At 45.2% G+C, this 72,089-nt stretch overlaps 1 protein-coding gene across 1 annotated transcript; it reads right to left on the reverse strand.

The window, feature by feature from the left end:
* Positions 1-12,171: 12,171 nt before the first annotated feature.
* Positions 12,172-50,458, reverse strand: LOC120992324 (chondroitin sulfate proteoglycan 4-like). Its single transcript, XM_040421240.1, has 10 exons — positions 50,294-50,458; positions 40,882-41,045; positions 34,451-37,999; positions 32,581-33,051; positions 30,583-30,759; positions 26,850-27,048; positions 25,295-25,426; positions 22,735-22,907; positions 14,765-14,948; positions 12,172-14,375 (listed from the first exon to the last, which is right to left on the reverse strand). Exons 1-10 carry the CDS (start codon positions 50,367-50,369, stop codon positions 12,340-12,342), a joined length of 7,161 nt encoding a protein of 2,386 aa, XP_040277174.1. The 5' UTR covers positions 50,370-50,458; the 3' UTR covers positions 12,172-12,339.
* Between the last annotated feature and the right edge of the window lie 21,631 nt (positions 50,459-72,089).

The following is a 72,089-nucleotide window of genomic DNA, read 5'->3' on the forward strand; positions in this document are numbered from 1 at the left end:
TGAAATTCCCTGAGTTATCCAAATCTCAATTGGAACAGCTAAAGACCCATTTACACTAGATGAGGTAAAACAGGTTATTAATTCCTTAAAAAACGGGAAAAGTCCTGGACCAGATGGCTTCTCAGCCAGCTACTACAAGAAATTTAAAGAGGTATTAGCCCCATATCTGGAACAATATCTGAATGGTGTCTCCTTGGCCTCTCCTCTTAGAACAGAATCGACGCTGGCTCATATCTCAGTCATCCCGAAAGAGGGAAAAGATAATTCACTCTGTATGAATTACAGACCAATTTCCTTACTAAATGTAGACATCAAGATATACGCCAAATTAATAGCAGATAGGTTGAAAAAACTGATGAACCTCTTGGTAGATCCTGACCAGGTGGGTTTCATAATGGGTAGAGAGGCCAAGGACAACACTATCAAAGTGTTCCACCTGATCCAGCAAGCCAAAACCAAAAAAGTGCCACTAGTCCTAGTATCGACTGACGCCGAAAAGGCATTTGACCGCCTCAATTGGAGCCATCTCCAGGCGGTGCTTCATAAAGTAAATTTACCACAAACTTTGATTGATAAAATTATGTCCCTATATGTTTCCCCCTCAGCCTGTGTCAAGGCAAATGGAGTACTTTCCTCTCCTTTTACAATAGCGAACGGGACTAGACAGGGTTGTCCTCTATCCCCGTTATTATTTGTTTTATGCTTAGAGCCTTTCTTAACCAAAATTAGAGCTAACCTACATATTAGAGGTTTTCCCGTTCAGTCCAGAGAACATAAAATAGCGGCCTTCGCCGATGATACGCTCTTCACCATTTCATACCCATTAACCACGATTGCGGAATTACTCAAAGAGTTCAGTTCGTTTAATAAAGTCTCAGACTTTAAAATAAATCTGAATAAATCCGAGCTGTTCAATATCAATATAGATAACAAAACATGAATCAAAATTATTACACTGAGCCCCCTAAGGCATACGTCAACTTGTATCACATACTTGGGTATCAAAGTATATAGAGAACTTTCAGACACATTTCGGAATTTTTTTTACCCCCTTTTAAAAATAGCAGAGACCTTGTTGAAGGATTGGAGCTCACATTGGATTTCCTGGTTTGGCAGAGTTAATCTAATTAAGATGGAAATTTTACCAAGATTTCTATATTTTTTTCAAACACTTCCGGTGGAAATCCCACCTGCTTATTTTAAGAAGCTCAAACTAGTATTGACCAAATTTATTTGGCAAAATAAACAAAACAGGATTAAATATGCAATGCTTGTTAGACATAAATCTAGTGGAGGTATTGGCCTACTGGATTTTGAACTCTATTATAAAGCGTCAATTTTATCCAGAGTATTGGATTGGATCTCAGATCCGACTACAAAAAGATGGGTAGAACTTGAACAAGATTCAGTAAGGACCTCACTATCTGCTTTACTTTGGAAAACACCCCAATATTCTAAGAACCTTGCATTGGTTGATAACCAAATCACCAAAGCTACACTTAAAAAATGGTTTACTATAGTCAGATCCTTTAAAATCTCATCACGGAAAGATACGAGAGCTTCTCTATCTAGTTTTATACCCAACGATTGGTATGCTTTAACCAAAATCCTCAAAGACAATAAGAAATTAGGGAAATTGCAAGTAAGTGAATAACACACTTGGGAGAATTAAATCGGTAGACGTTCCTATAATATTTGAAAGATAACAGCCTAGGCTGTTATCTTTCAAATTGCAAGTAAGAAAATTTTTCAGAGGCGGACGATTGGCTCCCATAGAGGAATTTTTCACCAATTTTGGAAAAGAGGTGATTACTACTAATCAACATACTTTATTATCCAACCAGTTGAAGACCTGGTTTAAGGATCATATTGACCCAATAGAAACTGTCCCCTTGTTTCGGCTATTACTAAACGACAAGCCTGGAGAACATTTAATCTCCAAGTGTTATAAAATATTGAACAGCTCGGATGAGATCCCGACCCATTTTGAGAAATGGAATAAGGAACGTAATAAGACTTTTAATGAGACGCAAACTGATTTTATACTGAAGAAAATTCTTACTTTTTCACAATCCTATACATACCAAGAAATGCAATATAAGTTAGTGACGCAATGGTATAAGATCCCCACATTGATGCATAGGATTAACCCAGAAATATCAAATTTATGCTGGAGATGTAAAGAAGGAATAGGAGATTATATTCATATATGGTATATATGCCCCAAAATTATGTATTTTGGGAAAATCTTAATTGTATTATCAATGAGGTTTTTCAAACCAGGATTAAGATAACTGAAGAATTAGTGATGTTTTACTTGTTTGATGTAAACCAGATAGCTGTTAAGTCAGAACTCTGTTTGCAACTCCTCAATGCTGCCAAGATATTGGTCCCTAAACATTGGCTCCAACAAGATCCGCCATCAATTAAGGACTGGATAACAGAAGTCCAAAAGATACGTGATTTCGAAAAACTTAGATGGACATTGGCGCAGAACTTGTCAAAGTATAAAGATATTTGGGACTCATGGGATAAATATTTGACTCCAGAGAAACATTTGCAGTTGCTTTCTGATTCAAGTATATGATTCTAGTAGAATAATAAATGATAAAGTATTTCCATTGTAAGATACTTATTCATGCTATTCAATTATATGACTGGTATTGTTTTCTTGTTTTCATGTTTTTCCTTGTTTTTGTTTGTTTCCTCCCCTCCCTACCTCCTCTTCCCTTTCCTCATGTATCATTACCCTTGCCCTCTTTCATATGTTTTGTCAACGCTTTTATTTTCAATATATCAATCATTCTATATTTTATTAACTAGGATTAATGCTTTGAAGTGAATGTAACTTTGAACATATACTCTGTACTAATATTTTGTATTGATACATTCTTGCTTTTATTAAGAGAATTAGAAGAAAATAAAATCATCCCATTGATTCAGATTACCATAGCAGACTTTAATATGCTATTTAAAATAAAAATATTTACAAGAAAATAAAGGAAGTCACATTGGAGGGACACTATGATGTGCCAGCGTTACAGCTGCCCCCCACTGAAGAAATAGAAGACCTGACGGACCGTAGAAGGGCATTCCGAACAAAAATGATTAGCAATTGTAATCAACTTGTAAGAAATATCGTTGATAAATTTTTTTTTGATAAAAGATATAAGCAGTTTACGTATTGTAGAGGGGGACCTTGAAGAGATGGCTTCAAAAGTAAAAGCTCTCATACCCGAGGAATAAGGTTTACCCTTAAAACAGGCACCCAATAGAAAAGCAGACACATCTAACATATTTGAGCCACTACCAAAACGTTTGTATGGCAGACCAAAGCATCCAGCCTCACAGAGTTGGCACTAAAGCAGATTTTCTTAGGGAAGATGTATGGGTGATCGAAGAGGAGGACTCATTCCGAAGCGCATTGGACTATCCCCACAGGGAGGAAAATTACACATGGGTGTCATTTCATGGATTTAGGATTACTAATCGAGATAAGTCACTGTTAGAAAATAACAAATGATTAGATGAGAACATAATTAATGTATGTCAGTTTCTTATTTCCCAAAAATTTCCTCATGTAGTTGGTCTGTGTGACACTTTGCTTGTTTCCAACGGAGAAATTGCCAAATTCATCAATACAGATAACATTTTTCAAATTCACCATACTGGCGCCCATTGGCTTTTATCACATGGCTCTACAGCTGGTGTCAGAATCTAGGACTCTCTCAGAACATCGATGACTGATACCTTATACAGGTGACTATTCAGTGCTCGATGTAGAATGTCTGTGCAAGCAGGTGCAAACGACTGCGGAGCTTTTGCCATTGCTAACGCAGTTTCTCTGGCCCAAGGATTAGATTCGAGTTCTCTTGTTTATGAGCAAAGCCAGACGAGGGCTCATTTAATTGAATGTATCGAACAACAGGAGATTTCGGTGTTTCCACAATCAGTGTTAACAAAATTGCCGGCAAAAATATATTCCAAAAAAATACCACTCACAACTTATTGTCTTTGCAAGGTGCTTCAACCAAAAGAAAAAACGGTGGAGTGCTCGGAGTGCAAAATGTGGTACCATTTGAAGTGTGTGGGCAAGGAATCACAATGTGTTACGGCAAAAAAAAAATATATATATATATCATTGCCCCAAGTGTACATAAAAAGTTCAAGTTTGCAACAGTTTTTTGTTTTATTGCATTAAATTGTATTATTGTGTAGGTCCAATGGGAATGTGTTTTAGGCAGTAATTACATTTACCTTTTAGAGCACTTTACAAAGGCAGTCAAGTAGGATTACAGATAGTAAAGTATTAAGTACACAGGCTTGTAGGGCTCTGCGCTCTGATACAAAGGGTACAATGTTTATGCTGATCCCATGTTCCAATGAAGAAAAATTATGCAAAGTATCATTATGCAAAAGAGTGTGAAAATGCTACTTGGTGGTTCCTTTTACCTCTTGCATCTGAGGGAAAGCACATATTAATAAGGGCTCATTCAAATGACCGGCCATTTGTGCATTGCATTACGGATGCTGAATGGGTCCCCAGTCCGCAAGTTGCACTACGGAGCGCTTCCGTGGATTTTCTGTCTGTGCCGCTGCACTGCAAAAACTTGTTCAATTTATAAATGTAATTTTTTTTGCACTGCGGACAGATCCGCTCAAGCCACAAAGAGGTTGCCTGTGCATTGGGGACAGTAATTGCGGTACACAGTGCACAATACGGGCAGCACTTCTGTGCATGAGCCCTAAAAGTTAGAATTTCTCAATATGGGAGCATCTGACCAGATAATAAAGGGTACTGTTTGAAAGAGTGTGAAGTGCCCTACAATACTTTTTTAGTTTACTCTTTTTAATCCTGCTGACAGACTCCCTAGAAAACAGTTTTTTTTTTTTTTTTTTATAGGGATAACTATTATTTGTGGTTAAATAAATGTTATGTTTTAGATGATTAAATTTGTAAACATTTCAAATAATTGTCTTCTATTTTTTCACCCAGCCTCAATATTGTCCTATATAGAAAAGAATAGAGAGAACGAAGATCTCCCTCTGTTGTTATTATGATTATTATTATGTCATTTATTATTCTTATTTTATGTCATTTTTATATTATTATTGTGTATTATCCTCCATAGATAGCAACTTGACTTTTATATACATATTTTAAACAAAAACTAGGAGCATATATGCCTTGTAATTTATACCTCCTGCACTTATTTTTAAAGACATCATCTATTAGTGAAAGAAAGCATTTAAAGAACCTTATATATAAGATTTTATCAAAATCGCACCAAAAACGCATCGAAACCGCACCTTGACGTTTGATGCGTATTTTGTACATTACATTCTTTATTATACAACTGTATGTCTTCTTGATCAACTCAGAGATTGCTATATTAGTTTTTTTGATTGACATTATATCATGAACCAAATCCATGCCATAGTTTGAAGATTACTGAACCCCCTATAAATAAAGGGGCATCATGGGAGGAAAGCAACCACTGAAGAAGGGACCGTAGTCCCGAAACGCGTTTGGTGTAGTCCCCCATGAAAGACTAGGAAGACCCTTTACCACCAAGTATTGCTGGTCTATTAATACAGCACAAAGGAATTTTTTGCGATTGAAAACATCGAGAGCCATCCTTACCTCTCTGCATAGACTTACCTGCGCGTAAGACGGCATCGGTCATATTGTGAACCGGCACCGGAACACAGACAGAGGTCAGAGTGCAGTGCTAGCCAGCGTGGGAGAGAGAAGCGGTGAGGACGCCAAATCGTGAGTTTTAACAATCGCACCAAGGTGCAATACTTCTCACGAAATAGTAGAGATCGCATGATATTCTGATAGAGACTGTACCCGAAACTATATGAGGATAAGACCAGCAAGTAGAACCTCATCTACCAAGTTTCTGTGAAGCGGGACGCCGCTTCGTATATTCAGAGTAGCGGGACGCCGCTCACTCATACGAATAAACTCCACGACACCAATAACTATACGAAGTATACTTCTATATATGGCCATATACGAACATTGGTTCATTCTCGAACATTGAAGACTGTTCTTATGCACCTTCAGAGGAATATAGCACATACCATTTTATGCAAATACTGGACTGCTATTACCTCTCTGAATTGCACATATCTTCGAATTGCCTTTTAAGAATTTTTATATAGGACATTCGATTTTACGTATTCAACATAGGACATTCGATTTTTTTGAACTTTGTTTTCAGCTACACATTGCATGGTTTTCAAGATCTTTTTTCCTGACCTTTGGAGGTTCATTACATAGGATTGCTGCTATTTCTAGTTCCGATTATTTATCATTTTAACTGTACTATTACCATTTTATTCCACGTGTATTAATAAATTGCTTTTAATTGACCCCACTGTCAGTGAGTGCCCAGTTGTTATTTTTATATGCAATTTTCTATATAGAATGGGTGATACTATTCGACTGTGAGCCCCACAATTTGGCTATCTGACACATTGGTGCAGCTTCATACAATATAATTTTACATATTAATAAGGGCTCATTCACATGACCGGCCATTTGTGCATTGCATGATGGATGCTGAATGGGTCCCCAGTCCGCAAGTTGCGGAATGGAGGCATGGAAGCACTACGGAGCGCTTCCGTGTATTTTTTGTCTGTGCCTCTGCACTGCAGAAACTTGTTCAATTTATTAATTTTATTTTTTTTGCACTGCGGACAGATCTGAGGTTGCCTGTGCACTGAGCCAAAAACACATGGAAACAGCAGACACAAATCAAGTCAATACCAGGAGAGACACACGAGACATTTACACTGTCGCTCCTGCAGTTTCTGCACAGTGTGCCAGGCAGGCTCACAGCATCCATTTACACAGGCTGTGTGTGTCACTGACTGGACCGCATCACAGTCTCAAATTCTCACACAATCTATCTGTGCAAAAGAAAACGGACACTGTAGTGACCGTGCGCTCTTCATTTACTGCAGAACCGGCCAAATTCAGCTTTTTTTTCTTCTTTAATTTGAGCAAAAACTGCATTTTATACAGCAGATAATCATCACACGCCATTTTGGTGTGTATTTGTGAAAAACGTACATTTCAATATTGCATTTTTATATGTATATTTGAAATAAAAACGGACACTGGAATATTTCTTGTTGAGTTTCTTGCATCAAAGACTGAAATTTGGGGTTTAGTAGAAAACAGAGGTACATTTGATTAGGATGTTTAGCAGCAAAAAATGACAAAAGACAGGATAAAAGGAGGAAAAACCACATCATCCGCCAGTAATGTCAGCGGCCGTATCGGCGGCAGAACTGTCAGACTCGGCACCAGCCTGTATTAGACTACTTTCACACTGGCGTTTTGGTTTCCATTTGTGAGATCCGTTCAGGGCTCTCACAAGCGGTCAAAAACGGATCAGTTTTGCTCTAATGCATTCTGAATGGATAAGGATCCGCTCAGAATGCATCAGTTTGGCTCCGTTCCGCTTTGGAGGTGGACACCAAAACGCTGCTTGCAGCGTTTTGTTGTCCGTCTGACGAAACTGAGCCAAATGGATCTGTCCTGACACACAATGTAAGTCAATGGGGACGGATTCGTTTTCACTGACACAATATGGCACAAAAGAAAACGGATCCGTCCCCATTGACTTTCAATAGTGTTCAAGACGGATCCGTTTTGGCTATGTTAAAAATAATTCAAACAAATCCGTTGTGAACGGATGCGTTTGTGCAGATCCATGACGGATCCGCACCAAACGCAATTGTGAAAGTAGCCTTAGGCCTCATGCACACGACCGTTGTTGTGTTCTGTGTCCGTTGTTCCGTGATTTTCTGCGGACCCATTGACTTTCAATGGGTTTGTTGAAAACTCGGATAATGCACCGTTAGTCATCCGCGTCCGTGATCCGTGTTTCCAGTCCGTCAAAAAAATATGACCTGTCCTATTTTTTTTTCACGGACAACGGTTCGCGGACCCATTCAAGTCAATAGGTCCGTGAAAAAACACGGAGGCACACAAGATTGTCATCCGCGTCCGTTTTTTTCCTATCATTTGCATGGCAAACTTGACTTAGATTTTTTTTCACTTTCCTTCATGTCTGGTGATCCTCCAAAAATCAAGGAAGACACACGGAAACAAAAACGGAAATGGATCACGGAACAACGGAACCCCGTTTTGCGGACCGTGAAAAAATACTGTCGTGTGCATGAGGCCTTAACCAGTGACTCTTGGCCGGCTGTCATTATAGAGGAAGGAGATGAAAATGTCTAAAGGATGACTGAGCCATCAACATTATCTCACAGCCGCATGATGTTACCTCTGACAGAGACGTCGCCCTCAGTTTTTGCCCCTTCCTATAAAGTTGGCTATTCTATTCTGCCTTCACTGACATCTCATTTCACTGCCGCCGTCCACCTGTCATGTGTCCGCTCCCATCCAGGATCTGCCACTACTAAAAGGAACACAATTTGGAAGGCCATATAAAAGAAAAGTCGCTTCTTCATTTCTGAACCACAATCATGATCACCGCCATAATATTTTTTTAATTTGTGCAACAACTTACTAGTACATAATAGATGGAAAACATCCTTTTGGGGTACAAGAAATAGTCCCTTCAGTGTGAGTCGGCTAAATCCTATCCCTGAAAAGGACCTCAGCAGTATGAATCCTTCCTAGTACATAATAGATGGAAAACGTCCTTTTGGGGTACAAGAAATAGTCCCTTCAGTGTGAGTCGGCTAAATCCTATCCCTCAGCAGTATGAATCCTTCCTAGTACATAATGGATGGAAAAGGTCCTTTTGAGAATATAGGAAATTTCTAATTTGTTTTTTAAACAAATAATGTTAAAGGGGTTATCCGATATCAAAAATATCCCCGGGCCCCTTGTATGGATTATACTTACGTGCTCAGAGCACCCCCGTACCTCCGGATCCCTGCATGGCTGCTGCTGCATGTCCCCGTCACTCAGATCAAAATATCCGGCGACGCGGAGAGCAGGCAATGGCAGGCCGCGACTGGGACGAGCCCCCTTGGGTCTGGTCATTGTTTCGGCCTGCTATTGGCTGCCCCCCCAATGACCAGATGCCCCCGTCACTGGATGTTTTGATCTGAACAACAGGGAGAGCAACGGCCATGCAGGGATCCGGAGAGACGCGGGTGCCACTGAGCAGGTAAGTATAATCCATACAAGGGGCACGGGCATTGGCGGGGGGGATATTTTCGATATTGGATAACCCCTTTAACTTCTAGGAAAGCACAGAGATCACACGACCTGATGTTTCTGCAAAGCGCTTTAGCATGAATATCACAAACCGGACATTTCTGCAGAGACAAGTGCTCAGAAGTCATATGATTTTTCAGAAATAAAAATAAACATAAAAGGCTTAGCATAAGGCTTATTCTACAATAGTCACCTATATAACTATATTGTATACTATAACACTGCATCCATGTAGAGGATGTGTTACTGGACATAGTTAATGAGCAGGTCCTAATAGACAAGGGGATTTACCCAAGTCATTGAGAAGCAACTAAATCCTAACACAGTTCAGTAACCGGACCCCATTCAGGCAATCAGAATATCTCCCTGGATCAACGACCCCTCTCTAGTAGCTATAGCCTGTAATATTATTACTCTCCAGAAATACATCCAGGCCCCTCTTGAATTCCTTTATTGTACTCACCATCACCACCTCCTCAGGCAGAGAGTTCCATAGTCTCACTGCTCTTACCGTAAAGAATCCTCTTCTATGTTGTATCTTTTATATTATGTATGTGTAACCCCCTCTTGATCTACAGCACCATGGATTTAATCTCGCTTTGAAATAAATAATATTAAAATAACAATGGAGTATGATTTTTTTTTTATCATTAGGTACAACATTCACATGGGGCTAGTTAAAAAAATGCCCTTAAAGGGAATGTACAATCAATTTTTTTTCTGCCAGTTAAAACCAGATAGCAACACATCTCTTTTTTTTCTAATCTCAGATTTCTGTATTCTATTTCCTGAACATGATTATGTGGGCGACCATCTTGCCCAAGTTGTTCTTAACAGCATTTAGAAAGCACTTAAAGAATTGCTTTACGGCAGCCCCATGGTCCACAGACACAGTGGTCAGGAGGGGACCTCGGTGACTTCTATGGGAGAGTTTTCGAGACATGCTCTGTGCCCTGTACAGAGGTCAGGAGGGAGTAGATAAGCTGTGATATCACCGACTGTGGATGGTGAATCCCTGCGGATGCAATATCAGGGCCATGCTGAGACATCTCTACCCAGAGGTCTTTTAATAAGTGTGACGTCAGGCAGCAGATGAAGCAGTGGGCCATTCTTACAGAACTCTAAGAACATTGACAGGAAAGTGGATTTGGAGGAAAAACCTGCAAACACAGGGAGGACATAGTTGGATTTTAACCCACTAGGATACATTGCTAACCATGGTGCCACTTTTACATAAAATGAAACCGCACAGAATATTGGACCTAAACATGACATGGAGATGTACGTTAAAGAAGGGGGGGAGCATTTTGGCAACATTGAAGCCATACCATTCTCTACAACCAGCATGTGCTATGAACCAGATGTTTTAAAAAAAAAAAAAAGAAAAAAGAATAAATGTCGGAGAGTCTCTTTAAAGGGAAAAGTATCAGTAGTCTGCGCCAAAAGCATAAGTGAGGCACACAATAATGGCTTAAAGGCTATGGACATCTTTGCACTGATGTTTTTGTCTATTCGTCATGTGCTTCCTAAATGCAAAATTAAAGGCGTTTTCAAAGTTGTATTTATTTTGGGGCAATGGCAGTGACGTGGTTAAAATCATGAACAAAACTTTAACCGACCTTTTCAGCACCCTCCGACCCACCGCTGTGACTGCAGCAAGTTTATGTTATCATTTTAACCACATCCCTGCCGATGCACTGAAATAAATTTAACTTGATAAACCCCTTTACGTCTTTATTATTACTATTTTGGTACTACAGCAGATGCAGTTTGATAAATAGCTGGCGGTTCTGCAGCTTTTGATACAGGTCCCAAGGGCAATGCTCCTGCCTCTGACCTAAACCCTCTATTCCAGGGATGGCCAACCTGCGGCTCTCCAGCTGTTGCAAAACTACAACTCCCAGCATGCCCAGACTGCCTACAGCTATCAGCCTACAGCAGGGCATGGTGGGAGTTTTACAACAGCTGGAGAGCCGCAGGTTGGCCATCTCTGCTCTATTCTCTTAGTGTTAGTTAGGCCTCTTGCACACAAACAAATTGCGGTCCGCAATGCATGGGCACGACCGTGGGCTAGCCGCATGCAGATTGCGACCCCATTCACTTGAATGGGGTCCGAGATTTTTCCGTTCCGCAAAAAGATAGGACAAGTTCTATCTTTTTGAGGAACAGAAGAACGGAACGGAACCCAACGAAAGCACTCCGTAGTGCTTCCGTTCTGTGGTTCCGTTCCGCACCGCATCTCCAGATTTGTGGACCTATTCAAGTGAATGGGTCCGCATCCATGATGCGGAATGTACACAGCCGGTGTCCCGTGTATTGCGGGCCCATGTAGGCGGGCCGCAATACGGCCACCAGGGACACACGGTCGTGTGCAAGAGGCTGTATACTATCAGGAAAAAGTGGCAGGGGGCTTACAAAGGCAGATCAGAGTGCAGAGAGGGAGGAAAGCACCCGAGTCCTCCAGGGAACACGGCTGTGAATAGGAATTTAAACTGCCTCTACAGTGTGTACATATGGAGGTAGAGCTCCCTCCCTGCAACAGTTTGCAGGCGGTGTCTATGCATAGAGAGAGCACTCACGGCAGACTCTGCAGTGGGAAAGATGAGGAAATCACACTCCTCAGGATCAGTGTCCCTGAGAACAAGGGAGGAGAGATCCTTTATAGGCTGTAGGAGTAAAAATCTGTTCTGATACATGAGAGCTAGTAAAGGCAGAAGCATCCTAAATGAAACTGCGCTGATACCTGAGAGCTAGTGAAGACAGAAGCATCCTAAACACACAGAACAGACCTCACATCCAACATGTATTAGTGAAAGGGACACATGCACATCAGAAGAGTCTCAAACTAGGAAGAGGTTAGAAACTGCATGTCAGGTGGTCTTAAAATAATAAAAATAAAGATTGAAGCCTGAAACTTTAACTTGAGTTTAAAAAAACTGCACTAACATAGGTAAAAATTTCCATGCCAAAGTTGTCCATAGCGTTTAAGAAATCTCCAACTATTCCAGCATATATTTTTTCATATGATTAAATAAATATGACAGATTACTTCAGATAAATACAAAAATATACATATTTATGAAATATGTTTCCTATGTAATGAGAGTGGAGATGGGCATAGTGGTCTATACCCAGTACTGATTGTTTTTAAGGGTTGGATTAGTCTTCCGACAATGCTCTATCATTTCAGGATCCATCTGCAGCCAAGAGTTCTGTTGAGTACTGACTTCCAAGGAGGGAGCAGAGTTTGTACGTAAGTGATCATGTCTTGATGACAGTAACGGGCTTACAGAGTCATTGGTTTTTTGCAGGGGGGTAACTGTCACAGCTGGCACAGTGGCACTACGTTCTGTATATGGGGAGGGTACCTGGGGCACCATGCTATAGGAATGACTTCTAACATGTGGCGGAGCCTTTTTTGCCCTCCGTTTCCTAAGAATGAACCAGACAAAGAAGATGACAGCAAGCAGAAAGATGACAAGAACGACTAGTGGAATAATTATAGAAAGAGGACTGGTTTGACTAGGCTCAGCTTTTGGAGTAATTACTAACAGTTTAATGGTAGTGTCTTTAATGGAAGGGGTAGTGAGTCCTACATCTGCAGATGGGATGGGTTCCTCAATTTTTTGGTTGCCCCAACGATTGCGGTTACCAAATCTCTTTGTAGGAGGTTCGGTAAGGTTTTTATTTAGCCAATAATTTGTTGTTCTTCTCTCAAAAGCCAGAGTAGTGTAAAAGGGAGCATGGGAACTGACTGAAGGTGCTCCTGAAGAGGTGGTAGATTCTACGATGAATGGTTCATAAGGAACAACAGAATACATGAAATAGCCCAAGGCAGGTGGCACTCCATGTGCTTTGAGCATAAAAACAAAGGAATCATTCAACACTTCTTGTTCTGTGATGTTGGCATCAACATACATCGATATACTTCCTGAATCTATATCACTTTGTTTGAACATCTCAATATCTGCATACAAATCTTTTTTGAACATTTTCCTCTGTATTCTTCCATTTATTGGTGGATTTACTATATGGTATTCCGGGTCACTGTTGGTTAGATTTCCAAGTTCAGTTGCATCCAAATCCATGGCCTTTAAAGTGTATACCAGGCCAGAAGGGATTTTCAGACCAAGCTGAATGTTTACTAGTGGCTCCACTGTGATGTTCACCCTCTGCCCGGTAAGGTTGGTTTCTAAAGTGAAGACCACTATCTCAAACACATCTTCAGACACAGTGAAGTTTTCGGTATGGTACGTTACTTTACCCATGTCTATGTCTGCTTGATCAAACCTTGTGACATGTCTACCATTGAGAATGAAGAAGCCAAATCTAGGAGGCTGTGATACTTCATAACTGATGATCGTACTCTTTCCATCTGTTGTTGCGGCTAGATTACTATTCGAGACGGTCAAAAAGGTTTGTCCTTGCAAAAGGATTAGATTTGTTTTGTTAACCAAGGTGATGGAAACAGGAATCACATCCAGGTTAAAGAGTTTATACAGTGGTTTGTGTTTCCCATCGGAAACGCTGAAATAAAACACTCCAGAATTTGAAGATCCATCTTGTATAAACCACAACTCACCATTATTTATATCTGCCTGGGTAAAAGACTGGATAGAAGCATTGAGATTGTCAGATTTTGCCAAGTAACCATTGTTTGGCATGCTAATAACGGTGTATTTTATATCTTCAGGAGGATTGTCCATATCTTCAACGTTTAGGTTTTCCGGGCCCAAGGCCTTCATTCTTCCTTGCAAAACTGTCAAACTCGGCCGCTTTGTCTTAAGTTCAGGCACTTGGTCATTCACTGGAATGACTGTAATATTGAACCGCTCTTCTATCACGTCCATGTCTGGTTTTACTGCTGATTTGCTTTTTAAATTTAGCCATGTGGCAAAAGAGAAGTCATCTGTGGGCGACTCTGCTCCATCATGAAAATACGTAATCCCAAATTTACTGACGATGTACTGGGAGAAGTTTGGCTTTTCTTTAGTAATGTTCCTGTCTCCCACTACGATCACACCGTGTTTAGGCAATGAGGTCACCTGGAACCAGACTTCATAAAAAGAACGCTGTGATTCTGGTAGTCTGGCTAAAAGATTAGACCCATCCAATTTTGACTTGTCTATTTGGACTTTTCCTCCTTCCACAACAGAGGCACCTGGTAATAAAAGAAAAAAAACTTAGAGACGTGTCATTGCTTTAATGCTGTTAAAAAGTCACAAATTATGGTGCACGCCATAATTTGCAATTCTCTGAACTTCTCACCACCTTTTCTAAATTGGAAAAGAGAAAAGTAGGGGCTGAGTGGTGGGTGCAGAGCCTCCACTAAGTCATAAACTGGCGTAAGTTATAGCTCAAGTCTATGTCAGCCCCTAGATTGTGTAGATTTGAGTTTCTGTCGCAAGGAGGACCATATATACACCTAATTTATTAAGTGGCATCTGCCTCTTAACTAATTGGGCGCACCTCACTCTGGTACACGGGAGATCAATGTTTCAGGAATGCCAGTCTTGATAAATCTCCACCATTGTCTGAAGTTGTGTTTACCTGTATTGGCAATAAGGCGAGTGTATCTACTGGGATCACTGATCTCATATGATATTGTGATAAGGAAAACTTGCATTTCCAGAACAGCTGGAGGAGAGGACACTGTGAAGGTGAAGGAATCCTGCATGCTCCACACCAAGGCTTCTGCATCTGTATGCTGAAAAAGGATTTTTCCCTCATCGATCTGCAAGACAAAAACACATTAAAAGGAAAAAAAATATCAGCAAGGTAAGGATACCACAGATTCTTAAAGCTATTATTACATTAGTCTGTAGGCGACAAGTCGTAAAGAACTAGGATATCACCAAAAAGTTTCAGTGATTTTTGTTTTGTCATTCCAACTTGGCAAAAGTGCACAGGAATCCAGCAATTCTCTGGAGAAGTCTCCTCTAGAAAAAAAATAATCAATGTGGCATCCTGCTAACAATAGAAACCAGAACAAAGTGGCAGAAGGTACTGGATGGATGACCTCACAGCTCTCTGCAACCTATACAATTAATAGTGTGTACACTGGCTCTGCTCACATCCTGAACCTATTGTGGGTGGTATACCATGGGAGCGATGTACAGCACTGTATAAGGCATCTGTGACATCTGTTGCCCATAAGGTAGGGCATCACTTGGCTTTTGGCATACGTCAGGTCAACCCTGCCAGGGTTAGATTCGTTTGACAGGGTTCAAACCCTGATGGGAACAGTGAATAATTACTAGGTATATAACACATGCTCATAAGAGCTCTTAAATGGAAAAACTGTGCAGTCTTTGAAGCTACTTTTATGAAAGGTTCCCCCAAATCCGTTCCAAATATAACCTCAAAGGCTACCACTTCCTAGGAGTACACCCCTTTAACTATAGAACTATGGTGGAGAGTTAAAGCTCTATACCTTAAAAACAGAACTCTGACTGCTAAAAGGATAGATTACGATTAGGGATGAGCGAAATATCCCAAGTCGATTCGCATAAAACTTAATTCTAATACTGTACGGAGCAGGAGCCCCGTACAGTATTAGAATGTATTGGCTCAGATGAGCCGAAGTTATTGATTCGCGAAGTCTCATGAGACTTCGCGCAATAACTTCATAAATTAATTTGTACTGTAAAAAGGAGACTTTTGTATTACTTACCAGTAAAGTCTCTTTCTCGCTCTTCCTTGGGGGACACAGGAAACCATGGGGTATAGCTCTGCTCCCTAGGAGGCGTGACACTAAGTGAAAGCTGTAAGCCCCTCCTCCATCAGCTATACCCTTCAGCCTGGAGAAGAGACTGCCAGTTGCGTGTCCAAGTAGTGAAAGATAACCACCAACCGGAAAAAAGAACTGTCGAGCCCCAACGGGGGCAACCAAGCCGGAACCACAACTGTAACCCAAATGAAGGGCGGGTGCTGTGTCCCCCAAGGAAGAGCGAGAAAGAGACTTTACTGGTAAGTAATACAAAAGTCTCCTTTTCTCGCCCATATTCCTTGGGGGACACAGGAAACCATGGGACGTTCTAGAGCAGTCCCAGAAGGGAGGGACCAGAACAAACTAGACCAACACCAGAGGCATCAATCAACTGCCGCCTGCAACACCAGACGGCCTAAAGCAGCGTCAGACGACGCATGAGTATGCACCCTGTAGAACTTGGTGAAGGTGTGCAAGGAGGACCAAGTGGCCGCCTTGCAAATCTGCTCCGTAGAAGCCCGATTCCTCTGAGCCCAGGAAGCCCCGACCGCTCTAGTGGAGTGAGCGGTAACACCGAGGGGCGGAACCTTGCCCTTGGCGAGATAAGCCTCAGTAACAGCCATCTTGACAAAACGGGCGATAGCAACTTTGGATGCCGCCATCCCTCTGCGCGACCCCTCCGGAACCACAAAGAGCGAGTCAGTACGCCTGAAAGAGCTGGTTACCTCCAGGTAAACCTTGAGCGCCCTGACAACGTCCAGGCGATGAAGCTTCCTCTCCCGCGGGTGGGAAGGGGAAGGACACAAAGAGGGGAGAACGATGTCCTCGTTCAGATGAAAGGCGGAGACCACCTTAGGAAGGAAGGAAGGGACCGGACGAAGAACTACCTTGTCCTGGTGGAACACTAGGAAAGGTTCCAGATAGGAGAGTGCAGCCAATTCGGACACCCTCCGAAGAGAGGTGACGGCTACAAGGAAAATAACCTTGCAGGACAGAAGTCGCAAGGAAACCGTCCGCAGAGGCTCGAAAGGAGAAGCCTGGAGCGCTGAGAGAACCAGGTTCAGGTCCCAGGGCGGTACCGGAGGGCGGTACGGGGGAACCGCGTGAGCCACGCCCTGAAGGAAGGTCTTGACAGGACCAAGGGGGGCCAGTGGGCGCTGAAACAAAATGGACAGCGCAGACACCTGACCCTTCAAAGAACTAAGGCCCAGACCTTGGGCAAGTCCGCTCTGCAGGAAGGACAAAACGGTGGGGAGAGAAAAGCGGAGCGGAGGAATCCCCAGATCGGCACAGAACCCCAAATAGGTCCTCCAGGTCCTATAATAGATCCTAGAAGAGGACGGCTTACGGGCGCGGATCATGGTGCGGACGACGTCCGCAGAAAAACCCCTACGTGTCAGGACGGTGGTCTCAACAACCACGCCGTCAAACGTAGGGACCTTAAACGCGGGTGGAAGATTGGTCCCTGAGAGAGAAGATCTTCCCTGGCGGGCAGCGGCCAGGGCGCGTCTGCCAGGAGCAGCATGAGGTCGGCATACCAAGACCGGCGGGGCCAGTCCGGAGCGACCAGAATCACCGAGACGCTTTCCGCCGCGATCTTCCGAAGGACCTTGGGCAGGAGTGGGATGGGAGGGAATATGTATGGACGCGCGAAGCCTCGCCAAGGAAGAACGAGGGCGTCGGCTCCGCAGGCTCCCGGATCCCTGGCCCTGGACAGATAAGCGGGGACCTTGTGATTGAATTTGGAGGCCATGAGGTCCACGTCCGGTATGCCCCAACGAAGGCAAATGGCCTCGAACACCTCCGGGTGAAGAGACCACTCGCCGGGGTCGACGGTGGTGCGACTGAGGAAGTCCGCCGCCCAATTGTCCACCCCTGGAATAAAAATTGCAGATAGGGCCGGGACGTGGGCTTCCGCCCAACGGAGAATGCTGGTGACCTCCCGCATTGCTGCAACGCTGCGAGTGCCCCCCTGGTGGTTTATGTACGCCACGGCCGTGGCGTTGTCCGATTGCACACAAACTGGATGACCCTTCAGCAGATGAGTCCAGTGTCGCAGAGACAGAAGGGCCGCTCTCAGCTCCAGGACATTGATCGAGAGTTTGGACTCCGATGGAGACCAAATGCCCTGGACGGATCGGGGAGGAAACACGCCTCCCCAGCCCAAGAGACTGGCATCGGTTGTAACCACCAACCAGTTGAGCGGCAGAAAGGACCTGCCCAGAAGAGGGGACTGCAACCACCAGCGGAGAGATGACCGCACCGGAGGCGATAGATGGAAGGGATGATCCAGAGACTCCGGCGATTTGTCCCAGGAGGAGAGGATCGCCCGTTGGAGAGGGCGGGAGTGAAACTGCGCAAATGGGATCGCCTCGAAGCAGGCAACCATCTGCCCCAAGACCCGCATGCAGAAGCGGAAGGACGGTCGACGGTGGAGAAGGAGACCCCGAATCGCCCGACGGAGGGTCAGTCGTTTTTCCGAGGGAAGACGTACCTCCGCCGCTTCCGTGTCTAAAAGCATTCCCAGGAAGACCAGTTGTCTGGCGGGAGGAAGGGAGGACTTGGGGAAGTTGATGACCCAACCGAATCTCGCCAGAGTCTCTAGAGTGAGATCCACGCTGGCAACCGCTTGGGAAAGGGACGGAGCCTTGATGAGGATATCGTCCAAGTACGGTAGCAGAAAAACACCCCTGGAACGGAGTAAGGCCAAAACCGGGGCCAGGACCTTGGTGAACACCCGGGGGGCTGTTGCCAGCCCAAAGGGAAGGGCGACAAACTGGAAGTGGAGGTCCCCCACGGCGAATCGGAGGAAGCGATGGTGACACCGGGCTACCGGAACATGGAGGTAGGCATCCTGTATATCGATGGAAGACATGAAATCTCCCTGCTCCAGGGAAGCCACCGCGGAACGGAGGGACTCCATCCGGAACCGTCGAAGGAGGAGAAAACGGTTGAGCTTTTTGAGGTCCAAAATGGGTCGCACCGAACCTCCCTTCTTGGGAACTACAAAGAGGTTCGAATAGAACCCTTGGAACCTTTCCTCTAGAGGAACGGGGGTAATCACCCCCCTGTCCAGTAAGGCTTGAACAGCCGCGGAGAACGCAGCCGCGCTTTTCGGGTCCCGCGGGGGGCGGGAGCGAAAGAACCGATCTGGAGGGAAGGACGCAAATTCGATTTTGTATCCTGAGGACACAATTTCGAGAGCCCAGGCGTCGGAGACGTGAGCCATCCAGATGTCCCTGAAAAGGAGGAGCCGGCCCCCCACCCGGGTGGGTGGGGGCGCGCCTTCAGGCAGAGGACTGCTTTGCTGCGGGTGTGCGGGCAGCCTGCGGCCTGCGCCAGGAGGGCTGCGCCCGAAAAAACGGCTTCCTACGCTTATCCTGGGGAGGGGCCAAAGCGGCAGCTGCGGGGGGAGCCCCAGAGGTCCTGCGGGAGGACCGAAAACGAGACGCACCGGGGCGTCCGCGGGGGGCGCCCCTGGCTTGGGGTTGAGGAAGATGGGTGCTTTTACCACCCGTGGCCTCCGAAATAAGCTCGTCTAGGCGGACCCCGAAAAGGCGGGAACCCGCAAACGGTAGCCCCGCCAAGGAACGTTTGGAGGCAGCGTCCGCTTTCCAAACCTTCAGCCAGAGCTCCCTCCTGACGGAAACCGCCAGGGCGGAGGAGCGTGCGATAAGGGCTCCCGCATCAAGGGAGGCCTCACAAACAAAATTCCCGGCCCGAATAATAAGCTGGGCCAAGGAACGTGGTCCTGGATGGGGACGTCCGAGTCCAACTCCTGTTCCAGCTGCGCACCCCAAGCAGAGATTGCTTTACCTGCCCAAGCAGAGGCAAAAACCGGTCTGAGAGCAGAACCGGAGGCAGCAAAAATGCCCTTGGAAAGGGTCTCCATGCGACGGTCCTCCGCTGACTGAAGAGAGGACCCGTCGGGAACAGGGATGGCCGTGTTCTTTGACAGACGGGCCACAGGGGGGTCCACCTTGGGTGGGGACGACCAGGTGGCCACGACATCGGCTGGAAAAGGATAGCAAATGTCCAGCTTCTTGGGATTGACAAAACGGGCGTCCGGGCGAGCCCAAGCCTTAGACACCACGGAGGAGAAATCAGAGTGGATTGGAAAGACTTTTGAGGCCTGCCTGGGTCTGATAAAGGAGACGCTAGCTGCGTCAGAGCTAGGGGGGTCATCTTGCACCTTAAAGGTGTCACGAATATCCGAGATGAGTTGACCCGTCGCTGAGGCTAGCTTGGACGGCAGGGCCGAGTCCATTTCCAAATCTGAAACCGCCAATTCACCTTCAGAGAGCGAATCCTTTGGAGAGGAGAGGCTCGTCTGAGTGCGCACGCGTGGCGGGGAGAGGGAGGCATCCGAGGAGGAGGCTCGCTCTACTCTAAGACGCTTCTGAGAGTGCCTAGCTCGGGAGGGGTCACTAAGAAGGGGTGAACCCGCTGCAGCGGCAGAAGCGGTGGACACGGAGGGCGCGACAGTAAGAGTGGCGTCCTGCGGGGTAGGCGGCCTGTCTATTAGGCGGCCCACGACATGAGTGAGGCTTTCCACGGCCTGGGACAGGGATCTAGCCCAGTCAGGCGGGTCAGAGGAAGCAGGGAGCGACACAGCGGGCGACTGAGGCTGCGGTGGAACTCGGCATGCAGGACAGTGCGGATCAGACTGCCCCCGGGGAAAGGGTTCCCTACAAGCAGTACAGGCATGGTACCAAGGCTTGGCGGCTGCAGAAGGGTCTGACATGGTGGAAAAAATGTTGCCTTAAAGTGGGAGACCCCAGGGCAAAAGGAACGGGGATTACACCCAACAACAGTACTGGTGGCACGGAGGGGGTTAACAGTCCTACCAGACCCGGATGATGCAAGCGGCAGCAGCAAGGGGAGCAGACTGAAGGAGGCTGTGGAGGAGAGGCAGCAGGCACGGGGATGAATAGCTTCAGGATCGGACGCAGAGAGGATTCCACGCAGCACTATGCGATGTGGAGCCCGACGAAACCGGAAGTAGGGGAGCGCTGTGAAGCTCCGCCCACCCCTTGCCGCGCTGAAATAGACGCAGAGCCGCGCAAAATGATTTTAACCCCCGAGTGCCGGCCAGATGAAATGGCGCCGTTCGCGCCAAGAAAACGGCCCCCGCCGCGCCTGATGTGGCAGACGGCCTCCTGCATACAGCCGTCCCCTGAAGGCAGAGTTCGTGCCCTGCCGCTAAATAAAGGATTTTGCCCAGATAAAGTCCCCCCCAAATGATACCCGGTAAGGTTGCCGGTACGATATGCCCATGGGGGGGGGGGGGGGGGGGTGGAGGGGGGATGTAGCAGCGGTGGGAGGAAGGAAGGGGAGGCTGGAGCAGCCACTCTCACGATACGCTGTCTTCGCCCTCAATCCATCCAGCAGGGTCGCCCCTTCAGCTACTGGCACCGCAGTGGCAGGAAGCCGGGGGAGGGACTTGGCGTGCGGGCGACCCTTGAGCTGGCGGGACGCAGGGGAGCGAGGCTGCCCTGGTCCACCTTGTCTTCTGTGGGGGAGGCGGCAGTGCGGAATTACCGGCACTGGCGCAACTCAACCCCGGGAGAAACAGAGGGGTCTAATGCGCCTCTGTTGTCCCTGTAAGTAGAAAAAAATCGAATTAAAACAACAAAAAACGCAAAAAAAAAAAAATTATAGGAAAACAACCCTGCATAAGCAGGGGGTGTCTTGCCTCCTTGGACACTAAGCAAAAACTGGCAGTCTCTTCTCCAGGCTGAAGGGTATAGCTGATGGAGGAGGGGCTTACAGCTTTCACTTAGTGTCACGCCTCCTAGGGAGCAGAGCTATACCCCATGGTTTCCTGTGTCCCCCAAGGAATATGGGCGAGAAAAACCATTTCCCGAACTCTGATTCGGTTCCAAGTCGATTCGAGAGACTTTGCGAAGTAATAACTTCGGCTCATCTGAGCCAATACATTCTAATACTGTACGGAGCTCCTGCTCCTTACAGTATTAGAACAAAGTTTTATGCGAATCGACTTCGGATGTTTCATCCGAAGTCGATTCGCTCATCCCTAATTACGATATTAACCAGTACAGAACGTTTCACCTACAGTAAAAATGGCAGGGTGATAAATGGTAGACATTGACTTTAAAGAGAACCTCTCACCAGAAAATGCAGTGTGCAGCATGGTATGGAGAAGGAGGAGCCGAGCAGATAGATATATTGTTTTATAATAAAAAATTCTGCATAACTTGTAATTTAGGCATTTAGCTATTTCAGAGCTCAGTTGCACACGGGCTGTCTTATAGGTGACAGACAGCGATCTATGTATACACACTTACACAGAGAATAGTATCAGTCACTGATAAGACTATCCCTGTGTGCAACTATCAGTGACTGACAGCTATGTATATATACACATTTTCACATAGAATGATATCAATCACTGATAACACCTCCCCCATGTACAACTATCAGTGACTGACATATGTATACACACTTACGAAGAGAATGCTATCAGTCACTGATAAGATTGTCCCCGTGTACAACTATCAGTGACTGACAGCTGTCTATGTATACACTTACAGAGAGAATGGTATCAGTCACTGATAAGATTTCCCCCGTGTACAACTGAGACCAGAAAGAGATTTAAATGTATACTTTACAAAACTATATAATCAATCTGCTCAGCTCCACCTGCTTTATAACCTGCTGCCTACAGACTGCCCTGCATTTTTTGGCGACAGGTCCAATCTACATTTACACAGGCTCCCGGGAGACTGCAGTTTTTGATGCGTTGCCCCGTAGCCACTTATAATAGATAATTTTATAACAAACTACTCGCCATCTGCTGCGTGAAGCTGGATGCCTCCTCAGTAGTATTTTCTTGAACAAACTTTAAGATCTTCCCATGACTGGGAGAAGAAGTGATGTCAAAAGTTATAGACCGGTTATTTGAACTGTTCTCATCGTTGGTTACAGCTTTAAATACGTCTGAAGAAATAGTTCTTCCCATTCCTGGAAACAAAAGAGATTTACCACTGAGTATTAGAAATATCTATAGTAAAGGCAACGGGGCAGATTTATGAAACCTTTATCACACTTATGTGGCTTAAATAAAATCACATCTTAATGTGGGCCATATTTGTGCCATCATTTGTGACTTTTTGTGCTTCTTCATGCTTTTGGGGGCCAAGCGGGAGGGCGCATGGCCTCCTGTGACCCACTGGATATATCATAAATTTTATCAGAAACTGGCGTAAATTCTAGCCGATACCTACAGTATCTCATAGACTGTGCAGATTTCAGACTCCGGTGCACAGGCAGCAGGAAGATGAGGCAAATCTATTAAGAGGCCTGTGCAGAAGTTGCCAGTGACAGCTACGAGACTTTTCCAAGAGTGATTTGTGTAGAGCAGATTCCATAGCTGATGGACATGACTAGGGGTTCTTCGGGCTCTCCTATATTGAGGACCTATCCTCAGGATAGTTCATCAATATCAGATCGGCGGGGGTCCGACACCCGGCACCCCCGCTGATCAGCTGTATGAGGAGATGGCGCATGCAATGTGCACGTGCCATCTTACCTTCTTGCCGCTGCTATCTATGGCAAGGCAGCAACGAACAGGAAGAGAGATGGGGGACGGCACGTGCACACTGCGCGCGCCGTCTCCTCATACAGCTGATTGGCGGGGGTCTGGAAGATAGGTCATCAATATAGGAGAGCCGGGATAACCCCTTTAATAAAATAACCTGCCTCGCCTCAAAAAACAAATAAACAAAAAAAAAAACACACATGGTACAAGAGGCCAAAATCCTCAAAAACTCACCACACCGCCTTTTTATGTCACAGGGCCAAAAGTCTAATATTTTGCGCGCAACAAGATTTGTAATTTTTTTTATGCCACTATAAGGGTCCATTCACACGTCCGTAAGTGTAACACTGACACCTGCAATGTGCAATCCGCAATTTGCGGACCGCATATCACAGACACTATATACAGACAATTGCGGACAAGAATAGGACATGTTCTATTTTTTTCAGGAATGGAATTGCGGATCCCGAAAAAATGGATGTGGATCCCGAAAATGCGGATTCGCATCCGTTGAAGCCCCATTGAAAGTGAATGGGTCCGCAAATTGCGGAATGAATGCGGACCCAAATTACGGACGTGTGAATGGACTCTAATGGTGATAAAGCCTTGATAAATGTCCCTCACAGTGCGTATTACGCATGAATTTTGGTGCAGAGAATCCGCAGCGTACTACAGTACCAGCTATAGGTGAGATTTTCTAAATCTCACGTACATGGAGTGGAAATGGCATGTCAACTGTCCGTGAGGATTTTCAGAGCAGATTTTACCCTTTGCAATGCAATACATCTGGGGAAAACCTGTTTCAAAATCCACAACAATCTGCATGAAGATTTTGTTGCGAATTTGGTGTGGAAATAAAGCGAAAACACACTAATATCGCCATCCATTACACTACCATGTGCATGCACCCTTAGAATCACAAACCTTTGGGCAAATTGTTCCACCTAAAATATGATGGGACAAAGTGAAACATGAGAACTGTGCATGACCAGCCTTGGACAATCCCTATTTACTGCTGGAACCTTGGAACCTCTAACAATCAACTGCCACCTCCAGGGAAACCCGACGGTAAGTGTTCAATATTCCAGCAGCGCCACCGCAGGGAAAATGAAGAATTACACATTGTCCTTCATATAAACGGTTCTTTAATAGGTTTAATTCTGGTGACAGAAACCCTTTAAAAGGTTTCTGTCACCAGAATTAACCCTATTATGCAACTTTTTTATTAACGTATGAGTTTTGTTTTAAATTATTTTTTCTTTATTATTAATTCTTTATTAGGAGCAGCGTTTTGGACGCCGGTCTTAATAAAGCCCTAAGCTGCCGCCGGCCTCTGCATAACTTTGGCGTATCCAGCGCCGCTTCTAAATGTAAGACATTTAGACCTTTTTCTACACCTAAAACAGGCATAGAAAATGGGTTTTTTAGACCTGGTGTGAGCAGGGAAATATGCCTAATTTAGGAGTATTTTAGCATGATAAATGACCCCCCCTTCCTGTATTTAACTATGCTGAGGGCTCCTACTTTCTTACCATGTCAGTAAAATGCTTGGCTTTTTCTTCTTCTTGTGGCAGCCATTGTAACAGCCGCTGAGTTATAACTTGGTCACACAACCTTCCTATTAATGTCCCTGCGTCCACCCCTCCTTAGTCTGTGCCCAGGCCCTGACTTTTACAATAAATGCATTATCTGATTTAGGACCTCCTGGGAGTGAGGGGCTATACTGGTAATTTCGAGACAGTGACAAATTAGTGTAAAACCACAGAAATAATCATCAAAACACGCAAGTGCGATGTCACCTAATCCATACCAGGAAAAACAGCCAACCCTTTATTCACTTCCATGTAGATGACAAGCGTCTTCGCTGTGATACTGAAAATTTGTCTTGGTGCAAAGTTCAGACCGTCTGTAACCTGGAAGTTGAAGCCTCCAGACATGGCGCCTGAAAAAAATGAAAAACAGAATGTATTGTTAGCACGTGTCGAATGAGAACACCTGATATAACACACAATGTAAAAACTCGCAATATAGCTAATAACGACTGTATGCCCTCCGACATATACGGTCCGTGAGTGGCATCGATTGTGCACACATGAGTACACAGCATCATAGATTACAAAGATGCTGTGCAAGTCGGGGCGCCTGCGGTGCTATTGTCCTGCACTCACAATAGCGTTTACAATTTGCTAATTGAGATCCGTCATAGGATCTCAATAGCGGAAGAAAACGCTTCAGTTTTGTCCCCATTCATTGTCATTAGGGACAAAACTGAACTGATGCATTCCGTTCCGTTTGGTTGCGTCCCCATCGCGGACAGAATATTGCTGCAAGCAGCCCGGCTTCTCTTCTGTCTTCTTCTTTGCTGTGCACAGGAAAAGGACCCGTGGTGACGTCACTACGCTCATCACATGGTCCGTCACATGATCCATCACCACGGTAAAAGATCATGTGATGGACCATGTGATGAGCGCAGTGACATCATCAAAGGTCCTATTCCTCAAAGAAGAAGACAGAAGAGATGCCGGCTGCGCGAACTAGTGGTATAAGGCGAGTTGAATTATTATTATTTTTTTTTTAACCCCTCCAGCCCTATTGTACTATGCATTCTGTATTAACCATGTAATAAGGGAAAATAATAAAAATCTACACAACACCTAACCCAAACCCGAACTTCTGTCAAGAAGTTTGGGTACCAAACATGCCGATTTTTCTCACGCACGTGCAAAACGCATTACAATGTTTTGCACTCGCGCGAAAAAATTGCGCATGTTCCCTCAACGCACCCGCATCTTTTCCCGCAACGCCCGTGTGAAACCAGTCTTACACTGAGTGATGCTTGTGATGTATATTTTACACAGTCATAGTCGATAAGTGATGGATGCCATAAAGGCTGAAATGAATAAGGAGAACTAGACATCATTCATAAGCCCCAATGGGGGGGGAATGGGGGAATATTGTGTATATATATATATATATAGGGTGGCAAAACTGGTATTTTCTATGGCACAGCTGACATATTGATATAGATGTATCACTGTCCCTTCAACAGGACTAGAAGTGTTGTCAGGCACTGGGGTAGATTAGCCATATGAATCAGACATGTACAGTATATCTTTAGAGTACTCATTCTTTTATTTTTACTATTAAAATACTTTTTCAGTCATTAGTCTCTAAATAAATTACCTCCAGATAAAAAACTGCCTCATCCAACACTAGAGGGTACTGAGTGAAGACGGATATACACAGCTCGCATTGAACTCAAGAATAAATCAGTCTTTTTAATTATCTCATTAGCTCCCCATAGTGGTGGCTAAAGGCAGTCAAAATGCTACGAGACATGTGGACATGTAAACATCATGGCTTACCACTGTGTACAAACACCAAGTGGCCGTCATTTATGTGCTGCTGGGTAAAATTCAGAATGCTTTTATCCGGATGCGATTTGAGGGCTAGATGACCATTGCTTGGTGGCGTGATGGAGAACACAAGATCCTCAGGGGAGGAGTCTTTATCTTCAGCAGACAAATCATTGGTGGTCACTTCAGTCACAGAGCCAACCCACACCTTGAAGACAGAATAAGCAGGTCTAACTTACTAGAGATATGCCACAAGATATGCTATAAATGTTCAATAGGTGAGGGTCCCATCTCTAGGAATTGGGGCCTATTATGATCGGTTAGTAATGAGTGGTGGCCGTGTATACAGGGGTGCACCTAGCCTATCTGCTGCTGGAGGCGAAAATTTTAATGGCGCCACCTCCCGTGCCAAATTTTTTATTTTCATAGCACACTTTCACTCGTTGCTGCAGGAGACAAGCTCAAAAAGAGTCTATGGGCTAATCTTGATTCTGTCTACTACAGACATGGGAGACAGTGTGATAGATCAGCGCTTCTCTTTCCTCGTTGTAGTGATGATTGTTGTAAATATTAGAACTCAGACCCCCCCATCAAAACCTTTGAAATGTAACTATGACATATCAAAAGTATTTTTAAAGGTTCAGTGACTCCTTTAGGGCACCTGCACACCATGTGGGTAATCGCACATAACATCCACACACATTTCTGTACAGATTTATGTCCATTTCTGCACCATATCCGCACCAAAATCTGCAATGTAATTATGGATTTTGGTGCGGATTAGTGTAATCTCATAATCCTTGCTGGTACTGTACTACACTGCGTTTTTTCTGCATGGGAATCCGCGCTAATATTCTGCAACATGTGCAGGTGGCCTAAAACTCTCAACATAAACTGGTGTGCTGCAGATTGACAACCCGCAGCGCCAGTCAGTTTATGCTGTGGGTATGCTCCGCACTGTGTGGATGGGATTTCCAAAAACTCAACCACAATGCTGTAAATGTAAAATGCTCCAAATTTGCCGCACGCAAATTTAGAGCATTTATGCCACACGTGAACATGATTTAACAAAACCAAAATTACTATATAGATGTGTGTGGCTAGGCGCAGGGCCAGGTACCCAGACAAGTATAAAATATGTGTAGATATATATATATATATATATATATATATATATATATATATATATATATATATATATATATATTAGAGTTGTTGCGATACCAAATTTTTGATTCGGTTTCGATACCATGAAAAAGTATTGCGATACTCGATACCACGCGAAAAAAATAAACAAAAAAAGCCACGTGCATTCCTCATTTTTAAAAATGGCGAATCGCGCAGTTTTTATTTTATTTTTTCTGTTCCGGCATTCACCACCTAGATTTTTTTTTTATATTTTAATAGTTTGGACTTTTCTGACGTGGCGATGTAATATGTTTATTTATATATTTTATATGTGAAATTGGGAAAAGGGGGGTGATTTATACTTCATATTTTAGTGTTTTTTTTTTTTTCACTTTTTATTTAATAACTATTTCCCCCCTTAGGGGCTAGAACCTGGGATCTTTCATCCCTTTTCCTATTCACCCTGATAGATCTCTATCAGGGTGAATAGGACTCCACACTGTCCCTGCTGCTCTGTGCTTTGTGCACACAGCATCAGGGATGTTACCATGGCAACCAGGGCTTCTGTAGCGTCCTGGCTGCCATGGTAACCGATCGGAGCCCCAGGCTTACACAGCTGGGGCTCCGATCAGAAGCTGCCACTGCACCACCAATGAGGGGGAGTGGAGAGGTCCCTGTGGCCACTGCCACTAATGATTTTAATACTGGAGGGTTGAGAGGGGCCGGCGCACTGTGCCACCAATGATTTTAATGGGATGGGGGGATTGAGGGGGGGGGCACACTGCACCACCAATGATTTTACCCCTTTATACAGGAGGCGGGTACTAGCAGATCAGCGGCAGTTAACTGCCGCTGATCGCAGCTCCCTGTCAGGGGCAGGGTGCCGGCAATGCGATTCTGCTGCCGGCACCCGCCTCCTGTATGTGTTAAAGACTGACTACTGTATAGGAGTCCAGACTTTCACTATTAGGCCACACAGAGCGGCGCCCAGCGATGTCTCAGCACTCACCATTTAGTCCTGGGCGCCGCTCCGTTCGCCCGCAGTGCCCCATTACTGTCTCCTCTCCTGCTCCACATGCTGCTGATTACTATCGGAGCGATGGGAGGAGACATCAGCTTCACTAGTGGGCGTTCCTTCTCCCTGGCTGTAGCGCTGTCCAATCGCAGCGCAGGGAAAAGGAACGCCCACTAGTGAAGCTGATGTCTCCTCCCATCGCTCCGATAGTAATCCTATCATTGGGGGCGCAGTGCGCCCGCCCCTCCTCCGCCCCTCTCTTCTCATTGCCGCCCCTCCTCCACCCCCTCTCTTCTCATTGCCGCCCCTCCTCCGCCCCTCTCTTCTCATTGCCGCCCCTCCTCCGCCCCTCTCTTCTCATTGGTGGCAGCGGCAGCAGCACAGGGGGAGGGAGGACAGCTTCCTTCTCCCCGTGCTGCTGAGAGAGAACATGAGCGCGCCGATAGCAGCGCGCTCATGTTCAGAGATACTAGACTGCGCAGAAGCGCAGCCCAGTATCGAAAAAACGGAAATCCCGGTATCGTATCGATACCGGGACAAAAGTATCGATTGGGTATCGAAATTTCGATACCCGCAACAACCCTAATATATAAATATATATATATATATATATATATATATATATATATATATATATATATATACACATACATACACACACACACACACACATATATACATACATACATAGTCACTTGATATGTGTGAATAAAGAGCACATTTTATTTTTCAAGGAGTGCTGCGGACTTTCATTGTCATATATATATATATATATACACACACACACACACACACACACACTACATACAGTATATAAATAAATATTTATTGTATATAGTATATACACATTCACATACGTACACATATATACTGTATACACATGTACAGTATATACACATACTGTAAACAATATACACACATTTACTGTATACATTGTACATACAAGTATTTACAGTACACACATATATGCTGTATAGTATTCATAGTACTCAGTATATTGGGCAGACTAGATGGGCCAAATGGTTCTTATCTGCCGACACATTCTATGTTTCTATGCACACACACACAGAGCACACACCTGGAGCAGGGTAAGCTTGAGAAGATGATCTGCTTTTCCCTGCTGTCATGGATGTTTTTCAGAGCTTCCTGACAGTCTTCACAGCTTGCAGACACATAACCTGTGGCCCGACAGGAAGTTTACGTGGGGTCAGGGGTTACCATTCACTGCCGGTGCTCGGTACAGAAGCGGCTCTGTGGATCTGGCTGTACTCTGTGCAGTGCAGTCGGGTAGCTGTGAGGAGGAAGCAGGGACGTGCTGCCCGCTCCATAATAGTCTTTGCGGCATGTATTGAGAGCTGTTCTTCCACCACAGTGACAGCGCATAGAGTACGGCGCTGTCACTGTAAACTACTGTTTCACATCGCTGCCCCCCCTCCTTCCCATAGATGGCGCCCGCCTCACCTTGCCTCATTAAAGGTGCGCCCCTGCATGTATGTGTGGCTCTCTCCATTCACACATAGCCGAGAGCATCTGATGTGCTACAGAAGTGAACGTGTCAAGCGCATATCTAGACGGTACTTGAAAATTCAAAATCCTTACCCGGAAAATCGTATTAACGGTTATAACTGGGAATTCATCATTCGCAGGAGCGATGGTGACAAATATTGATTGCGGAAGACTCTGCTTGGAAAGTTCTGTACTGTTCACGACGACAGTAAAGTTGTCCTGCGAGGTCTCGCTGTCATCATGGACATAATAAATCAGTTCTTGTTCCACCTTGAAAATTAAACACCCAATACACAACATCAACATAATAAATCACAACCACTGTATATGACTTATACGATTGCTGTCTGATATCACAAAAAAAAACAACTGCTTTACTTATAAATGAATTTCAGAGACGTTTCTGCCCAGATCTCACTTACAAACAAGGGTTCGGCTACGATCATATCTGGGTTGGAGGCTCCATTGTGAGCCTGTGTCACATTGGATGTATGCAGCACTATTCTTTCTGGCAAAACAACGGACGCCATAATGAAAATCCATGGATCCCATTATAGATCAGTGGAGTGCGGTGGGCATTGTACATCAGATCCGCCACTGTGAGGTGGTTCCCGTGTTTAACCACAGGCTTTATTGTAGGATAATGGATATATACACACTTGCAGCCAATTTTATTGCAGTGTTGAATGTACTTTCACACAATTTCATTTCATTTAATACAGAATGGTGTAACGATCAAATTTCTAAATCACTTCATTTAAAAATCAGTCTGCATCCACCTGATAACAGAGAGGAAGTGGTGGCGCGTCAGAGCTGGCTAAGCTCCTGAGCCTGATAAAAAAGAAAAAACACTAAACCCCACAGGAGCCTCCTGCTTTTCTGTAAGTGAGATTTATCCCTTCTTATCAGCTTTTTGAGCTCCCTAGAAGAAAACAAACATAGCGGGAAGTAAGGGAAATTAGGTCACTGTGTACAGTACTGGCAGAGGGGACACCCCCACTGTTTCTGAGTGAAATGGATCTAGCTGTGCAGCTGAAACAGGGGGAATAATATTGCTGAAAGAGACTTTAAAGGGGTTATCAAATTCCTGAAATGCCCCCCCCCCCCCTTATACACAATATACTTACCTCGCTCCCCGGCACCTGCGCCGCTTCTGAAGCCTGCATGGCCCCTGCTGCATCTCCCCATCGCACGGATGAAAACATCCGAGGTCGGGGAGGGGGGGCTGGGGGTGGCAGCCAATGGCAGGTGGTGACAGGGACAAGTCTCCCTAACATAGTGGGTGACGCTAGGGAGGCTCGTCCCCATCACCACCTGCCATTGGCTGCCCCCTGACGCCGGATGTTTTCATCCACGCCACGGGGAGATGCAGCAGGGGCTGTGCGGGCTTAAGAAGCGACGCGGGTGCCAGGGAGCGAGGGGGGAGGGGTTGGAAGCTTCACTTGGATGGGACTGCTGCAAATAACAAATCTAGTGCTCGGCTATTTTTAGAACTCCTATAGAATTGAATAGAGGGTGGCCGCGCTTGCGCAGTGCGCTGTCCTTCACTTTCAGGGGCCCGTTCTGGAGATAGATGCGACATTGGCGGCATATCCTAGGGACAGGCCACCAATGTCTCATGTTGAGACAATCCCTTTAAATAAACTGTGCTACTGTGACACATTACAGACCTGTATTGTACACAACAATAGACTACTTTGGGTCGAGTCCGATTTATGCAGTGGTTTGGTACTGGGAAAAATGGTCATTTATTATTATTTCAGTGCTTTTATTGTGGTCCGTTAAAGCAGTGCAAACTTTGGGCCTATTCACATAGTGTTTATTGTTTTCAATAGGAGGCCACATTGCCATTTGCACAGCTGGCCTCCTTTTACCACTTAGATCCATTCAATGGCGCTAAACCGCAAGTGGGTCCACGGCACTCAAAGTGAAAAACCGTGGCAGAAACCAGAGGATTTTTATATGCAAAATCCACCATGTGAAAACACCCCGACAATGAGAACCTTGGATTGGAAAAACATATATATTTTTTTTTTTTAACTAGTTACTCTGCAAACAATTTTGGATTAGAAAAGAAAGTTAACTTTTTACCTGTTTCTGGGTAAATCTTGATAACTTTATCCCAGGAAACCTGGTATTTTCCACATAACCATTGTTGGGTTCATCCAGAAGAACAAACTCCAAATTGAGATCTTGAAAGTGTCTGTTCAGGACACGTAGATGATCCCGGGTCAAGGCTTTGGAGGCTCCTTCCCTCACAGTAATGTTCTGGATCTCCAGTGGAATAAGGATTGGGATTATATCTATGGACACTGCAATCCCACTTATCTCTCGTACGCCGTTAGTGACGTCTAATGTAAAGTTGTCCTGCACGTGGCCCGAAGCGCTCTGCACGTACTGAATGTTTCCTCGGTTGATATCCTGCTGTGTAAATGTTGCAATGGATTTTTGATCATCAGGAAAAAGGCCTTCAGTGGATTCAAACCTACGGAGGTATCCATGTGACGGACTTGTCACCACAGTGAACACAATCTCGCTTGGCGTGTTATCTTCATGGACAACCTGAAAATGTCAGCAAATTAGCTCAGGCTAGGATATAGCTCATGGAAAATCAGCACACAGCAAATATACAAAAATAACTAAAAACTACAAAGAAATTACAAAAAAAAAATTGATTAAAAAGAGTTCCAATATGGCCATAATTAGGACATGGGGCTTTAAACAATATAATTTTTTTTATTTTATTTTTTTAAAGGTAGGCCTTTGTAAAAACCTTATTTTTTAGCAACATTTCATAGTGCAATAAACACTATTATCCACATATAAAAGGGTTTTCTTTCATATCAGCTATGCTCCACTAGAGGCAGCAAAGCAGTGCATCATTGTTTCACAGTCTATTTCTCTCTAACACCATGGGGTGTTATGACTTTGTGATCACTTTTTATTCAATTTTTTTTCGGGTGATGAAGGGACAAAAAAATTGTGAATTGTTCATTTGAATTTTTTTACAGTTACGCTGTATGGGCTAAATATTTTTAAAGCACAGGCTTTTCAGATGTGCCGATTGCAGACAGCAGAAACCCAGCGGCTATAGAGCCTGCTGGTTGTCAAGGGATTAAGGACCACCTCTAACATATATTTGAGTAAATACTTCCTCATGAAATAACAAGGCATCTTCTCATAGAACTGCACTGTGCCATTCATCTGTTATTCCTCCTAGAAATACATTTAAAAAAAAACCATACCAGTTGGGGGTCTCTCCCTGCACAGTCTGATACTGTCCAGTTAAAGAGGACCTTTCATGGGTCCAGACATTATGAAATAACTAGCAGGTTATGTAGGGTACTGTGCATGGATGTAATATTGCTTACTAGTTTGTCTAGGCACCGCTCCGTTCGCCCGCTGTGCCCCCCTGCAGTTTTCACAGCTGGTATGCTAATAGCATCGGTACAGGGAGGAGGAGACTGCCCTTTTTCTCAATGGGCGTTCCTTCCCCCTGGCTGTAGCGCGGTCCGATAGCAGCGGAGAGCGTCACAGCCAAGGAGAAGGTGAGTTTTTTTATTTTCTCCCTGGCTACAGCCAGGGAGAAGAAGACGTCCATTGAGAAACCCTGGGAGTCTCCTCCTCCCTGTACCGATTCTATTCATTAGCATAGCAGCCGGGAAAACTGCAGGGCGGCACAGCGGGCGAACAGAGCAGCGCCCAGACAAACCAGTAAGCAATATTACATCCATGCACAGTACCCTACAAAACCTGCTAGTTATTTCATAATATCTGGATCCATGAAAGGTCCTCTTTAATGTGGACATCACCAGACTGTGTAGGTACATGACCATTTGACAAGGAGAATGACAACTCCCAGTTGTCAATTCATTCATAAATATTTAGGAGCAATAGCAGAGAAATGGTACATGAGCAAAGGTGCTCCAGAACTGCTCTCTCTCTATAGGAGAAAACTCACCTGCAGCTTGTCTTTGCCTATGTCAACCGGCTTTCCTTCTTCTACTAGGAGGCCTTCAAGGCTCTGCACCGTTGGAAGTTTCTGATGACTTTCCAAATAGACACGAACTTTAAGGTCTACATCCAGAGTCATCGTGTTGATTTTTACCGTAATGTTGACAGTGTCTACAAGATGATTGCCGTCATTGTGTCTGTAAACCACATGGCCATTCTTTAAGTCTTGATGTGTAAAGGATTCTTTTATCAGATTCTGGATGTAAATCTTTCCATGTTTTGGTGGGGATGAAATGTCATACAGAACATCACGGTCACTTTCAACATACATATTAGTGGCGATGCTGAAGTTGGAGGTTGTCAATGTGTTCTCTTTGCCTTTTTGCACCAACAATCCTGTGTTGTTGACTATCTTAATGTAGGGCTCTGAGGCACTGACTTCTAGAAGTGAAGATGTGTAATGTTTCCCATCTGTTACAAACAAGACAAAGCGACCGTAGTCTGCTCCATGATGTATGAAGAGCACACGGTTATTCTTCAAGTCCTCCTGGGTAAACTGGTAGAGCTTTTTTGAAGTATCATTAGATGAAACAAGATCTCCATTGGGAATGCCTCGCCTGGTGTAGAGTAATTGTCCATCATCGAAGTCTGTGTCAGGATCATGATAGCACAATTCCTCCAAAGTTACTAACTTCTTACCATTCCGCACCACGTGAAATAGCTGGTCAACGACACGGACGGGTTTCTCATCATTCTTTAGCTCTATAGATATATTAAAGGCAAATTCTGTCTCAACGGCTGTTGTATCCAGATGGACAGTTTCAGGTTCAACAGGTAGAGAGGATGTGAGAACGACAAAGGTATCGGACACGGTTTCGGAATTATCATGAACGTACATAAGACGTTCACTCAAAATATCTTGGCTGGAGAAGGTGGTTATGTTATCATTGCTTACAAGGGAATCTGAGAAATTAATTCGCTTTAGCTTTCCATGTAGGGGACTTTTCAAAACCTTGAAGAAAAACGTTTTGTTGCTTAAGGTTTGTACAAAGAGTTCCTCTTTCGTGATAATCCTTGTCTCTCCCTCGGCTAATGACAAGCCTTTATTAGTCAAAATGATGCTGTCCAAGTCCGCTTTAATGTTAACGGCAAATGTAAATGGCTTGGATTGCGCATATTTTGTGAACAATGTGAGCTCAAAGGAATCCTGGGAATCCTCATGTGGTTGTTTGCTTAACACATACTCAATGTTTCCTTCTATTATATCAATCTGGGTGAACATGTCTTCTTTACTTAAAATGTTGTTTCTGTTCATAATGGTTCCTTTGCTGGGCAAAGACTGTATCTTATAATAAATTAATATGCCGTCCATGTTGACTCCCTCCACCGCAGCTTGTAGGTTATCATAACCAAACATAGCCTTTTTGGCATTCTCGATGGTTAAAGGAACATTTTGAATCAATACATATTTAAGCCATTTGACTTTAATTGGAAAGAGCTGTTCTTCATTGGAACGGTTTGCTATGGTGACTTTAAATCTAAAGCTATCTATTACATCGGCTTCTTGAATTTCTTTGAAGGTGTTAAGGTATCGGATCCGGTCTCGCTCAAGAGATCGTTGAGTAAATGAGGCTACTGGCTTCCATTCATTTCCAGAACTTTTCCTCTGAATTTGACCGAATTTGGGTGTCTCCATTATGTCATACCTTATTTCCACATCCTGGTTCACTGCATTTGTTTCAACTCCTAAGTTGCTCGTCTTTAGGAAACTACTTGAGCCTTGTATTACTTCAATCCCTGTGTTGTTCACAATTTTATATTCTAGTGGAACAGCCAAAATTCTCAATACAACCGTGTTACTCACTTTATCAGCATCACTAACCCTCAGCACAAGCCTTGCATTCTTCACCCCATGGTGGACATAAAAAATATTTCCTTCAAGCAATTCAGAGTAAGGAAAGGTGTTAAGAGCTTTATCCGGATCTTTCATGTTTTCTAGATATCCAGCATCTACATTGAGGTTGCCGAGTACAACCAGATTTAGATTTTGTGGTTCTGTGTCCACATCAGATATCTTTATCAGATTACCAGTAAGGAGTTTCTTGGAGCTTTCAAGTAATGTGAATAAATTTCCTTCTGGTAGAGACAGTTCTGGCGCATCGTTAGATGGTGTTACAGTGATGCTGAAGATGTTAATCTCTTCTCCTTTTAGATAGGAGGGCATCTCATTCTTGCTAGTTGTAGTAACAGTAAAGCTAAAGTGATCACTTGTTCCCTCTGAGCCATCATGAACATAAGTAATTCGTCCATGCCACAGGTCAAGCATAGTGAAAGTTCCCTTGTCTTGCTGTGAGGAAACATCTATTTTTAACTGTCCATGTGAAGGATGCTCGACAACCTTAAATGCTACTTGCGACTGACGAAGACCCAGCCTTTTATAATCCAAATTCAATTTTATATGTTTAGATTGTAAAGTGGCTTTGCTTCCTTCTGCGACCACCAAATTATTAAGTACAAGGAAGTTATCTTTTTGATTATTCTTGGGTACCATGGTAGTAACGACTAAAGTTGTAGGTGCCACAGAGATTACCTGTGAGGTTCTCGGTTGTAACGTTGGAACCGTGCTCAATGCAACCTCATTTCTACAACCAGGAGATACATCTTTCGTAGCTAAGGCATTCTTTAGTCCAAACTTTACAGAGTTCGCTTTTATGTTTTTAATGCACCCTTTAAATGATCCTCCTTTAGTATGTTTCCCAGAAAGCGTTGCTAAGCCTAACCTCCTTGCATGGTCTCGAGAAGCATCATCAATGCCACCTACATACAAAGAGCCATGTGTTTTAATATGGATGTTGTGTAAAGCAGTTTCAGTTTTTTCATCTAAAGTCAGATGAAGATCCCTTGAGCTTATAGTAAGTTTAATATAATACCACTTATTTTCACTAAGAGTACTTGACGAATCCAGCTGTACCACATTTTTTCCTTTTCCAATACTGGCTCTCAACATCCAATCTATTATTTCTAGGGAAAGGAAATCTTCAGCTTTTCCTGAGTGATACAGCAGCAAGCCTCTTCCAGCTGCTGCTTGCAGTAAACACTCCCACACAGCGTCTTCAGCAATGGTCCAACGAGGAAAAGCCAAGAAGGACTTCGAACTGAACAAACTTATTGGGTAGTCTTCACTTAGGAAAAACTCATCGCTGCATCCGAGGGAAACCTCATGAACGCTTTTCTGACCAGGGTATGGTCGAAGGGAAGAAAGTAGTTCATACTCATTGAACAAGACATCGTCAAGACAACCTCTGAAATATTCATGTGTGTCTTTCACGTATGAAGTTTTCAGGTTTCCAAGTCCACCAACGTAGAGGCCATGTTCAATGTGAAGTTTATTTGCTGCACCAGGATTCAGAAAGCTGGACTTGACATTTGAGTCTACCACAAGTGTAACTTCTGTGTTTTGATGGTCAAATTTAACCAAGTGCCATTCCATGTCATCTAAATGAGGTCCATGGTTAAGGAAAAGTTCTTGTTCATCATTCCCAAGTCTGAATTTTGCCTAAAAGTAAAAATAAAAAAAAACAACAAACAGACTTTTATAGGTTAACATGATTAAAAAGTGAAAATGCAATGAATGTAATTATGAAAAATACAAAAGGATAATGATTTAAGACATGTCCCACATGAACTAACTGATGTAATAGAATATATTGGCTCCTTGGGCACCAGATACACAGAACGGATATTGGTCATGTAGAGAAAATCAAGTTTGACTAGATTGAGCCAAGCTTCAAAGTCTGGTCAGTTAGATAGGATGGCACTCATAAGCTACTACAGCTCTACCTACTAAATGTACCGTAATTCTTTCAGATACTGCTCACCCTCTAAGACGGATGACATACAGTCAGGTCCATAAATATTGGGACATCGACACAATTCTAACATTTTTGGCTGTATACACCACCACAATGGATTTAAAATGAAACGAACAAGATGTGCTTTAACTGCAGACTGTCAGCTTTAATTTAAGGGTTTTTACATCTAAATCAGGTGAACGGTGTAGGAAGAACAGTTTGCATATGTGCCTCCCACTTGTTAAGGGACCAAAAGTAATGGTACAGAATATTAATCATAAATCAAACTTTCACTTTTTAATACTTGGTTGCAAATCCTTTGCAGTCAATTACAGCCTGAAGTGTGGAATGCATAGACATCACCAGATGCTGGGTTTCATCCCTGGTGATGCTCTGCCAGGCCTCTACTGCAACTGTCTTCAATTCCTGCTTGTTCTTGGGGCATTTTCCCTTCAGTTTTGTCTTCAGCAAGTGAAATGCATGCTCAATCGGATTCAGGTCAGGTGATTGACATGGCCATTGCATAACATTCCACTTCTTTCCCTTAAACTCCTTGGTTGCTTTTGCAGTATGCTTTGGGTCATTGTCCATCTGTACTGTGAAGCGCCGGCCAATGAGTTCTGAAGCATTTGGCTGAATATGAGCAGATAATATTGCCCGAAACACTTCAGAATTCATCCTGCTGCTTTTGTCAGCAGTCACATCATCAATAAATACAAGAGAACCAGTTCCATTGGCAGCCATACATGCCCACTCCATGACACTACCACCACCACCACGCTTCAATGATGAGGTGGTATGCCTCATGCTGATCATGAGCAGTTCCTTTCCTTCTCCATACTCTTCTCTTCCCATCACTCTGGTACAAGTTGATCTTGGTCTCATCTGTCCATAGGATGTTGTTCCAGAACTGTGAAGGCTTTTTTAGATGTCGTTTGGGAAACTCGAATCTGGTCTTCCTGTTTTTGATGCTCACCAATGTTTTACATCTTGTGGTGAACCCTCTGTATTCACTCTGGTGAAGTCTTCTCTTGATTGTCGACTTTGACACACATACACCTACCTCCTGGAGAGTGTTTTTCATCTGGCCAACTGTTGTGAAGAGTGTTTTCTTCACCAGGGAAATAATTCTTCGGTCATCCACCACAGTTGTTTTCCGTGGTCTTCCGGGTCTTTTGGTGTTGCTAAGCTTACCGCTGCGTTCCTTCTTTTTAAGAATGTTCCAAACAGTTGTTTTGGCCGCGCCTAATGTTTTTGCTATCTCTCTGATGGGTTTGTTTTGTTTTTTCAGCCTAATGATGGCTTGCTTCACTGATAGTGACAGCTCTTTGGATCTCATCTTGAGAGTTGACAGCAACAGATTCCAAATGCAAATAGCACACTTGAAATTAACTCTAGACCTTTCATCTGCTCATTGTAATTGGGATAATGAGGGAATAACACACACCTGGCCATGGAACAGCTGAGAAGCCAATTGTCCCATTACTTTTGGTCCCTTAACAAGTGCGAGGCACATATGCAAACTGTTGTAATTCCTACACCGATCACCTGATTTGGATGTAAATATCCTCAAAGCTCACAGTCTGCAGTTAAAGCACATCTTGTTTGTTTCATTTTAAATCCATTGTGGTGGTGTATAGAGCCAAAAATTTTAGAATTGTGTCGATGTCGCAATATTTATGGACCTGACTGTATATGATATCTGTTGTGGTGAACATCACAGGAACCAATTTATCAAGCAAGCTTACTGTCAGGTTAGCTTTAAAAGGAGTCTGTCATCAGAGACCTCACTATCAAACCAAGAGCAGAGAAAGATAGGTAGGTCACCTGAATAAAACATTTCCCCCCTTTCCTGATCTGAGGCCTTTATCTCATAAACACTTACTTAGGCCGTATTCTTATCAGTAAGATACAAATTGGGCTACAATGAGTGTTAATGAGCTGTCAGGAGATCAGAGATAAAGCTTCAACCCCCCATAAGCTGAGTTCCCTGAGGAGACAGAGTGTAAACGCACAGCCTGCTGCTAGAGAATCTCAATGCTGTACAGAGAAAGGGGCTGAAAATTTTAAATAAAGACCAATTGAAAAAATGATTTTAGCACAAAATGAGAAAAATTCAATAATAAAAATAACGCCCCCAAAGGTGTCCATAGCTTTTAAAGTGTCACTGAGCTTTCATGTACCTTATGCTATAGTGACATATCAAAAGGTTTTGATTGGTGAGGTCTGTGTGATGAGACCCCCACTGATCCCTAGAACCAAGAAAGAGAAGTGTTCACACAGCGCTCTATCCTTGCTGCAGGAAAAAGCCTTAGTAGAAAGTTAATTGGCTCACCTCAATTCAGTCTCCTGGAGAAAGCGACAGTGTAGTGAGTGCTTCTTTCTCCTTACTCTAGACATCTGGTGGTCTCAGGGCTTAGACCCCCACAGATCTAAGCCTCTGATATATTAAACGTTTTATGAAAGCTCAGTGACCTTTTAACAGTTTATTCGAAGTCCAAATAAATACAAAAGAAAAATGGAAAACATCTTAAGAAGGTATCAGCATACAGAAGAACAAGGAGACGGCATTAGGAAGCTGCTGTACCTGTACATGTCCAGAGCGCAGCTCCACCAAGCAGTAGTCATGTTTCCCGGCTGCCAGAAAGAGGAGTCCATTCGCTTTGCTGGTTCGGAAACGTAACTGAAATGACGACTTGGAGAACAATTCCAGTTTTTTCAGTTCCACATAACTTTCACCAAAGAAAGAAGCTGCAAAATGGAATATTCAACCAAATTAAGCTACAGAGCAAAAAAATATGGAAATGTATTTTTACAGTGACCTGCATTGTAGATAAAGGAAATATTAAAGTGGCTTCCACACTTTATAAGGGTTAGAGTATTGTTTCTCTTATAGGGTTATTTCTATTTACCACATGTACGCTAGGTGCGGGTCCCATCTATAGAGAGGTGGCCACCCGTGCTTACTTGCCTATTTTTAAAACTTCCATCGAAGTACTGGTAAATGAAAAGTTGCACAGCCTCTTCATTAACAGCAGTGGTGAGAGGGGGTGAGGAGGCCCCCATTCTTGAGGTAAGTACGTGTCCTAAACTGTGAATATGCCATAAATGTTCGAGATGGGAATAACCCCTTAAATAATAAAATTCTGAGTCTGCAGCCACCACTAGGGAGAACTTACTACATACAGCCTAATTTTACATTCAGCATGCAAACCACTTGCAGTAAGCTTCTAAGCCCTCCCCCTAGTGGTGGCTGCAGGCAGCCAGAATTTTTCTCTTTTATATCTACAGTTCATATTTATACACCAGGTTATGCTAAATAGGCGGTTTCACACATAAGAGGGCATTTACCGCAAATATTGTGACTTTTTGGGGCGTTTAGAGCCCACACCTGCCACTTTTCCAAAAAGTGGGTGGAGCGGGGCAAAGGCTGCGTGGAGCAGGACAGAGACTGGGTGGAGCGCGGCAGACCACACCTGCCCAGCACATTTATTATAATCTACATCAGGAAACGGGCATAGATTATACCTGAAATCTACACTAGCTCCCTTTCTGGTATAGATTTCCGTTTTGGTGCACAGATGTGCTACAACTTAATAACTGGGGTGCACCTGATGCCAGCGGAGACAGATTAAAGCCAACATGTCTGCACCTGCGCAAAATTTAGATGCAGGAACAATGAATTTGGAAGAAGAGGGAAAAGACACAATGGGGATAAAAACACTAAAAAAAGGGAAGCAAAGGTATATTTTTAAATGGTGTTTAAGGGTGCGACAGTCTTAAAATCGAGGTGACAGATCCCTTTAAGAAAGTGCAAAATGCGCCAAACAGGAATTTAGTTGCAATTCATTTCAGCAATTTTGTTTTTAAACCGGAGTGTGGAACCCCAGTGTTAATAAATGTGGGCCTATGACAACACCTGTATATCCAGTGCCGATCACACATGGATCCTGTAATGCAGTCTGAAAAACCCAGACTAATGCAAAAAAAAATACAAAAAAATAAGCGCGACTTAAACTAGAATTGTGACAATCCAGCGACTGGAGAAATTTGTTAAATTTGATACCCAAATCCCTCTGTTAAGAAAAGACAGTCATAAAACCAACAGGATAAATCCAGCGGTTTCCTGCATTCCAGGTGCTGCGTGCTGAGACGTGCCGCTACTTCTAGCTATTTCCGTCATTAGGACACCTTTATGAGAGCAGTTAAAGGGCCTCTCATTAGACAGAAGTGCTGCACACAGAGGTGCCAGCCCGGAGTGGGGGAGAACACTCTGCTTCTGGTCTCCTGCAGAAAGGTTTCACAAAAATGTACACTTTTTTGTTAAAAAAACTGACACAAATGTATTGAAACATATGCACATCCGTCAAATGTATACGTAGACAAAATTGCATACATTTGTATATGTTTTTTTTTACTATACGTCTAAACGGATCTGCTTGGCGTACAGCAAAAAACGAGATGTGAACAGGCCCTTAGACGCATAGTACAGCATTGTATGGATGAGTATAAATGTGGCGATGATATATGATGAGCTCAGAGCACTACACTAATAAAATGGCAGATCGAAGTCGGCCACGTTCCTCACAGGGGGGCGCATAGGCATTCAATCCTAAATATTCCTGCAACTGTATCTTGTGCTGACTGTACTGGTGGCCATGCACATAATGGCGGGTTTACACAGCCCAACTGTCGGGCCGACTAATGGAAACAAACGCACATTCCCTATAATAGGCTCATGTAAATGAGCCGCTAAACGCTCGTTCATCAGATGAAATGATAATCTTTCATGCAGTCCAGTAAATTATCATTTCTGGCCAGCAGATTGCGCTGTGTGAACAGGGATCTGCTGCCCAGAAACAAGGAATACATATGAGGACGAACGATGGCAGTAGCCATGGCTCATCCTAAGGGCTCATTAAGAGGACCGTAGTGTTTTGCGGATCCGCAAAATACGGATGCCTGCCAGTGTGCGGACAGCACATGGCCGGCACCATCATAAAAATGTCTATCCTTGTCTGCAATTGCGTACAAGAATAGGACATGTTCTATCTTTTTTGCGGAGCCGCTGAATGGAACTACGGATGCAGACCCATTGAAATGAATGTGCTAAATTGCAGAACGGGTGCGGACCCGTTCATACGGCCGTCTGAATGGCCCCTATTACAGTGGAAGTGATTGCTACATGTAAAGGAAGCTCTTACCTGCACTAACAAGCAGGCAATTATCAGGAAGGAACGGTCTGTTCCCCATAATTGCCGGCTCCATCGGGCAGCAGTCTAAATGCGCCTTTAAAGGGTTTATCAGAGGAAAACAGTCCCCCTTGGGGGGATGTTACTACAGGGCTGTTCGGGGTCTGCATAGCTACTTCCGCTAGTCACTGCATAGGGCCGACTGAAAGGAGAAGGAAAAAGCCGGTGAACGGACCAGCTGTGGCTTGATTGTAAGAGATATAAACCCGAGCCATATATGTACAGCTCTTAGTCATTAGGAGGTTAAAGATTTTAAAATAAAACAAATCTCTTAAAAAAATAAAATAAAATTCCTCAAAATGAAAAAAATAAAATTAATGTATACAAAAAAAAAAGAAAGAGGGGTGGCTGCTGCTCTTATTTTCCAACGAGACTACAAAAATCTGAATTGGACTGGTTGCCATCTAATGTTTGAGATAAATGAAAAAACTGAGGCATTAAAATCCCACATTCTGTAAAGTGCATCCATCAGCATGATCAATCCTATTAATTCAGCCCTGTTTAATGGAGCACTAAGGGCAGACATAGCCCTTCAGAGCTGCGATTCGCCACCAACTTCCCCCCTCCCCTTGAGTGACAGGACCAGGCATCCTCACTGTCTTCCTCCCTGGTCCAATAATCCTGCTCATGCGCCAGTGAATCTTGAACCAGCGCATGTGCATTTTAGATCTAAGCATCAGGAAAGATCCAAACTCCACATGCGCCGGTTCTGCATTCCCTGGTGCAGGAGTAGAATTATAGAACCAGCCAGGACAGTGAGGAGGCCGGGTCCTGTCACTCACGGAGAAGGGGGGAGTGGTGAAGGCGGAAAGGCAGTTGTGAAAAGGTGCTCTAAGGTGCTAGGCCTGCCCTTTAGTGCTCCAAACGCCTAATTATCACATTGAATAAAGTGCACAGTTCTCTAAAATGGAGTTAGGCCTCTTTCACACTACCGTTTTTTTTTTTTTCGTTTTGCGGGCCGTAATTTGCGTTCCGTATATGGTCCGTATGCGGAACCATTCATTTCAATGGTACCGCAAAAAAAAGAAAAACGGAATGTACTCCGTATGCCTTCCGTTTCCGTATTTCCGTTTTTCTGTTCCCTTGAAAGATAGAACATGTCCTATTATTGCCCGCAAATCACGTTCTGTCGCACCATTCAAGTCAATGGGTCCGCAAAAAAAAAAAAACAGAACACATACGGAAATGCATCCGTATGTCTTTCGTATCCATTCCGTTTTTGCGGAACCATCTATTGAAAATGTTATGCCCAGCCAAATTTTTTCTATGTAATTACTGTATACTGTATATGCCATATGGAAAAACGGAACGGTAAAACGGAACGGAAATGGAAACACAACGGAAACAAAAAAACTGAATGGATCCGTGAAAAACGGACCGCAAAACACTGAAATAGCCATACGGTAGTGTGAAAGAGGCCTTACAGATTTGAAATACTAAGGCCCCTTTCATAAGGGCGAGTATTCCGTGCGGGTGCCATGCGTGAGTTGAACGCATTGCACCCGCACTGAATCCTGACCCATTCATTTCTATGGGGCTGTTCACACGAGCTGTGATTTTCACGCATCACTTGTGCGTTGCGTGAAAATCGCAGCATGCTCCTCTTTGTGCGTTTTTCACGTAACGCAGGCCCCATAGAAATGAATGGGGTTGCGTGAAAATCGCAAGCATCAGCAAGCAAGTGTGGATGCGGTGCGATTTTCACGCACGGTTGCTAGGTGACGATCGGGATGGGGACCCGATCATTATTATTTCCCCTTATAACATGATTATAAGGGAAAATAATAGCATTCTGAATACAGAATGCATAGTAAAATAGGGCTGGAGGGGTTAAAAAAAAAAAAAAATTTAACTCACCTTAATCCACTTGTTCGCGCAGCCGGCATCTCTTCTGTCTTCATCTTTGCTGTGAGCAATAGGACCTTTGATGACGTCACTACGCTCATCACATGATCCATCACCATGGTGATGGATCATGTGATGGACCATGTGATGAACGCAGTGACGTCATCAAAGGTCCTATTGCTCACAGATGAAGACATAAGAGAAGCCGGCTGCGCGAACAAGTGGATTAAGGTGAGTTAAAAAAAAAAAAATGTAACCCCTCCAGCGCTATTTTACTATGCATTCTGTATTCAGAATGCTATTATTTTCCCTTATAACCATGTTATAAGGGGAAATAATAACATCTACACTACAACTAACCCAAACCTGAACTTCGGTAAAGAAGTTCGGGTCTGGGTCGGTTTTTTATCATGCGCGTGCAAAACACATTGCACCCGCGCGATAAAAACTGAACATCGGAACGCAATCGCAGTCAAAACTGACTGCAATTGCGTTCCTACTCGCGCGGGTTTGCCGCAATGCACGGGGACGCATCCAGACCTAATCCGGACACGCCCGTGTGAAAGAGGCCTTAGGGATTGTTTATCTCAGCATAATCAACCTAGCTTAGGCGCTGGCCATGCAACTTGCTCAAATCTACGCCAGCTCCCTCGCTGGCGTAGATTTAAGTCGTTTTCTACGCCAAAAACAGGCGTAGAAAACAATAAATGAGATGGGCTGGCCTGCCCCCTTCTGCTGCCACCAAGGAAAAGTGGCGTGAGCGGGTAAAAATCCCAGATTCGGCCACAAATCCCCTTTGCGACAGAATCTGTGACAAAAGTTTGCCAAAAGTGGCGTACGTCTCATAATAAATTTCCCCCTTAGTTTTTAGCTAACATTTGCGCCCGTTTCCGCCCCGCCCCTATCACGCCCAACCGGCCGTGCAACTCAATATTGTCTCACGGAAAAGGACACTTGCAACATTTTTTATGTCTAAAAGTGTCGCAAGTCCCTTTGTAAATGTCACGCAGGCGGTTTTACGTCGTATCCACGGGAAGGGCGGGCGAGTGTCGGGGGCCTGCTGGGGTTGGAGTCAAATTTACTAACATTTACGCCTGGCGCAAAAACTGCCACAGATGCACTTCATTTATGATAAGGCGCACTCCTAGTCATAAATTAGACAACCCTAATGGCAGCGTTAAAAGACGTGCCCCATTGACACTGCACTCCCAGCTGCGTCCCTGTCTGGTACTGAATGGGTTACAGATCTCCAGGGCGTGTGGAGGGCTGTAGATGGCCTCCTGTATATTTTCGGAGGGTGACACTCTCAGCTGTTGGGCCTTTAAAGTGGCAGATGACATCTGTTACTCCTCCGCAGATTACAAGCTGGAGAAACGTAGATGACAGAGGAGAGACACGGCCGCCACAGGGTGACACTGAAAGGAGTCACTGAATGTAAGGATGGACATACTGCAGGGGCCCAGGACAGAAGGGGGCCCGCTGCCACCCTGAAAGTACCTGAGATTGCATGTGAGGGGCTGTTCTAATGGATTTCGTGGCTCACAGTGAAGTGTTAAAAATAGATAAGAGACTCTATGATGAGCCATTGGAGAGCAGGGGCCCCATACTGTTCTTGTGCAGGGGCCCCTGGCGGTCTTTGTCGGGCACGGATTACACATGTATACAACATGAAGGAGAATACAGGGCAATAAAGAGACCTATGGTGGGGTGAGAACCTATTATGTGCGGCCTCTTCTCTCGACCACTGTGTAGACCCTATTCTCATGATTAGCGGGGGCCAGTGTGGGCCTCATTTATTAAAGCCGTCAAGCTATAAAACTAAGCGTTGTTGTCTGTAGCAACCAATCAGAGCTCAGCCTTCATTTTTCCAAAGCTGTTTAAAGGGGCTCTCCAGGAATTAAGAAAATAAAAATACTTAAATATTCCTGGAAGAAAACAGAGAACCTAGAGAAGATCCACGCAAACGTCATACAGATGGTTCCTTTTGTCAAATTTGAACCCAGAACCCCAGAGCTGCAAGGAACAGCTGAGAACCACTGAGCCACCAGACCAAGTGGTTAAGGGGACAGTCATACAGGGCAGATTTGTGTAACTCTCCCGTTTAGCTACATGGGGCTTGTAGATATCCACACATGCTGCAGAAATCGCCTCGTTCAGACGTCTGGAATGGATTTCTTTTCTTTAGGCCTCATGCACACGACCGTTGTTTTTCCGTTTACGGGCCATTTTTCGCGTTCTGTATACGGTACCAATCATTTCAATGGTCCCGCAAAAAAAACAGAATGTACTCCATATGCATTCCGTTTCCGTATTTCTGTTCCGTTGAAAGATAGAACATGTCCTATTATTGACCGCAAGTCACGTTCCGTGGCTCCATTCAAGTCAATGAATGTAAGTGATTTCCAGCCACCGGTAATGGACTCTATGATTAAGGGTGCTACAAGCGTGTACCCGAAACGCGTCAGAGAAATGTGAGGCCTGTTTCATATTTATCTTTTGTAACTGCTTTTAATGGGAGAAAAAATAAAGTTGAATGGATTTTACCAATACCGGTGGCTGGAAATCACTTACATTCATTGCTGTGGGACTGCAGTCCTGCACCATCCGTGCCCCGGAGGTCCGAGCAGAAGCTGGCGTTTGTTACTATATTTTATTCAAGTCAATGGGTCCGCAAAAAAAACGGTACACATACGGAAATGCATCCGTATGTCTTCCGTATCCGTTCTGTTTTTGCGGAACCATCTATTGAAAATGTTATGCCCAGCCCAATTTTTTCTATGTAATTACTGTATACTGTATATGCCAAACGGAAAAACGGAACAGAAACGGAAACACAACGGAAATAAAAAACGGAAAAACAGATCAGTGAAAGACTGCAAAACACTGAAAAAGCCATACGGTCGTGTGAAAGAGGCCTTAAAGGGGTTCTCCAGGATTTGAAGGGGTGGTGCAGTGCTATCCCCAGGACAGGTCATCAGATTGCCGTTTGAAGAGATACCTCTCCTCTGTAGAGTCGGCGCCATGTAATTACACCTACTCGTCCCATTCCTATGAACGTACTGTAATTACACCGCCGCTGCAAAGGAGGCGACAGCTGGTAATTGTGAAGAGGACGCAGCGCTCTGTGCCAGGAGTCGGACCCCCGCTGATATGATATTGATGCACTGACTGCACAACCACTTTTAGGGTGGGTTCACATCACCGTTATGGATTCCGTCATTGTTTTCTGTTATAACATGGTTATCCATAAGACGGAAGTCAAAACGGAAGCCTTTAAGAGGCACTTCCGATTTGGTCCGTCATAATAGAAGTCTATAGGCAGCATAATGGATCCGTCTGGTTCCCGTTATGCAAGATGGAAAACAAAGTCCTGTCGACATAATGGAGCCCAGACGGATCCGTTATGATTCCCATAGACTTCTATTATGACGGATCAAAACGGAAGTGCCTCTTAAAGGCTTCCGTTTTGACTTCCGTCTTATGGATTCCCTTATTTTCCGTTATAACGGAAAACAATGACGGAATCCATAACGGTGATGTGAACCCACCCTAACAATTAATAAACTATCCCAATATCTGATTGGCGGCGGGGGTCTGTCACTCTGCATCCCCCCCCCCACATCACCTGTTCAGGAGCGCAGCTCCGTCCATCGTGTAGTGGACGGCGCTGGTAACCATTGACGTAAATGGGAGCAGCGCTGCAGTTTCCGATACCATCCAGTGCACAATGGACGGGGTTGTGTAGTTTAGGCACCAAAACTACCCAAAAAAAAAACTGATTGTGGGGGTGTGGAGTGTCCGAGCCCACGCTGATCTAATACTGGGGGAGAAGGGCAGACCTGCAAAGGAAAGCCTACTGACCTGCCTTCTGCATTGTTCTCTCCCCAGTTCCCAGCAGGTAAGCTTCTGTTTTGACGCCGCTGCAGCCAATCGCCAGCTGCAGCGGTGACCTGCTCCCCTTCCGTCACGTGATCGCATGCTGCAGCGGCGTGAAAAGCGAAGTTGACATCCTGGGAGTGAAGGTGCGGAATAAGCAGTCTTCCCTTCGTAGGTCTGCCCATGAGGGGATTCGAACCTAGGACACCGGTGCTAACCACTGAGCCACCCACCTGCCCTGTACAGTATTTAGCTCTCATAACAGACCAGGGGTCAGCAGCCTCAACATGCTCCATAGGAGTTCTGAGAACAGCAGAGCAAGTATGCATGCTGGGAGTTGTAGTTTCACATCAGCTGGGGTGACAGAAGTTGCCTACCCCTGGCCTAGACTGTGTCCAACTGTAAAAAAAGGCGTATTAAAGGGGTATTCTGGTTCTGGAAAGTTATCCTCTATCCCTCAGATCGGTGGAGATTGGTGGGACCCCATACCCCGCGGAGCCCTCCCTGAAATGGATGTAACTATCACCGGCGCTCCCATAGAAGTCAATAGAGAAGCGGTGTGCTTTTTCCACCGCCCGCTCCGTCCATTTCAGGGGGCTCCACCGGGTATGGGGCATCGTTCTCGGGATCAGTAGCACCCCACTAATCGGATAGATAAACCCTAATAACTTTGTATACATTTTAACCCCTGGATATAAATAACGAAGGAAATGGTAAAAGGCAACCAAAACAATGGCGCGACTGGCGCAGGTGTCACATTTAACCAATTTCTTATCAGAACCTTGCGCCCACTTTAAGGGTAGGACCACACGGGTGATTAATTGCCACAGTAGTCACATACAGCATTATAAATACATGAGCAGCAGGGTTCCAGTTGGGGCAGCAAGCAGAGATCTTGACAGCGGTGCAGCACTGACACCAGCAGTGTGCTGCATTAAACCGGAAACCCCTCAGCTTTAGCGGAGTTAACCCCTCACACAATGGTGGGCTCAGTGCCAGGAGGGCGCGGGCACAGCCGCCTCTTACCTGGTGCGGGGCGGGCACAGGAGCTGCAGCACAGCAGCACGGCTCCCAGGACGAGCACAGCCCGGGGGACGCTCATTCTTCCTGCGGGGGGTCATGGACTCCACTCTGACCCGAGTTCCCGAACTTCAGTGCCCCCCTGGGAGCCGCTCCGACCCGGTTCCCTCTTCTGGAGCACGCACGGCGGCGGCCTGACGTCAGGAACTTGTCCCGAGCAGTGAGCAGCAGAGAGTGCGGCCGAGGGGGGGCGCAGGGGGGTAGTATTCCCTCAGGTAGGAGGGGACAGGTCTGCAGCCAGCTGGGGAGGGGACTACGACTCCCAACATGTCCTGATGCATACAAGTGCAAATGGTAACCCTGTTCAGAGGGGTCTAGGACCCCTAACAACAATGAAGGGGCTGCACTGACACACTAAACACCCGGGACTGGACTGCAGTTATTCAACCAACAGCCGGGGGTGGCGCTGTTTTATAAAAAGCATCAAGCGCTCTCTGTCCTCAGCATTGGTGGGGCTCCCATGGAATCAATGTCATATGTGCAGGTGGGGGTGTTCTCTCATTAGAGGGGCAGCCGCAGTGAGGGGTGTTCACTCATTAGAGGGGCAGCAGCCGTGAGGGGCGATCACTCATTAGAGGGGCAGCCGCAAATGTGTAGAAATCTGAGTCTCATTTCCTTCTGGGATTCGCGCCCCCACCCCTCCCTTGGCTGAACTTGATGGACTTATGTCTTTTTTCAACCGTATTAACCATGTACATAAGGCTACTTTCACATTAGCGTTATTCTTTTCCGGTATTGAAATCGGAAAAGGGGCTCAATACCGGGAAAAACGCATCAGTTTTGGCCCAGTGCAGTCTGAATGGAAAGCAATCCGTTCAGTATGCATCAGGATGTCTTCCGTTCCGTCCCTTGTACGGTATTTTTTCCAGCCCAAATCCTGTAACACTGCCGCTCTTGCTGGATCCGGCATTCATTTCCATTGAAATTTATTAATGCCGGATCCGGTACCAAGTGTTCCGGAAATTGGCACATTGCCGGAACACTCCGGTCTGCGCATGTGCAGTTCTTTCTAGCTTTGAAAAAATTACTGAATCCGTTATTCCGGATGATACCGGAAAGACAGATCCAGTATTTCAATGAATAAGTCTAACAGATCCGGGGGAAAAAGATATCCGTTTGCATACGGATTTCCGGATCTGGCAGGCAGTTGCGGCAACGGAAATGCCTGCTGGATCCTCAACGCTTGTGTGAAAGGACCCGAAGTTGGGGGTACTTAAGTAGTGAGTGGTGTTCACTCATTAGAGGGGCAGCCGCAGTGAGGGGCGCTCATGCATTAGAGGGGCAGCAGCATTGAGGGGCTTCACTCATTAACGGGGCAGCTGCAGTGAGGGATGTTCACTCGTTAGAGGGGCAGCTGTAGCTTTTGGCATTTTTTTTCCCGGTGTTTTCTCTATAGGAAAAAAGGCTCATCACACGTGCATTTGGACCTTTTGCTTTTCGGGGTCCTATAAAAGGCAATTGGTCACACTGGATTTTATTTAGGGGTGTCAGAGTACAGGGGGCTGAATACAAATGCACGACAGACTTATTGGATTTTTATTTATTAAAGATTTTGAAAACCATGTATCATTTTCTTTTTACTTCACACAAACTTGCTAAAATCCCATTAAAATGTTTGTGGGTGTAATGTGAAAAAAATGTGGAAAAGTTCAAGGAGTATGAATACTTTTTCAAGGCACTGTATATACTGTAGGTGTATCTTTGGACAGAGTTCATGCTACGGAGCCAATGGTACTCGATGTGCCGCCATATGGTGCTCCGTGCTCCATGCAAAGCTATATTACAAGGATATTCTCTCCAGAAGCAATGCATCCAGGGAAGGCTAGCTGTATACCGTAATATACAATACCTGATATGCCAAACTTCTGTCTGTAGTATATGCAACTAAAATTCTATGGTTACCGTATTAAGGTGGTGTAAGAGGCCTAAATATACATGATATGTAAACCCTCACCCGTCTTCCATAGATAACATGGTACATACCGTAGTTATACCGCCATACATTATATCAGGGGTAGGCAACCTCCGGCACTCCAGCTGTTGTGAAACTACAACTCCTAGCATGCATACTTCCTCTGCTCTTCTCAGAACTCTCACAGAAATAAATGGAGCACGCTGGGAATTGTAGTTTCACAACAGCTGGAGTGCCGAAGGTTGCTGATCCCTGCATTATATCAAAACCACCAGAGAAGACATTAACACTATAGATCCGTCTTTCTCCTCCATAAACAGCGATCTGATTTCTGCTGACCAGTGTTATACCTCGTCCTGAGCATTCGTCTCTGTAATGTGTCCATTCTGCTCATTTTTCAGAACTGAAGAAGCTGCAGACCTTGTATCTCTAAATCCCAAATATGGGGTAATCCATAATATACACAGCTTGTCACAGACAGCGTCTCCTCCTACTCTAATGCCTGGAAACATACGATGATGCAGAGAATAAGCAGATCTCCCTGGTATGTGGTAGATGTTTCTAGGGCTATGTTATCTCAGAATGGTGGTGTGGCAGGCGCAGCACTATGAAGTGCCGTCTGCGCTGTGGCATTAGAAGAATTTTGATATCTCAGATTTTTTAGTCTAACCAGACTGTCTATATTACTCTGTAATTCATCTAGCGCCGTTTTATGGAAGCAGTAGGTTTAACCCCTTAAGGACTTAGGACGTACCGGTACGGCATGGGTCCCGAATCCTTAAGGACCCATGACGTACCGGTACGTCATGGCTTTAATTTGCTATTCCGGCGCCGCGGGGGTTAATCGGAATGTGAATTCGGCTGAAATCATTCAGCCGGCATCCCGTAACAATGCAGGGGGGGTCATTTGACACCCCCCCCCCCCCCCCCGTATCGACGATCACAGAAAACCGCAGGTCAATTCAGACCTGCGGTTTTCTGCGTTTCCGGTCCATTCGGGTGTCCTGTGACCCGATGAACCGGAAAAAGACTGCGATCGGTGGCGTAATTATACACCACCTATCGCAGTCCGAGGATTTGGAGAGGCGGTGCTGGCCCTGGTGCTGAACGCCGCTGTCCAGGGTGCTGATTGGTGCAGGGGAGAGAGGCGCGAGATTCAAACTTCCTGCGCTCCTCTCTCCCCTCCTCTTCCTGTCCAGCACCCTGACCGTGCAGCACCGTCCAGCGTCCAGCTCCTGAGTCCCCCTAATCGTAATCCATCACCCTCCTGCACCCATCGCCACCCAGGTAGGTTAGGGTCAGTGAGGGAGAGGCACCGTTAGGAAGGGAAAGAAGGGAAAAGTTAGGGAAAAAAAAAAACTTTTACACTAAACTTTCTTTTCTTTCTTTCTGATCCATCTATCAGACCCCAGACCCCCCCCTGCCACTTGCCCCCCCCCCCCCACCAGCCCCCACCTCACCAGCCCCCCCCCCCCCTTTCACCACCAGCCCCCTTACCACCACTTTTTTTTTTTTCTGCGTGCGCTGACTTTCCGGCACTTTTTTTGTCCGGCCACTGTTAGCGCATCGCCCGCCCCACCGCTGATCAGCGTTGTACCGCTGATCAGCAACTTTGAACTTTTTTTTTTTTTTCTAACACTTGCCCCTTTTTTTTCCTTTTTTAGTACGCGAAGACCCGTTGCCCCCACACACACGCACATATAATAAAGTTTGCCATACACGCACACACACCCATGGCCCGCCGGATGTTCTCGGCTGAGGAGGCATACGCCCAGATTGCCTCCGACTCCGAGAGCCCCAGTGAGGATGAGGATGACCCCAATTTCCTTTTATCATCCGCATCCTCCTCATCATCATCGGATGACGATGAGCCACCAAGGCGGCGGAGACGCCGCCAGGCGGAGCCAGGGGCCCCACATGCTAGGGATCCTGTGGCCCACCCTAGTACGAGCCGCCCTGGGGTTCGTACTGGTTTCCCGGCCCACCAAATAAGTCCACCGGAGCCCCCTGCCGATGAACTTAGCTGGTGTCCCCCAGTGGACTTTGAGCCTGAGATTCCGGATTTTGCTGGCAATCCTGGAATCCAGATTCCCACAGTGGGGTTTACTGAAATTGACTATTTTAGGTTTTTTTTCAGTAACCCACTGGTGAATCTGATGGTGGAGCAGACGAATCTGTACGCCCAACATTTCGTCGCTCAAAACCCAGGCTCATTTTTGGCTAGACCCGGTGGCTGGACGCCGGTCAGTGCAGCCGAGATGAGGACATTTTGGGGCCTCGTGCTGCATATGGGTCTAGTCCAAAAACCCAGTGTCAGGCAATACTGGAGTGGGGACGTTCTATACCAGACCCCACTGTACAGTATGGTCATGACACGTCCCCGGTTTGAGGCCATCCGGAAATGTCTGCATTATTCCGATAATGCAGCATGTCCACCCCGAGGTGATCCTGCCTATGACCGGCTGTATAAGATACGGCCGGTCATCGATCACTCCTGGAAGGGAGGTCGCGGTTGATGAGTCTCTCGTTGCGTTCAAGGGGAGACTCAGTTTCCGCCAATATATTCCCACAAAGCGGGCGAGGTATGGCGTGAAGCTATACAAAATTTGTGAGAGTACCTCAGGGTACACTTACAAATTTCGTGTGTACGAGGGGCGAGATTCCCGGATTCAACCCCCAGAATGTCCCCCCACTCTGGGTGTTACCGGGAAACTCGTGTGGGACCTTATGTACCCACTGCTGGATAACGGTTACCACTTGTACGTGGACAACTTTTATACCAGCATTCCCTTGTTCAGGTCCCTTGCCGCCAGATCCACGTTCGCTTGTGGGACCGTGCGGAAAAATCAACGCGGCCTCCCTGCCCACCCCCTCCAGGTACCTATCCCCAGGGGTGAGACCCGTGCACTTACCAGTGGAAACCTGTTGCTGGTCAGATATAAGGACAAGAGGGATGTCCTTATGCTGTCCACAATCCACGGTAACAGCACCACCCCAGTCCCTGTGCGAGGTACCGCGGCAACGGTCCTCAAGCCCGATTGTATCGTCGATTACAATCAGTATATGGGAGGAGTTGATCTCTCTGATCAAGTCCTCAAGCCATATAATGCCATGCGCAAAACCCGGGCATGGTACAAAAAAGTTGCGGTCTACTTGGTACAGGTTGCCATGTACAACTCTTTTGTACTATCCCGAAGCGCTGGCAGCACAGGGACATTCCTCCAATTCTATGAGGCAGTCCTCAAAGACCTGATCTTTTCGGACCGGGAAAGAGCAGGCCGGAGTACCTCGGGAATTGGAGGCGCCCGGATCGTCCCTGGCCAACACTTTCCAGGTGTGGTCCCCCATACTGGAAAGAAGGGACGAACCCAAAAAAGATGCAGAGTGTGTCACAAGAGGGGGATACGGAAGGACACCACCACTCAATGTGACACTTGCCCCGATCATCCGGGCCTCTGCGTTATCGATTGCTTCAGGGAGTATCACACTTCCATGGAGTACTAAATTTTTATAATCCCCAACAGTCCACTAGAGAACATAAAAAACTATGGCTCTCAGACTTTGGAGACACGGAAACAATTTTTTTTCCCCCAAAAAATATTAGTTTTAGAGCAGGCATCCTCAAACTGCGGCCCTCCAGATGTTGTAAAACTATAACTCCCAGCATGCCCAGACAACCTACAGCCATCAGCAGGGCATGGTGGGAATTGTAGTTTTACAACATCTGGATGGCCGCAGTTTTTAGGATGCCTGCTTAGTGTCTCCAAATTCTGAGAGCCATACATATTGGGCATCGTCGCGTGCGTAAAAGTCGTCGCTATAAAAATAACTTTTGACCAAACGCCTCGGATGAACGGTGTTAAAAATATAAAATAAAAACGGTGCCAAAACACCCATTTTTGGGCAAAATTTCCATTTGAATCCTTTTTGCCGGTAATAAAGCAAGGGTTAACAGCCAAACAAAACTCAATATTTATGGCCCTGATTCTGTAGTTTGCAGAAACACCCCATATGTGGTCGTAAATGGCTATATAGCCGCACGGCAGGGCATAGAACGAAGGGAACTCCATACGGTTTCTGGAAGGCAGATTTTGATGGATAGTTTTTTTTTTGACACCATGTCCCATTAGAAGCCCCCCCTGATGTAGCCTAGACTAGAAACTCCAAAAAAGTGACCCCATCTAAGAAACTACACCCCTCAAGGTATTCAAAAGTTACTTTACAAACTATGTTAACCCTTTAGGTGTTCCACAAAACTAAATAGCGAATGTAGAAACAATTTTAGAATTTTTTTTTTTGTTACATTGCCTCAAAAAAGAGTAATATAGAGCAACCAAAAATCATATTTACCCCTAAAATAGTCCCAAAACAACAACCACCTTATCCCGTAGTTTTCTAGATGGGGTCACTTTTATGGAGTTTCTACTCTAGGGGTGCATCAGGGGGCTTGAAAGGGTACATGGTGTAAATAAACCAGTCCAGCAAAATCTGCCTTCCAAAAACCATATGACGTTCCCCTTCTTCTATGTCCTGCCGTTTAGCCAAATAGTAGTTTACGACCACATATGGGGTGTTTCTGCAAACTACAGAATCAGGGCAACCCATTTTGAGTTTTGTTTGGCAGTTAACCCTTGTTTTACTCCTGGAATAAATTGATTATATTGGAAAATTTTCCAAAAAATAGAAATTTCTAAATTGTTTCTCCATCTGTCAATAACTCTTGTGGAACACCTAAAGGGTTAACAAAGTTTGTAAACCCAGTTTTGAATACCTTGAGGGGTGTACTTTCTTAGATGGAGTCACTTTTTTGAAATTTCTATTCTAGGGGTGCAACAGGGGGCTTCAAATGGGACATGGTATAAACAAAACCAGTCCTGCAAAATCTGCCTTCCAAAACCCATATGGTGTTCCCCTCCTTCTATGTGCTCCCGTTTGGCCAAACAGTAGTTTACGACCACATATGGGGTGTTTTTGCAAACTACAGAATCAGGGCAACCCATTTTGAGTTTTGTTTGGCAGTTAACCCCTGTTTTACTCCTGGAAAAAATTGATTATATTGGAAAATTTTCCAAAAAATTGAAATTTCTAAATTGTTTCTCCATCTGCCAATAACTCTTGTGGAGCACCTAAAGGGTTAACAAAGTTTGTAAACCCAGTTTTGAATACCTTGAGGGGTATAATTTCTTAGATGGAGTCACTTTTTTGAAATTTCTATTCTAGGGGTGCAACAAGGGGCTTCAAATGGGACATGGTATAAACAAAACCAGTCCTGCAAAATCTGCCTTCCAAAACCCATATGGTGTTCCCCTCCTTCTATGTGCTCCCGTTTGGCCAAACAGTCGTTTACGACCACATATGGGGTGTTTTTGCAAACTACAGAATCAGGGCAACCCATTTTGAGTTTTGTTTGGCAGTTAACCCCTGTTTTACTCCTGGAAAAAATTGATTATATTGGAAAATTTTCCAAAAAATTGAAATTTCTAAATTGTTTCTCCATCTGCCAATAACTCTTGTGGGGCACCTAAAGGGTTAACAAAGTTTGTAAACCCAGTTTTGAATACCTTGAGGGGTGTACTTTCTTAGATGGAGTCACTTTTTTGAAATTTCTATTCTAGGGGTGCAACAGGGGGCTTCAAATGGGACATGGTATAAACAAAACCAGTCCTGCAAAATCTGCCTTCCAAAACCCATATGGTGTTCCCCTCCTTCTATGTGCTCCCGTTTGGCCAAACAGTGGTTTACGACCACATATGGGGTGTTTCTGCAAACTACAGAATCAGGGCAACCCATTTTGAGTTTTGTTTGGCAGTTAACCCTTGTTTTACTTCTGGAAAAAATTGATTATATTGGAAAATTTTCAAAAAAATAGAAATTTCTAAATTGTTTCTCAATCTGCCATTAACTCTTGTGGAAGACCTAAAGGGTTAATACAGTTTGAAAAAACAGTTTTGAATACCTTGAGGGGTGTAGTTTCTAGAATGGGGTCATTTTTGGGAGGTTTCTATTATCTAAGCCTCACAATATGACTTCAAACCTGAACTGGTCCATAAAAAGTGGGATTTTGAAGATTTCTGAAAAATTTCAAAATTTGCTTCTAAACTTCTAAGCCTTGTAACATCCCCAAAAAATAAAATATCATTCCCAAAATGCTACAAACATGAAGTAGATATATGGGGAATGTAAAGTCATCACAATTTTTGGGGGTATTACTATGTATTACAGAGGTAGAGAAACTGAAACTTTGTAATTTGCTAATTTTTCAAAATTTTTGGTAAAAATTGTATTTTTTTATGCAAAAAAAATAACTTTTTTGACCCAATTTTAGCAGTGTCATGAAGTACAATATGTGACGAAAAAACAATCTCAGAACAGCCTGGGTAAGTCAAAGCGTTTTAAAGTTATAAGCACTTAAAGTGACACTGGTCAGATTTGCAAAAAATGGCCAAGTCCTTAAGGTGAAATAGGGCTGAGTCCTTAAGGGGTTAACGAGCACACCAAATGCTTCAAATAACTTCTTTATTAACTTCAACTTTTCTTCATATATAATACTGCCGCCTCCGCAGCAGAGAGTCCATGTACAAAACATGTGTTGAAAAGATATCCCAAAATGGCGGTATGCATAAGATGGTGGTTCAACTGTCCAATCTTATCATTCAACATAAAATGGTGGATATATTTCTCTCTTGAGTATCTGTACTCTACCTTTTAAGTTACTTAAGCACTGTATGATCTCTCTGAGAGGTATATCTGAGGTCTAACTAATAGTTCTACTGATCTGTATGCAATTTGTATGGATTGCTATTTGTATAATATTTGTAGTTTGCAATTGCATGGTTGCAATTGAATTTGCAATTTGGTGGAACTGTAAGTAAACACCAAAAAACGAGGATGCTATTAATGTAAAAATAATTACTTTTATTGAAATACATAGAAGAATCAGTACAAATGTTGGTCAAAAGGGAGAGGACATGAGAAAACGAGCCTCTAAAATAGGGCTCAACAATGTGGAGAATCACACCTGAGGAAAATTGCACCCTGAGCAGCCACAGTTGCAACAAATAAAGGGAGTCGGATGACGATGGAATGAGTAGTGGGTAGTGATGACAATACCATCTCCCCACAAACATATAACATGACTATCCAAACTGTCCTGGCATCCTCCTCATTTGAAAGGAACTGTAAGTAAAAACACATAACTGGTTCAGTATATAGTTCTAATCACAATACTAACAATATGAACATTATATAACTGTTTTAACTACCTATTTTGGCCTCTTGTTCCCATAAAACTCAGCTCTCAGTGGAGTGAATATCTCTTCAGCTCCTGTCTCTGGTGAATAATGATTCTAGCAGCAGGAGCTGGGGGAATTCCCAGACAGACTGTTTGTGAGGCTGGCTGTGATTGGTGAAAACTCTTGCTTTGTGAGAAACTGGCTGTGATTGGTCTAGACTTCTGCGCAGTAACAACATGGGGCAAATGACACACTTTAATACTAACTAGGTCGTTAAATAAATAATTGACACTAACAACATAGTGGAAAAAAAGGCCGCTGTGCTTTATTAAGGGTCACTTAAAATATTTTACAACCATAAATAAATAAATTAATTAATTTAAAATACCATAATAACCAATACCAGAAGACCAATGATAAATTAACCATATAAGGACCAAGATCCACTCAGCATGAGCTGAGCGACACTACCCCTCTAATAAAGCCCAGCGACAGATGATACAGTGAAAAAATAAGGGAAGGGGGGGTGGGACGCTGGTCAGCTCTTCAGGCACTTCTGAGCCAGCTCCGCCGAACCTGGGAATATAAAGGGGAACAGATTCCCGCCGCTAAACAAACAACAAATCAGGGAGCTGGAAATCTCCCCCAGCAACCAGCAGCAACCAATCAGCTGCCCTCTTGACTCTCAGCAGCTGGATTCTTCTAGAATGCAGGTGAGACGATTTCTGAGGTGATTTTACCTGAAATAGAAAAAAGGGCGGGAAAAGAGGTACAGGGAAGAGAAACAAGGCCCCTAAACAACCCCAACTTTAAGCCTACCTAAGATGTCATAGCCCCCATGTCTCCCCCCAAGCTAAACGCTCTGGAGGGGTTAATTCATGGGGGCAAATGACACACTTTAATACTAACTAGGTCGTTAAATAAATAATTGACACTAACAACATAGTGGAAGAAATGGCCGCTGTGCTTTATTAAGGGTCACTTAAAATATTTTACAACCATAAATAAATTAATTAATTAATTTAAAATACCATAATAACCAATACCAGAAGACCAATGATAAATTAACCATATAAGGACCAAGATCCACTCAGCATGAGCTGAGCGACACTACCCCACAAGCCACGCCTAACAAAGGCGAGGCCCCCCACAACACCGCAGCCATTTCTCCACTATATTCTGAAGGCCCAAATTAAAAATATCAATCCCTACCTCAGAAAGATGAACGTTATCGGACCTAAAAAGGCCAGGCAAAAACCCCTCCAGATCTAAATGCCTATAACTAAACCCACCCACCAAAGGAAGAAATTTGTCAAAGGCCCTATTCACTCTTTTACAAATTTTTTCTAAAAATTTACCATCCTTTCCTGACCAGACTAAACGAGGGACAATTTCCGAAAAAACTAAATCAGTACTAGGAAGACTATGACGTAATAAGGCCAGATCCCTCTTCATAACCCACAATAGTTCACAGGTTCTTAACCTACCTAAATCATTACCCCCAAGGTGGATAACTATCAAATGCGGAACAGGCTATTTTTTCATAAGCCTATTAATTTCCACCATTAACCCTTTCCAACACATTCCTCTAACTCCCTGCCAAAGAATAAGAACTTCAGATGTATTAAACGACAAATTCTCTGAGTATATTCTTTTTTCAGCTCGCTTCTGAGCCCAAAACACAAATGAATGTCCCACAATCCAAATCACAAACTGACTCCCTGTAAAAATAAAAAGGCATTCAGACTGGTAGCATTAACTCTGGTCTAACATAAATTTTAAATCTATTAGATTCCCATCTCCCAATTCTTTTAACTACTGAATCATCAAACCCAAACCTAGAAGCCTCCGTCGCAGCACCTATCCTAAAAGAATGCGACGAGAATTTCACAGAGCTAAGCCCCAATTTCCCCAAACATTTCTTCAGAATTGCGCTAAGCTGAAATTTAGTGAGAGGGGAGAAATCCTGATGCATTAAAAAAGAGCCACTTTTAGAAGGATGAATCTCAAGAAAACAACTTACCAATTTAACCGGACAAAAATCAGAACCTAACCAAGAACATAATCTAACTACCTGACCCCTACCATACTGATCAGTTTTGGACCTTCTGATAAAAATCTCCACTTTATTATCAAAAACAACAACATCTGAAAACTCCAAACCCGATAAATTATTACGGCTCGCCGCCACCAACTCACTAATCCTAAAAGCCCCGAAAAAAGCTAACACAAAGGCTGTACGAAAAAGCAATACCTCAAATTGATCCCTACACACGTCACCCAAAACTCTACAAAGGTCACCCAATAAAGAGATAGAAATTGGCCTCCTAGTATCCAGCTTGCAAACACTTTTCTTGTAACCCTTTAACGACTGTTTAATCTGAAAAAAGGAAGATAACGGCCTCTCACCTCGCAGTTTCTGAAAAAACAAAACACCTGCCACCACTCTAGCAACAGACGAAGCCGCCAATTTTCTATTAAACAAACTAGTAACAAACAATAAACCATAACTTAACACATCCCCTTTAATATCCACTGAACATGCATTTATGAAATAACACCAATCCCTCCATGCGGCAGAGTAAGCTGCCCAGGTTTTTGGGGCTAAAGACCTCTCAATAGCTGCAGACATCAGTCCCAAATCAACCCCCACAGATGTTGAGGACACGGGCTCCCATCCAGATCCGCCTCCGGAGCTAACTCCCGGAATCTCAGGAACTGTGAACGAGACAAAGAATCAGCCAGCACGTTAGAAGACCCTACAATATATTTCGCTTTGATCCATATATTAAACTTCATACAAAAAAGAACTAAATGCCTTAATAACTTTACTATTACATCACATTTAGACGAGAGAGTATTGACCGCAAAACAAACCCCTTTGTTATCCGTTTGTAATAAGATCCTCCTATCCTTAAACTCATACCCCCAAAGAACAACTGCAACAATAACCGGAAACAGTTCTAATAAAACAATATTCCTAGTGAGACCATTCTCCACCCATGAAGCTGGCCATTTTTCAGCTGACCATTTTCCGTTCCAGAAAGCCCCATATCCACAACTACCGGCTGCATCTGTAAATAACCCTAAAGCGTCTGAACTCAAAAATTCTTCCTGCCAGCAACTAGAACCATTAAATTCCTGGAGGAACTCTAACCAAACACCCAAATCTTCTTTCAGACATCTAGTCAACCGAATATGAGAATTAGGCGACTTAAGACCCCTAGTCGAAAAATACAACCGACTAGAAAAAACCCTACCTATGGGAATAACCTTACAAGCAAAATTAAGTGAACCAAGAAGAGATTGCATTTCTCTCAGCGTACATTTCTTCTTACCCAACAAAGACAACAGCAACATCCGAATTTTGACCAATTTCGCCTAAGACAGGCGGAATCCCATGCGACTAGAGTCGATAACTATCCCCAAAAACTCTAAACAAACACAGGGACCAACAGTCTTCTCCTCTGCTACTGGAATCCCAAAACAAGAACAAATATCTAAAAACCTAACTAACAGATCTGAACAAGCACTAGAATGAGAAGAACCGACAAACAAAAAATCATCTAAATAATGAAGAACACCATTAAAATTTAAATCACAATGTCACGGAACCATGAACCAGACGTACAACAAGAGATAAGTGAAAATAAGAAGGCTTTATTGAAAATAAAGCTGTAAAGCAAAAGTCCAAACGGATGGTGAAACCGAGCAGAGTCTTTGCGAAGCCAGAGGTCAGGAACCAGAAGGGTAGTCAGACAAAGCCAGGATCAGGAACCAGCAGGGTAGTCAGACGAAGCCAGGATCAGGAACCAGCAGGGTAGTCAGACGAAGCCAGGATCAGGAACCAGCAGGGTAGTCAGACGAAGCCAGGATCAGGAACCAGAAGCAGCAGCAGTCTTAGAAGCATGTGAACACAAGAGGACCAAGCAAGGAACTGAAGCCACAGACCTCCTATATATATGAGCTAGGCATCCAGCTCCTCCCAGGGGAAGGAGGAGCCGCAGGGTGGAAGGCTACAAGAAACCCAGAAACCAAGATGGCCGCCAGCACATGTCAAACGAAGGAGAGCAGCAAGCAGGTAAGACCATGACAGTACCTCCCCCTCAAGGGCCCCTCCTCCGCGGAGCACAAAACGGTTTCTGAGGGAAGCGTGCGTGGAAGGCTCGGAGCAAGGCAGGAGCATGGACATCTGCGGAGGGAACCCAGGAACGCTCCTCTGGACCATAACCACGCCAATGGACCAAAAACTGCAACCGACCGCGGACCAGGCGTGAGTCCAGGATATTGCTCACCTCATATTCCTCACGATTGCCCACTTGGACCGGACGAGGCCGAGGAACCGAGGAAGTGAAACGATTACACACCAGTGGCTTCAACAGGGAGACATGAAACACGTTGGAGATCCGCATGCCAGGAGGAAGCGCAAGGGCATAGGCTACCGGGTTTACCCTGCGAAGCACTCGGAAGGGACCAACAAAGCGAGGCGCCAGCTTGGGAGTGGGCACTCGAAGGTTGAGGTTGCGGGTGGACAACCATACACGGTCTCCGACCTGGTAGGAAGGAGCAGGCGCTCGTCTGCGATCAGCCTGGAGTCTCTGGCGCTGCGCAGAGACCTCAAGGGACTTCTGGATCTGTACCCAAGAAGCACGTAGGACGGAAAGGTGATCCTCCACAGCCGGAATATCCTGGGGAGAGAATACCTCCGGTAACACGGCAGGTTGGAACCCATAATTGGCCATGAAGGGAGACGTCCCAGAGGAAGAGTTCACCGCCGTGTTCCTGGCAAACTCAGCCCAAGGCAGGAGGTCAACCCAATTGTCTTGGTGATCGGAGACATAGCAACGAAGGAATTGCTCCAAGGCCTGATTGGATCGTTCTGCGGCCCCATTGGACTGAGGGTGGTAGGCCGAGGAGAAGGAGAGATGAATCCCCAACTGGGAGCAAAAGGCGCGCCAGAACCTGGACACAAACTGACTCCCCCGATCCGACACAATCTCCTTAGGCAAACCGTGCAACCGGAAGACCTCCCTGGCAAAAATCGTGGCCAACTCTTGTGCAGAGGGTAACTTCTTGAGAGGAACACAGTGGCACATTTTGGAAAACCGATCCACAATCATGAGAATGACCGTATGGCCTCGGGATGCAGGGAGGTCCACAATGAAATCCATCCCCAGGTGTGACCATGGGCGCTCCCCGGTGGCTATGGGTTGCAGAAGGCCCAACGGAAGGTGCCGAGGGGACTTACTCTGGGCACAAACGGAGCATGCCGCTACATATGCGGCGATGTCGGAACGTAGGGAAGGCCACCAGAACAGACGTGAAACAGCCCAGGACAGCTGATTCTTTCCAGGATGCCCCGCGGTCTTGGAGTTATGGTAGGCTCGCAACAACCGAGTGCGCAACTCCTCAGGCACAAAACATCTGCCGTTGGGTCTCCCAGAGGGAGCACCAGATTGAGCCGCCAAAATCTGCTCACCCAGGGGAGAGGTCAGGCTGGTGCGAATGGCGGCCAGGATCTGATTCGGAGGTATGACCGAAGTCGGAATCGACTCCTCCCTGGACAGCTCGGAGTACTGCCGTGATAAGGCATCCGCCCTGATGTTCTTGGAACCGGGTAGGTAGGAGACCACGTAATTAAAACGTGACAAGAACAGAGCCCATCTGGCCTGACGTGGTGTCAATCTCTTGGCCTCAGAAAGGTAGGTCAGATTCTTGTGGTCCGTCAGGATGAGAACCGGAACCACCGAACCCTCGAGCAAGTGCCTCCATTCTTTAAGGGCCTGCACGATGGCCAATAACTCCCTGTCACCAATCTGATAGTTGCACTCCGCGGAAGACAGTTTCCGGGAGTAAAACCCACAAGGAAGCAGAGGACCCTCTGGTGTTCTACGCTGAGACAGAAGGGCGCCTACTCCCGTCTCAGACGCGTCCACCTCGAGGACAAAGGGCAACCCAGGGTTGGGATGCGACAGAATCGGAGCCGACACAAAGGCGGACTTTAGGGCCTCAAAAGCTCGGATGGCCTCGAGCGGCCAGACCTGGGAATTACTGCCCTTCCTGGTCAGATCCGTGAGAGGCTTGGCCAGCATGGAAAAGTCCCTGATGAACTTCCGATAATAATTGGCGAAGCCCAAAAAGCGCTGCAGGGAACGAAGACCACTGGGCTGGGGCCACTGTAAGACAGCCGAAACCTTCTCAGGATCCATGGAGAACCCCTCAGCGGAAATGATGTAACCTAAGAAGGTTACCTGGGATCGGTGAAATTCGCATTTCTCAAGCTTACCGAACAGCTTGTTCTCTCGTAACCGTTGCAACACTCGTCTGACATCCAGAATGTGGGCCTCCATGGATTCAGAATATACCAAGATGTCATCCAAATAGACTACCACACACTGCTGCAACAGGTCACGGAAAACATCGTTGATGAATTCCTGAAAGACTGCGGGCGCATTGCACAACCCAAAGGGCATAACCAAGGATTCGTAATGACCGGTCCTGGTGTTAAACGCGGTCTTCCACTCATCGCCCGCCTTGATCCTTACCAGGTTATATGCCGCCCTCAGGTCGAGTTTGGTAAAGACCGTGGCCCCTTTAAGGCGATCGAACAGCTCGGAAATCAAGGGTATCGGGTAAGCGTTCTTGATCGTGATGCGATTGAGACCCCTGTAATCGATGCAAGGCCTCAACTCACCGCCCTTCTTTTTCACAAAGAAAAATCCAGCCCCTGCCGGGGACGAAGATTTGCGAATGTGTCCACGTGAAAGCGCCTCCCTCACGTACTCCTCCATGGCCTCATTCTCCGCTACCGACAGTGGATAGACTTTGCCACGAGGAGGAACGGCACCAGATTGTAACTCTATGGCACAATCGTATGGGCGGTGCGGAGGTAGGGCAACCGCGCGCACCTTATCGAATACATCCCGGTACTCCTCGTATTCAGGAGGCAACAGAGAGTCCGAGGAAGTACACAGCAACTTGACAGACCCATGGATGCAACTAGCCCCACACTGCGGTGACCACGAGAGGATCTCGACCGATCTCCAATCGAAAGTCGGATTATGCTTCTGGAGCCAGGGGTACCCCAAGACCATCGAGTAGTGTGGAGACGAAATAACCTGGAGGCAGACCGACTCTCTGTGAACGGCACCAATGGCTATCCCCACTGGAAGGGTCTCATGAGTCACGTGTGGCGGCAGAAGGGGTCTGCCGTCTATCGCCTCAAGAGCCAGTGGGGAACCTCGAGCCTGCAGAGGAATGGAATTGGCGGCAGCGAACACACTATCAATGAACAAACCACCAGCACCAGAGTCCACCAACGCCTGGGTCGTCACCGAGCCCCCGACCCAGGAGAGGACAACAGTGATCAGTGGTTTGTCAACACGGGAAACCGGGGACGAGGAGACTCCACCCAAGATCTGCCCCCGACAGGATCTCAGGGTACGAGCGTTTCCCGGACGGTTCGGACATGCCAACCGAAAATGCCCACCGAGACCACAGTACATGCATCGGCCCTCGCGTCTCCGGAGTGCCCTCTCCCCCTCGGACAGGCGAGCAAACCCCAGCTGCATGGGTTCACCCCCAGACAAGTCATCCCCAGGAGGCGTGGGAGGAGAGGGAGGCACGGGTGGGACAGCAAACGTAGGCACCAATCTGTTAGAAGACCTCCGCAGGTTCTCCTTAAAGGAAGGTCTCTCCCTGAGTCTGGTATCAATCAAAATCAGGAAAGAAATAAGAGACTCGAGCTCAACTGGTAGGTCCTTAGCTGCAACCTCATCCTTCAAGGCATCCGAGAGACCATGAGAGAAAGCAGCGACCAGAGCCTCATTATTCCAGCCCACCTCTGCTGCCAGGGTACGAAACTCAATGGCGTATTCAGCTACGGATCGTGAACCCTGTCTGATGGACATAAGGAGCTTCGCAGCAGAGGCAGCACGAGCCGGCACATCGAATACCTTCTGAAGAGAAGCAACAAAACCGGAAAACTCGGCAACCACCGGATTGTTGTTCTCCCATAAAGGGCTGGCCCAGGCCAAGGCCTTGTCCGAGAGCAGCGAGATCAAGAAGCCCACCTTTGATCTCTCAGTAGGAAAGGCATGTGGCAGCAACTCGAAATAAATGCCCACCTGGTTAAGGAAACCTCGGCACTGAGTTGGCTCTCCCCCAAAGTGCTGTGGAAGAGGGGCAGAACCGGTCATACCCCGAAACACCGCAGGCGCAACAACAGGTGTCGGGGTAGACTCTGGCGCAACAACCGGAGCGGCAGTAGGAGCGAGCCCAGGAGCGACAACCGACCCATCGGCAACGGGAGCGAAATGAGCCGTGCGTTCAAGCAGGGTTTGCAACGCCACAGCGAACCGACCCAACAGGTGATCCTGCTGATCAAGTCTGGCAACCAGCGTGGGTAGCGAGGATGGCCCTGTACCGTCAGAATTCATGGCTTGGTCCTAATGTCACGGAACCATGAACCAGACGTACAACAAGAGATAAGTGAAAATAAGAAGGCTTTATTGAAAATAAAGCTGTAAAGCAAAAGTCCAAACGGATGGTGAAACCGAGCAGAGTCTTTGCGAAGCCAGAGGTCAGGAACCAGAAGGGTAGTCAGACGAAGCCAGGATCAGGAACCAGCAGGGTAGTCAGACGAAGCCAGGATCAGGAACCAGCAGGGTAGTCAGACGAAGCCAGGATCAGGAACCAGCAGGGTAGTCAGACGAAGCCAGGATCAGGAACCAGAAGCAGCAGCAGTCTTAGAAGCATGTGAACACAAGAGGACCAAGCAAGGAACTGAAGCCACAGACCTCCTATATATATGAGCTAGGCATCCAGCTCCTCCCAGGGGAAGGAGGAGCCGCAGGGTGGAAGGCTACAAGAAACCCAGAAACCAAGATGGCCGCCAGCACATGTCAAACGAAGGAGAGCAGCAAGCAGGTAAGACCATGACACACACTCAACAACCCACTGAATAAAAGAAGAAAATGCTTCAAAGTAATAACAGGACAACGAAAAACCCATCGGCAGGCATTTATCAAAATAAAAATAACTGTCAAAATGAAAACCTAATGAGTTGAAGCCATCTGGACAAACAGGTAGTAGACGGAACGCAGATTTAATGTCCGCTTTCGCTAACAGGGCAGCCTTGCCGAAAGACCTAACTACAGCTAGTGCACTATCAAACGAGGCATATGACACAGAAGCCTTAGATTTATCCACCATATCGTTCAAAGAACTTTTTTCCGGGAACGACAGGTGATGAATCAGTCTAAAATCCCCAGGCTCCTTCTTTGGCACAACGCCCAAAGGAGAAAGCCTAAAATTAACAAACGGCGGCTCTGAAAAGGGGCCCTCAATCATCCCCAAGTCCAGCTCTTTCTGAATCTTAATACGGACCACCTCCTTATGCAAATTTACGGATTTTAAGTTCTCAACCCAACAGCAGCCAACACCAGAAAAATGTGGAACTTCAAAACCATACAGAAAACCGTTAAAAATCAAATCAGCTTTCTGACTATTCAACCATTTACATGAAGCCTCGTTATAAGCAAAACATACACCCTTTCTCATAACCGTATGAGACGACACCGGCGGCTTTGCCGGAATAGCTTTTTGCAGCAACATCAAATTTACCCAAAGCCCAATGTCCTTCACACCCCATTTAAGGGATGGATGGACAGCTAACTTTTGGCGGAACGTCTCGTCGTATTGAAACCAAGCCATCCCGCCAAAATTCCTGTAGGCTTCAGTAACAATATCCAAATGCTGGAACAATCCCGAACACAGCTCAGAATGCTTCTCCCCCAAAACCGCAGCATAAACACAAAATGCCTGAAGCCAATTGTTAAATGATCTAGGGGGAAAGCGTTTCTTTTCATCATCAAATTTTTCATCCTTTTTAAAAGCACTATCTTTGGCGGATGGCAATAACGCCATTAATTCAACGTACTCCATTCGCCAAATACGCTCTTTCATATTAACACTAAGATGATATCCTAAAGGAGACACTTCACAGGCTAGAGCCTCCTTTAAACAAGTCTCCTTAACCCCTGAGCTTCTCTCCATCACAGGCACAACATTGCCAACATTATTAACACCAGACGGCATAACAACCGTACCTAGACCATTGCTCCAGACATCTGAAGCAGCATTAACCGTTCGCCTGCTAGAGAACTCAGCTAGCAGCTTAACCAGATCATTTAAAACAGAAGACTCAGACACAGGGACAACATTCATGTTCTCACCCACTGGTAGACCCTCCTGGCGTGGACCAGAGGCTGAAGATGATAGGTGTGGTAGTCTTCCCAGGGGGCCCGGAGACGGCTCAACCAACAAAGGTGGGAGCCTCTCAACAGGCCGCCCCTGTAACTCATTCAGGACGCTTCGCTGATCCACTTCATGCTGCAGCTCCTCACTGGCAGCACCTTGATGACGCTCCCCACTAGTGAGATCACATGCTGTATAGATTGTAAGACCGCTCTGCCCTCCAGACTCGCTGCTCCTGGAGGACCGATGGCCTCTCTGCAAAGCCACTCCTCTCTGGCTGCTGCTACGTCGGCGCCCCGCCCCGGGGGAGGAGTATAAGCGCTCCTTGCTTTTCTAGCTCTTTTGCCTGGTAGCGCTGCTGACTCCTCCTCCCGGAAACGGCCCATAGATCCTCTAGCTGAGCGCCGCTCCGGCAAGCTTCTAACAGCTGGAACCGGTCCTTCATCTTCCTCCACAGGCGGCGGTGGCAGCTCCAGCGATGGCGGCGGTAACATCGGGGTTCCCAGCAGAGGTCCAGACGAACTCGGCGGCGGTGACATCACTTGAGGTGAGCTTGATAGGAGCGGCGCCGGCATATTCAAACAGCTCCTCAGCCAGTCTTCTCCGCCGGCGGACCCCGCTCTCTTCATCAGCTGCTGCAGGAGTTCTTCCATGTCCCACGCTGGTCAGCTCTTCAGGCACTTCTGAGCCAGCTCCGCCGAACCTGGGAATATAAAGGGGAACAGATTCCCGCCGCTAAACAAACAACAAATCAGGGAGCTGGAAATCTCCCCCAGCAACCAGCAGCAACCAATCAGCTGCCCTCTTGACTCTCAGCAGCTGGAATCTTCTAGAATGCAGGTAAGACGATTTCTGAGGTGATTTTACCTGAAATAGAAAAAAGGGCGGGAAAAGAGGTACAGGGAAGAGAAACAAGGCCCCTAAACAACCCCAACTTTAAGCCTACTTAAGGTGTCATAGCCCCCATGTCTCCCCCCAAGCTAAACGCTCTGGAGGGGTTAATTCAGATTAACACTATGCTTTCTGTTGTTTCTGCTGTGTCACTGAGCTTACCTTACATTACAAAATAAATCTTAAAGGCATATAATCTTTTTATACTTCTGTGAACACAAAATATAACAGTTATATGACATCCAAAACATGATGTCACAGTAAATAACTCTGCTTTTGCCTTTAACACATAAACATAGGAACTGTATTAAGGCTACTGGCAGGTCTCGCTGAATACACATATAAGCTATACTAGCAACCTAGGACAGGTCTTAGCTGGCCTCTTAATTTTTAACACACAGCACTGTGAAATCTCTTAAAGAGCCACTAACCCTTTAATGTATAGCTTCTAAAACAACGGCTTATGAAAATATCTGCTAATATCTGTTATGGAGTTAGGTAGCGGATCCTGTATTCCTACGATCAGATTTGAGCAGGATAGGTTTGGGGTGCAGAGTCTACGGATGAACAGTGAGATATCTGATGCAGGATACACCACAGTTTGCGGTCTTTTTTTATCCTATTCTATCGAGAGAGAAAAAAAACTGGAACCTGGTTGCTTGTGACACTTTTTTTTAATGCTTCTGAGCATTTATAATAAGGTGGCATTGGACAATGTGTTCCCAGGTATGGATGGAGTTTTGGTGGCAAAGTCCATTTATGGTGGGGTGATGGAAAAGTGTCGTCTCGCTGAGGATGCTGTACATACCTGTAAATATAGATGATTAAAAGTAATAGCCTGAAGCCTTTAAATCTATTACAACATGGCGATCTTTAATAAAACTGATTGCTTTTGTAGTATAGGACCTATTGCCCAGTCACTGTATTGCTATTTTCAGCAGAACTGAGGCAATTTCTATATCCTGGCACCAACCTTACTATATAAGCATTGAACGGCTCGGTCTGGTTTATCCTCTTGTTGGACTTTTCCTCTTCGGTCTCTGGTCTTTTGTTTTTAATCCCTTCAGCACCTTGCAATTTTCCTTTTTTATTTTTTCCATTTACATAGCCTTATGAAGGCTTGTTTTTTTGCACGACAAGCTGTAATTTCTATTGGCACCAGTTAATATTGCATCTGATAAAGTGGGAAGCTGGAAAGAAAATTGCAAATGGGATGGAATTGGAAAAAGAAAAAACCCTCAATTCCGCCATAGTTTAATGGGTTTTGTTTTCATGGCGTTCCCTGTGTTGTAAAAATGACCTGAGTATGATTATAGCAACACCACATTTACTGTATTTTTCGGACTAAAAGTGGCACTGCATCATATAGTGGGAATACTAATGAGTGCTGTTCAGTACCCTCCGTGCTCTTCTTCCGGATCCCCCTCTGCACTGTGTCCTGACGGCGTAC

This window comes from Bufo bufo, chromosome 2 (assembly GCF_905171765.1).
Source record: "Bufo bufo chromosome 2, aBufBuf1.1, whole genome shotgun sequence".
NCBI lineage: Eukaryota > Metazoa > Chordata > Amphibia > Anura > Bufonidae > Bufo > Bufo bufo.

Bases quoted from the DNA above. Each gene is read 5' to 3' on its own strand.
- LOC120992324 (XM_040421240.1), bottom strand. From the start codon at position 50,369: ATGAGCGTCCCCCGGGCTGTGCTCGTCCTGGGAGCCGTGCTGCTGTGC. The intron at 25,427-26,849 runs GTAAGCCATGAT...CATTTTTTTCAG, and splicing joins CTTGGTGTTTGTACACAGTG to GCGCCATGTCTGGAGGCTTC. The intron at 14,376-14,764 runs GTAAACACAACT...TTTTATTACCAG, and splicing joins TCGCCTTATTGCCAATACAG to GTGCCTCTGTTGTGGAAGGA.